This window comes from Pinus tabuliformis, chromosome 6 (genome assembly GCF_031772625.1).
Source record: "Pinus tabuliformis cultivar Carrire ecotype Pingquan chromosome 6, CPIR1, whole genome shotgun sequence".
NCBI classification, from domain to species: domain Eukaryota; kingdom Viridiplantae; phylum Streptophyta; class Pinopsida; order Pinales; family Pinaceae; genus Pinus; species Pinus tabuliformis.
In genome coordinates this window covers 1,602,209,726-1,602,270,673 of record NC_142292.1, presented here as the reverse complement: position 1 = coordinate 1,602,270,673, position 60,948 = coordinate 1,602,209,726, and the positions used below count along the sequence as shown (strand labels likewise).

General features: G+C 33.6%; 1 pseudogene; it reads right to left on the bottom strand.

The window, feature by feature from the left end:
- Positions 1 to 767: 767 nt before the first annotated feature.
- On the bottom strand, positions 768 to 18,080 carry LOC149264988 (alpha carbonic anhydrase 7-like; annotated as a pseudogene).
- Between the last annotated feature and the right edge of the window lie 42,868 nt (positions 18,081 to 60,948).

Here is a 60,948-nt window from a genome sequence, read left to right as displayed (position 1 = left end):
AAATATTGATTTCTTAAGAAATAGTTTATTTTATTTTATAAGGAATAGTTTATAAATGATAATGAATATTTTTTAAAAGAAAGTTGGGAATTTTTATTTATATATAAATATCTATTTTTAATATGTTTTGGATTTATTTAAAAATGAGCTGTTTGTATTAATTTTGTATCAAATCTATTTGTGCTCGTCCCAAGTAAGGTAATCACGAGGTCAATTTTAATATTTCATTTAATTAATTATTCATATATCTTTTTTATATTTCTACTCATTAAATGTTTGTTCACAATGACATAAAATTATTTTTCCAGTTTTTAGAGATTACAATATTCTATATTATAATTAATGTTTCAAGAACATGATTGTGGAACCCAAATTACAACTTCTTCAATTTGATAATCTTTACAAAATAAATAAGTTGCAAAGACAAACTTATAATAAACAAAATTTAAATCATATAACAAAATTTGTTTGCTCAATAATTATAATCAAAATACAACTTTTTCAATTTAACAATCTTATCAATCTCTCTTTACACTTTACACCTTACACTTTCTAAAACAATTTCTAATATATTATATATATACACCAAACTAAAAAACAGATCACTCCTAAAAACATAATAAATAACATATCACTCCTTATCCCAAAACAAAGCTTCATGGACTTTATTTTTATTTATTAAAGATTAATCAAATTATCCAAATCAAAGCTTCATTGATTTTACTAAAGGTTAATCAAGTTGTATATGAGGATAGCACGGGATATTATTATGGTGTATGCCCACGGTTGTACAATCCAATAACTCGCCCATTTTCCTTTTGTAATGGCCTTGCATTTTTTTCAAATCCCTGCAATAAGCAAACATTATGTGATTAATAAAAGTAATTTGATAGCACAATGATATTTCAAATTTTGGTTTATAATATTATAATATTGAGAATTAAATATGAAGAATTAAGTATTTTTATTTTATTTAAATTAATGGTATATTAAATATGGATAAGAAAAGATAAAGAAAATCAAAATTAATAATTAAGTATTTTTATTTTATTTAAATTAATAGTATATTAAATATGGATAAAAAAAATAAAGGAAAAAAGATTAAAACAATTACAAGTAAAAGTTATTTTATACTAAATAAATCTTTTCATATTTATATTATTATTTTAATATTATAAATTTTAAAAGAGTGTGATTAAGATAGAGATTTTAAAATAATATGATTAAGATAGAGATTTTAAAAGAATGTGATTAAGATAGAAATTTTATATGATTTTTTTATTTAATAAAACGATATTGGCACAACCATATAAATTAAATCTTCACTAAATGTTTATAAACATTAAAACACTTATCTCACTAGCCTATATCCATCTAACTCTGGATCTACCAAGCCTAGAGAGGGATCAATGTGAAAAGATATTTGATCTCTCTAAAATAAGTTTGCACATTGATCCCTCTCAAGCTTGGTAGACCCCAAGTTAAAAATGGATCTACCCTGAATACCATTGGAAAAACCATGGGTTGTCAAAATGTATAGCCAAGAAACCACAAATGGTAAATAGACTACTTTAGTGTAGAAATATGATGTAGATTTGCAACTGCTTATGAAAATTATGTACACTCAACTAGTTTACCACTGCTTGTTAACTCGCTTGGAAACTCCATACCTCATGGAACACATGTACACTCAACTAGTTTACCACTGCTTGTTAACTCCCTTGGAAATTCCACCACAACTGGGCAACTGGTATTCTTTGCATGCATGAGTTAATTATTTGATCAGTTAACTAGATGAGTTAGGCTCATATCCCACTACTTAACTGACCACCCACTTATTCTATTAACAATTAGAACTAGTTTAATTGACCATAACTCAATTTAAATGAATTAGATTGCTACAATTGAAATTAAGTCAAATTAACTCAACGTAGGCTCTTAAAATTTAGGAATCACTACACACAACTGAACTTCATGCCCTTAACTAGAATTAACTAAGTTAACTGAGTGGAATTTCTTGTTGTATTTTTTTCAACATTTACCTCTATTTTATTTTAATTATTAATTCTGTTTTTTTTTCTTTTATATATGTTCTTATATAAGAAAACCATGGGCAAAACCATGGGTTGTCAAAAGCTAGAACCAAGAAACCACAATGATAAATGGACTGTTTTATCTTTATTTTATTTTAATTATTAAATTCATTTTATTTTTATTATTTTTAACCATTTTGTTTTTTTATTTTATTTTATTTTTTGATATGTAATTTGATCAAGTCAAAATGTTTATATGATAAGACAAAACAAGATAGAACATTACAACATCTCCGCCATACTAGGCTTCAAAATGCCTCCAATAATACATTTCACATTATCACCATCATAGATCCGTTTTAAATATGGATCTAAGATCCATTTTCTTCAAGTGCAATTTTTTTTAATGAGATGTCATTTTCTTCACGTGCAATTTTTTTTTAATGAGATGTCATTATTTAAATGTTTTTTCTGTTTTTTTGTTTTTTTGGCGCAAAATTTCAACTTTGAGGGACTCACAAAGTTACACATCAAATTGGGTTGTAGAACTAGCATAGATTGATCTTAAATATGTATCTAACATGAGCCAAGAGGGATCCAATTTCTTCACATGCAATTTTTTTATGAGACATTATTTAAATGTTTTATATAGTTATTTAAATTTTATTTATTTATTTTTATTTTTTAAAATTTGTATTTTGGTAGACAGAAGCAAAATTTCAACTTTGATACATAAAAATTAACTAAAATATAACTTTATTTAAAAATTAAATAAATTATAACTTTATTTTAAATTATTGTTATTATGAAGAGTAGAAAGGTCATTACTACTTATGAGATAAATATCAACTTTAATTTGTAACTATTATAAAAATATTTTAAAATATTAGGTAAAAATGTTAATTCTCTATTATCCACTTAATAATAATTATTAATAATTAAATTTTAATTTTAAAAATCTTATTAAAAACTCATTTATGAAGTAGTTAAAACAAAATATTTTATAATTTATAACAATTTATTTTTTATTTTTTTAATTTTTTAAAATATATTTGATTTGATTTTATATTAAAGTAAGTTATTAAAAATAGTATTGAATTTCTTTTGTGTATGCAATTTCAATTAAAAATAATTTAAAAGTACGGTTAAATCCTATAGAGATTTTTAAAAACTCCAGTTTAAGTTGTTTAATCTGTAGATTTTGAGTGTCCTATAATTTTTCAGAGTACCGGATCTATTTATATATTCAAAAATGCATTTTTAAATTAAAAAAAATAAAAATAAAAATAAAAAATCATTTTTTTAAATTATTTTACCAGCCTATTTCATCTTTAAATTAAACTACTTAAATATTATAAAAAATCTAACTTTAATAATATTAATATTTAAATCATAATCTCACTGGATTATCATAAACTTCACAGTTTCTCATGAAATTTTTATCATTAAATGTTGACTGGCTAAAGAATAACAGTACTCACATCATTAGCAGCATTTATGAGGGCCCTGACTTGCTCCCTTGAAACAGTTCTCACCTGCAACAACCACCAATTTATCCCAATTCACTATATCTTCGCCTCAAACCTTACACTTAGGATCGCATGTGTTTCAGGCTGAAAATATACCTTTTTGACAATCGTCCAGATGACTCCTCCTGTGCAGGGAGGAGTGGTGAGAGAACCGATATATCTATAATATTTCCTGCTACCAAATTTTATGTGCATCGGATCTACAATGCCCAAAGCTTCTTTTTCTTATGCTGGTTTCATACCAGCAATGGCAACTATTTCGTCTGTTAACTGCACATGAGTACTACCTCCACAGACAGAATGTCAAAGCTGAATCGTACTTTATGTGATGGGCCAGATTTATTAAACATAAACATAATTTTCCTAAAATCTAAATCTTTATTATAATTTTTTTAGTCGTACTCTTTACTTTATGTTCATAAATGAAAAATGCTACTCTATCTTTATCATATTTTTAAATGATAAATTTAAAATATAAACTATTTTCAACCACTAAATCCATCCACATATTGATGTTGTTCACACATTTATTTATTATAATTATAAAACTACCATATAGATTAAATGACATCTTGTGTAATTCGAGCAATCCACTCTATTAGGGCTTTGGTCAATCTGTCAGTCAACCCACCAGGTTCTCGAAGATTCAGAGAGGAAGGGTCATTGGTGCCTAATCATTTCCTCACAAGGTTGTTAAAGGACACTAGGGGACCATTTGTCAATCATTCTCACCTGGACTGAAATGTGGGAAGTAATAACAAAGAACCAGGAAATAGTAATAGTAAACTATGTAACAATTCAACTAATTATACTAATCATATATATAATTTATATATTATTAGTTGAGAATATCAATTACAAAACCAAAAAAACTAAAAAAAAATTATGTAAACCTACTCAATACCTCTCCACGAAACGTATAAAATTCCAATAACCGCTGTTTTGTTGTTACTGGACTTCTGCACCATATGTATCTCTAATGGGTATCTGCATTGCAATTGGAACCCAGTTCAGAGCATTGGGTATCAGTTGGAAGGCAGTGTTACCGTCTGCCATTAATAGCGTGCTCAGATGGAGAATGCCAGTGGCATTGAAAGAAAGTAAAGTTGCTCCTATTCACGCGTATAGTCCCCGCACCGTTTGGCCAGCTCACCTGCAAAAATAATGGAAGTTTGGATTTATGTCGGCTCTCTAAAGTGCCGTGGATGTGGTCCAATCTTGCCGTGCATGTGGTTTAAACATCTTGAGTAATGTATTAAATTTATATACTTAAATATTTATTTTAAAGTTTTACAGAAAAAAAGTCGAATACAGCAAGTAGATGAAGAAGCAATCTGTTTTATAAATTAACTTTAGTTTCGTGGATATTAAAATAATTTTTTTTTTTTTTTCTATTTTAGTAAACTATAATTACTGAGTTTGTTCGAATTGAGATAAACAGTACGGAACTATAGTTACTGAGTTTGTTCGAATTGAGATAAACAGTACGGAAATTCGTCAATTCGGTTCCATTGTTTAACAATTCACCAAAATTTAATCCAATCGTAAGGTTAACAATTCACCAAAATTTAATCCAATCGTAGGGTTAATGTAGTTGGTTAATTCTGTGGCGCATGATGCTTCCGAACATATACGGGTTAATTTATTAAATTATATTGACTGAAAATTTATGGAATATATCCAATATAATTATTCATTAACTATTATAAAAAGCAAGAAATAGATAGAAGCTGGATAGGATATGTAAAGAAAGAAAAAAAATTACATGAAATAATGAAAAAAATGAAGATACAGAAATAGATATGAAGCAAGAAAGAAAATGGAAAGTGGTTTATTCTTTAATTGTTTTAAGATAATAGTAAAGAAAGAAAAAAAAAAGTTAAAAAGATAAAACATAAAAAGTAGAATGAATTAGAAAAAAATGAGAAAATGATATAAAGAAATGTGTGAAGTGGCAATTTTAAAAGTGAAATTTAGAAAAAGTATGTTTTTCAATTTTTTTTAGTTTCAAATTAAAGAAAAATATGACAAAAGTTTGAAAGAAATATTTTGTGAATTATAAAATTTTAAAATAATTTTATTAATAAGATACCTAGTGGTTTCCCATTTCTTTCAATTGCTAATAAGATGCATTTCCTGAATATTCCAAGCAAATAAAAAAAAAAACTTCCTAGAGACGTTGATAGACATTGCATATATAGTTGCGTTGTAATCTGCCAAGATGAAAATGAAATCAGTTGGTGTTTAAAAAGAGTAAAAGACAAAATTGGCCTCAAAAAGTAAATAGTGAGGAGAAACTTGATATATGAAAATTGTCTGTCAATTTTTCAATTGTTGCCTGCTATAGGATCCTAAATATCACAGTAGAAGAAGTGTCAATGTGCATTAGTACAAGAAAGAGCTGTGTAGTGTCAAGTGCAATCAGTTTTGCAATAGTTTACATGTGATACAAGTGTCAATGCAATGTGACTTTTTATTTATGGAAAGATTACAGATAAACTAGTTTTTAATATAGATTTTATAAATTTGCATCTATAAGTTTTTTTAGTTTCAAATTAAAGAAAAATATGACATCAAAGTTTGAAAAGAAATAAGTTTTGGAGAAAAGGATGAATTATAAAATTTTAAAATAATTTTATTAATAAGATACCTATTATCAATTTAATTTTTTTTTTATTTTTTTTTTCATTGGAACTTTTATAGTAAATTCCCATCCCAATTCTAATTCAAAGTCTCGTGATCTAATCTTAAGTTATGCATTGCCTGAAAACTATTCCAAGCACAATTTGTTCAGTTGAAAAAAAAAAACTTCCTATATACTATGGCCCAGACGAAAACTTATTTATTTACAATTACCATGAGATAGGGGCATGGATTGATCAGGGTTGCATTGGCAGCGTGATAGTTGCGTTGTAATCTGCCAAGATGAGAAAAGATGTTAACATTTTGGCTCGCCAAATCAATGGGAGATTGGTGTTTACCATCAACGCAGGGTTCCCAGTCTTTCTGGAGACCTCCCCAGTGTTTAGACCCTCTTGGATCATTTTTGTAGTCAAACTACTTGGCCTCAGACTCTGTAAAACAAACAATGCAATATTGATAGTAGCAGTACCTCCAAGTGGAGGAGAAACTTGATACCTATGAATATCAAGCTGGGAAGTGTCCAAAAAAGTAGCAACACAGAGATCAATTAGATCAGTTCCAAATTGTTGCAGCAGGACTATCACCTTTGCTATAGGATCCTACAATATCACAGTAGCAAGATTCAGTGTCAACAAAGCTAGTTGCAATTAGTACATGTGAGATGACGCAGAGCTAGTTACAATGACATAGTGTCAACAAGATGCAATTAGGTGACTGTTGCAAAACTAGTTGCAACGAATACATGTGATACAGTTGCAGTGACACGGGCAGTGTGAATTTCCCAATTATAATATGTAAGTGCAATTCCAACCCGAATATTCCTAGCATAGAGCTACATAGTCTAGTTTCCAGTGTAGGAGGATAGTGCGACTTTCCAAGGGGGAATAGATATTTCCCACATGGATATCGAGACTTAGAGGGAGTCTAGCTTCAGAGGGAGAAACCCTATGGAAGTTAATGCTTCAGGGTCTAAGGAGATCAGACTCATTATTATAGTAGTTGTAGTAGTAGTGCATAGATAGCAGTAGAGCAGTAGCAACAAAAATATGAGCATATCAAAGTTAAACAATAACATGATGGGCAATATTCTCTTCACAGTGATTTCTAGTGATAGGGAGATTGGTCAGCTTGGAGAATGTTAGTTAGACATCAACAACGTAGGACCATTCAGGTGCAAAAGACTACAATTGCATTAGGGGAATTTTGAGGTCTAAAATGGGCCTCCTAAGGAAATTATAAAATAATAGTAGAAATAATAAAATAAGATTAGATTACATCATCAAATTTCAGAGGAGAAAAAAAACTATTTTTTCAACTCGTATTTTCAACTTATCTCCCTAGGGGTTTACTCAAATTTCGAGCAACAACACTCGTTGGATATAAAATTTGATTCTTCATCCAAATATTACCCATATTGCATACTTTCGATGGACCCTACTACATGAAAAATGAGAAATACATGAAAATTGTGATTGCAATAACGTTTTTTCATGTATTTCTCATTTTTCGTGTAGCAAGGTCTATCGAAAGTATGATACATGGGTACTCCTTGGATGAGGAACTAAATTTTTCATCCAATGAGTACTCCCACTCAAAATTTGAGTAAAACCTTAGGGAGATAAGTTGAAAATACGAGTTGAAAAGTAGTTTTATTATTTTATTATTTTTTAATCTTTTTACTTTTTTACTCAAAAAATAATGAATCATCCCCCATGGTTGACATTGTCATCTTGAATCCTATGGGTTCTTATAAGGTTTATTTTGGTTGAAATTTTTCTTAGGAGGCCCATTTTAGACCTCAAAATTCCCCTAATGATGTGGAGAGAGAACACCCTTATCGCTAAGAAGGAGTGTTAGTTTTTGTAGCTTTAGATAAGTGTTGTAGTATCGATTTTGTTTAAGAGATTAAGGAACGCGATATATCCAAAACCTGGAGAAGGTTTCAAGGGATGAGCTTGTGAAACACCTTAATTAGATTAATTAATCAATAATTAAAAAATGCCTAAGTTTAAGTTAGAAAAATTGATTAATTAATCGGAATTAATTAAGGATGATTGAAAAGGCTCTAGAGACTCACATGGATTGAGTCTAAGATGATCTTAGTTGTTGATGAGTTTATAATCATGGTCGTTGAATCTCCTTATAACAACAAGTCGATGGGATTGAGATAGATACAATGGTGAGACATAAGTGAGGGAGCTATTTTCCAAGAAGTTTGAATTTTCAAGTACACAGTATTTAGAGAGGGAAGAATTCGAGCCCATGGAGGAGCATTAGTGATTGAGGGAGAAACAATAGAGAAATCTAGAAGATTTTCCAAAGTCTCTCTAGTCTCAATTTGGCAGGAGAGAGAAGGTCGAATATTTCTGAAAAAACATTTAAAAATGCCTAATTTTAACTTCGAAAAATTGATTAATTAATGGGAATTAATTAAGGATGATCGAGAAGGCTTTAGAGACTCACATGGATCGAGTCTAAGATTATCTTCGTTATTGATCATGATTTAATCATGGTCGTTGAAGCTCCTTATATGAGCAAGTCAAGTCGATGGGATCGAGATAGATACAATGGTGATACATAAGTGAGGGAGTTATTCTCCAAGGACTGAGAATTTCCCATTACACAGTATTCTGCGAGGGAAGAATTCGAGCCAGTGGAGGAGCATTGGTGATTGAGGGAGAAATAATAGAGAGATCTAGAATATTTTCCAGTGTCTCTCCACTGTTAGTTTAGCAGGAGAGAGGAGGTCGAATATTTATGGAGGAATTCACGATTACCAGAATTTACAGTGGATTTGCAAATTCTCCAAATTATTTTTCCAGTATATTTTTCAGAGGATTTCCATTTGGGAATCCAGATGATTGTACTTCAATTTTTATTTCTACATAATAAAATAAACTCTCATTTTCTACACTAATTTTCCCTTTGGTTTTTCTAGGGACATTAGTCCAAAATAACTGTGTTAATTGTGTGCTTGAATTTCTCAGTTTCATTTTAATTTTTCCGCAACATATTTATTTTTCGTGAAGAACCATAATGATATTCCTTTGATATTAATTATAAAATTAATAAACTGGTAATCAATTAGGAGAATAAGTTCCAATAACCGCAGTTCAAGGATTTTTCATAGTTCGCAAAAAAACATGTCATTCTATTTGTAGGTCATAGTCTAAATTGGCATCATTTTTGTCTAAAAAATAATGAAAATTTCAAACAATTTTGATAAAAGATGGCGAAAATTTTTGGAAGTCCAAGTTATAGCTATCAAGATTCAAGTTTTTGGCTGAATTTTTGATGGTGTTGAATCCATTTCCACTATAAAAAACATGATTCAAGTACTCCTATTGTCAGATTTTTTAAAATCAGACGATTTTTGGCCGTCCAAATTGAAGCTCGGTAGATAACACCTCTGCTTATTGGCTGCTACCAACAAATAGAAATCGTTGAATGGCATTGTGGATGAGAAAGAAGAGGGTGGTCTCAACGAGTGAGTAGGTAAGAAAATAGACAAAAAAATTGAGCTCGAGGAATGTGGCAGACAGAGAGGTTTACTCACTTTGAATTGGTGCATTTATTTATTAATTGTGTGTTGTTTATTTCCTTCTTTTAGTTAAAGGTGGGAATATATTTTTATGTATATATAGAATGATGTGGGAAGAGATTTTTATTTATATAAATGATGGTTAATTTCTGTGTAATTTTAATGTTGAACAATGGGAATTAAAAATAAGTAAGATTGTTAAATGTACATTATGGTTTAATTTAGAAACCCCCTTCCATACCCAAAATATACAAATCTATCAATATAAAAAAAATTATGGAAATCAAATTAACCAACATAGGTGCATCTTAACCTAGGATCTATCAAGCACCGAGTGGGATCAAATCCCTTGAGGTGCAAACCTCTTTTTTGAGTGAAAAACTTGAGGAATGGTTTGCACCTTGAGATATTTGATCCCTCTTGACACTTGATAGATCTGGGGCTAAGTTTGATATATGTTGGTTTTTATATACACGCATACCATATCTAGGCTAGATCCATCTCTCCCTTTCTCACCTCTCTCGTTCTCTCTCTCTTCCCTCCTACTCTACTCTCTCCTCATCTCTCTCAAGTCCTCTCTATCCCTTTTTCTCCCACCTCCCTCTATCTCTCCCCTCTCTCTCTCTCTCTCTCTTTACCTTCCACTTATGTCACTATATCCCTCCCTCTCCTTCTCTTTTTCCCCCTCTTTCCCATCCATCTCTATGTCTACCTCTCTCTCTTCCCTTTATCTCACCCCCTCTCTGTCCTCTCCTCTCTATCTTCCTTCCTCTCCTCTCCCCCTCTCTCTCCATCTCTCCCTTGTCACTCCCTCTCTCTCCCCCCCTTCTCCTTTTTCTCTCTTTCTCTTTCTCTTCCTCTCTCTCTCTCTCTCTCTCTCTCTCATATAATGAATAATTTTCACTCTATGTAATCAATGTTATATGCAATGTCTAAAATATTTTACATTTTAATTTTTTATTGTGAAATGAGTTATGATTTTTCAAGATGTGGTATTGGTAAGACATGGTATTGTAACAAAACCTATTTACAAGTTAATAATATCCACGGTAAAGTTGGGGTGGATATACATGGCTAAGAAACTTGTTATATTGTAAGTTTATTGTAAGCATTAAGTTTTTATGTGCTTATTAATTATATTTAAATATGGTTATGGAATAATTATTAGTCCTTGCCAAGATCGATTTGCCTGTTGATCACTATTAGTTTAGCATTGACCAATGCAAACTATAGTTTTTAACTTTGAAAAATAAATATTAATTTTTTAATATTTTTAAAATAATTAATTTTCAAACATTTGATTGGACCATAACTATCTTATTGCAATCTTTGCACAATATAATGCCATGTGGATAACTTTCTTACATATTTTATGCCATAATTTATGGATATCATTGCAATATTCATGCATGATTTTTAAATATTTGTGTAGTGGTTTCTTATTTTTAAGCTTTGCAAGAAAACCATCCAAAAATAAAAAAAATAACTTGAAAATAACTTATATACTCAATTAAATAACATATCTACCATTAATTACTTCACACTGTAATTTAAGCAAGTCTTTGCATAAAAAATTGGATAGGAATAAGATGCTCCCACCATTATTTATGTTTTCTTAACCACTTGCGTAGGATTAAAATGGTAAATATCTAGACTTACTATAGGATTAAAACAAGACTATAAGATTTGTCGATCAACCATTATTAATTTAGCATTGATCAATATAACTTATACTATTTATGCAATTTTCCTAGAGCATAATTTTTAACTTGAATTGGGAAGACTAAACTTCTATATAACAAATTGGAATTTTTTATTTTTATTACTTATTATTATTATTATTATTAATTGAGCCAAGATTTATATGTTTACACTAAAACATCTCCACCATACTCAACACTATATTAGTTTTAATCTTTGATTGTTTTTTAATTGAGCTGACATATAAATGTTAAATGCTAAACATTTACCCCTACATCTCTACCCTTGGACTGTGTCTTGAGGTAATTAACTTTGATTTTTTTGAAATTTATTTTAATTTTAATAACTAAGACAAAAATTGTATATATATATATATATATATATACAATTTTTGTCTTAATTATTAAAATTAAAATAAATTTCAAAAAATCAAAGTTAATTTATTATATATATATATATATATAATATATATATATATATATATATATATATATATCCCTTAAAAGTAATAATATTTACTTCTAAAATGGAAAATCAAGAATTAGTTAGAAAAGTAACTATAATTTACTTGAACCGGTTATGAGTTAGGGAATTAGTTCCAAAACGAATTGTAAAATAATTCGTGCAACTAAAAGACAGGTGAAAGAAGGTATTCCGAGGTGGAAGAATGGTTCCAAACATTACAAGATGCAACTTGGTTGTTTAGGGGTTTACACTCTACTACAACCAAGTCCGTATTCCTTAGGGGCAGTTACCAAGGAACAACGAGGTAATGCAAACTCAGTGACGCGGTTATGATCAGAATCAGAGAGGTCAAGATTTTATTCAATGTTCGTATTGTGTTGGACATGGGGGATAATAGAAAATATCTCCTCAGAGATGGCGGGAGCATACTGGTTGGATGCCATTCGAAGGAAAACTCCATGCGATGCAACCATGTACATTGGCCATGGATGTCAAGCAAACAGAGCAAATGATTAGATGGGTTATGGCCCTTGCATCCATGGCTAGTTTTTCAATCTTGCTTAATAGCTTGCCCTCAAGAACCTTCATGCCTTCTAGGGGACTAAGAAAAGGAGAACTGCTCTCCCCCTTCCTCTTTGTGCTAATGATGGAAGGGCTAGGCAGAGCGATAAAAATGGCAAGTGCTGAGGGAAGAATCTAGGGTTTGAAACTCACCATAGATGGCACTGCTTCAACTCACCAAAAATTTGTGGATGACACTATGCTGCAGGGCATTCCCACAGTCAAGGAAGCCAAAGCTTTTAAACAAATCTTGAATGACTTTGCTATGGCCGCTGGTACAGAGGTAAGCCTTGACAAATCAAAAGTTTTTTTTTTTTAACTTTGACATTGCTATTCAGAGAAACCTTACCAGAATTATAGGGTTCCAAAGGGATCAATTACCCTCTAAGTACCTTGGAATGCCCCTTACAGACAAACCTCTAAGCAGGGGAGTGTGGGAGCTGGTCATTAACAAACTTCAGGATAAGGTTAGGAAATGGACATGTAGATCTTTGAATTTAGCAAGGCGCCTTGTGCTCACAAAAGTTGTCATGTAGGCCATACCCATTTTCATGATTTCAGCTCTTCCTATTCCTAAAAGAGTTTTGCAACAGATCAGGAACATTCAAAGAGATTTTCTTTGGGGCAAAGGGGAAGAGAAAAAGAAATGGGCTTTGGTAGCTTGGGATAAGCTCAACAAACCTAAGGTCCATGGAGGTTTGGGGCTTCATGACCCCGAAACCCTCAGCAGAGTTCTGGGTGCAAAGCTTTGGTGGAGGTGGCTTAAGGAATCGGCAACCCCATGGGCCAAGTTTTGGAAACAGAAATATGCAAATAATTGGCAGGAGAGGGATCATATTCGAATGTCTGGGCTTATAAAGGGATCCCACATTTGGAATCTTGCTTGGGAAAATAGAGGCATTGTCTAGCAGCACAGCTTCTGGGAGATCCAAGCTCAGAACCTGGCAAGATTCTGGGAGGAAAACTGGCAGCAAGAACCAAACCTGTTTAGGGAAGAACTAACCGATCTCAAGAATGACACTGACAATGAAGGTTTATGCATGGTAAGTGACTTCTGGGATCAGGTAAGGAACGATTGCAAATGGATAATATGGAAGGATCTAAGCTATAGGGAAGAGAGCCCTTTGAAAGCTCAGGCAAACTCTCTTGCTATGGACTTGGAACAAAGGATGATTTTGGTATCATCCTCGTTTGACCAATTAAGATGGGGAAGAAACGCAGAAGGTAACTTTAACCTCAAAGAAGCCAAACAAATAGCCCTAGGGTTTGATTATCAAAACCATGATAAGGTATGGAAGGACCTTTGGTAGCACCCACATTGGATGAAAATAAAGTTGTTTATGTGGTTGGTTCAACAAAAGAAAATTCTAACTTGGGAAAATATTCTGAAGAAAGGTTTTGTTGGCCCATCCAAATGCTATCTATGTGGTACACAAGAGGAGATGATGGAACACTTACTCAACCTCTGCCCATTCACCTCCACCTTGTGGGATTGGGTGGCCTCAGTCTTCAGGCAAACTGACAGGGATGGCCTCAGTATTACCAACACTTTGAAGAATTGGAGAAAAGACTTCTCAGGCAATGAGATCATCAACAAAGCTTGGACTCTGGTTCTAGGCTTCTTAATCTGGGACATCTGGAAAGAACACAATGGTAGGATTTTCAAGAGCAAAACTGGCTCAACCTAGAACACTATTGCACAGATATTAAGACAACTCAAAGACACTGTTGGTGCCATGTTAGGGAGACCTCCTGAGAACCCGACTCTGCCCTAGGACGCTCATATACTACTGCAGTTGGGTCTCCATTCGCTAGTTCCCCAGAGCATACACAAGGATGTGAGCCAGATAAACATTGGTAAAGACTTTTGGCAACCTCCTCCTCATGGTTTCTTGAAAATTAACATAGATGGAGCCTCTAAAGGTAACCCAGGGATGGTTGGTTTTGGCAGGGTCATCAGAGATGAGCAGGGGTGCATAAAGGACATCTTTCATAGTCATTTGGGGACTGCCACAAATAACATGGCGGAGCTCATGGCCTTAGAGAAGTGCCTGGAAATACTAATCGAGTCAAATTCTCATAATGCCATCATTGAAGCAAACTCAGAATTGGTTATTAATGCGGCCAAGAAGATCTGTAATGGAAAAGCACTGGAAAAGTCTCAAAACATTGTCGGCTTTTGCAGGTCTTTCAGCGCATTCATTCCCACCTACAAACCCTGAGAATGACCAGCTTTGTTCATGTGCGAAGAAAATTCAATATGCTAGCTGATCGTCTGACGAATGAAGGAGTGTCTTGCAAGGAAAGTTACAACTTGTATGCTTGGGATTCGACACCCTTAGGGAAATTGCGTGAGGATTGTCAAAGACAGGTGGCCAAAGACATGGAAAACTTCCAAATTATTAGTACTAAACAAGAAGGAAGACTAGTGGAAGCAGGAGAAAGTGGAAGCGGGAGAGGCACTTGGTAAACAGCAGGCTTCTTAGAAGGTTGCCGGCTACAGATCTTGACAGCCTTCATCATCGAATGGCCATCGGGTGGAAAAGTAATCGAAGGTTAAGTACTCAAGCAGACCCGAAGTTTTTTAGATTAGCGGTTTATAATCTTCATCGGGTTCGAAAAGAGAGTAAAGACCGTGCAGGTTTTCGTTTCGATATCTCGGAGGACCGTCAGATCAACAGGGGCTTAATCATGTGGTTTTCGGGTTCTGAAAGTGATCGGACCTTAAGTTTCAAACGGGTCCCGAACATTTATAAACCAATGGCTCACAATCCTTATCGGGTCTATGAACCCGATAAAAGGGGCGCATGTTACCGAGACAATAGTGTTCGTGACCGTCGGATCTCACAAGATCTAGATCGAAAGGACATCGAGTTTCAACATAGTAGGAGGCTAGGTCCAAAAACGGACCCGAAGTTCTACACTTTGACTGTTTATTTACCCTGTCAGATCCATAAAGCTGGTAAAGACTGAGCTCTCCTTTGCAGCAAATTCTGTAGTAACTGTCGGATCACTGGGGTCTCATCCAATGGCCATCAGGTTGGATCATGGATGGTGACTTAAATTGTAAGCCTCAGGTTGAGAGTTTCGGGTTTATTTCGAGTTGTGTAGTTGGTTACTCTTCATAGGATTATCCTTTGATGGTCCTTACATTTGTAAAGCCATATAACATATGTAATCTTTTTTGCGTTTAATAGAAAGATCCACTCTTATTTGACCGAAAAAAATAAATTTAAATCTATTATCTTAATAAATTACAATTAACGAATCAAATTTACAAAAATATTCTACTAATTTTTATTACTTCCAACCAAAACTCTAATTTCTTAAATCCATCTAACTATAAAAATTACAAAATAACTTTTACCAAATAACTTTTGTACCTTTACCGATTAAAAATAATATCAACATATTTTTACATAATATAATTTATCTTCCCATTTTTGTTACACACACCATATTTTTTCTATTCATTTATATCTGATTTCTCATATTTCGTGCATAACATTCACCTATCATATTTTCTCTATTTCTTTATATATGTTTTTTTTGGGTGTATGATATGAGTTCGCTTTTTGTTTGTTGTGTTTGTGATTCTATGGTTGAAAGATATTTACTACGTTGAGCAATTAGGTTTACGCTCAGATAATGGGGTCCATGTGAGGTTAAAACTACATATTACATCAATTTTCTTATGCACATGAGAGAACTACAATGGAAAAGTGAGAAAAGTGAGAATATGACATTTTCCTATTGCTAGGGTTGACATTGAAGCTTTTAGTGAATGATGGATACCTGTTATTAAGTCTTAATTGTTTGCATATATCGATTTATACCTGTGGGATGGTTGGACAATGATGTTTAGATATATCGATAAATATGGTGGTTGCACAATGATGTTTAGATATATCGAGAAATATGATTGGGAGTAGTTGCACAATAATGTTTAGAATTAATTGTAAATAGGTATTTAGTATATGATATATGAATGATATTTATTTGTTTAATTATGGATATTATATATTATAATTATATATATATATATATATATATATTTTTTTGATAAAGTGTTTTTTTGAAATAGAGCTTCGAAAATTTTAATTTAACTATTGATAATTATAAGGTGGATGATAGAGATTTAGTTTTCATGAAATATTTTAAAATATTTGTATGAGTATCTACAAATCAATGATTAAGATTTATTTTCAAAGTTGTTATATGCTTTTTACTATTTTAACTAAATTGATTAATTAAAACTTGTCAAATGAATAAGTGTGAGTTATGATTTTTTGGGCATGCCGTATTGATAAACCATGGATTGGCCCATGGTATTATAACAAAGTCTATTTCTAGATTAAAAATCTCCATAGTAAAGTGGGGATAAATTTAAGAATCTTGTTTCATGTTTTTTGAAATGTATATTTTAATTATTTTTACAATAACTAAAATTCAAAATAAAGTTATTATTTTTTAAATTTGAGCAAATTGAGATGTATCATGAAGTAAACATTTCCATGCTTATTATGAAGTACTCCTTATCCACTTTTATTAGTCATTTAATTTATATGGGTGCACTAGTTTAGTATTTATGGACATTTTAATTATAATCAAGTTGGGAAATTGCTAAAATATTTGTTTTTATTAGTCATTTAATTTATATGGGTGCACTAGTTTAGTGTTTATGGCCTTTTCAATTATAATAAAGTTGGGAAATTGCTAAAATAAAAGATAACTCAATAAAATTTGGAGTGAATAAAAATATTTTATTGTTGAATTAGGTGATTAAATAAATTACTAATTAATTTTCAAACACAATTTTACTAATAAAATAATCAATTACAATCAATGAAAAAAAATAATAAAATAAATTTAATAATATTAAATTGAAGGATTAATTTAAATAATTAAAAATAAAGAAAAAATAATATTTCAAGCCCATGGGGATAGTGCAATTGGTGTTTGCCATGATATTAAGTATTATGTAAACAATGAGATTCAAGGTTCAAATCTTGTGAGTCAAGTTAAAAATTAAAGTTCAAACTTGATTTAGTTTTTATTTTTCTGGACCTTCTACCATTCCCCTGAGTTGGGTGAGTTGGGGGAATTTAGTTTTTATTTTTCTGGACCTTCTACCATTCCCCTGAGTTGGGTGAGTTGGGGGAGTTGAGGTCTGATGAAACTATGCCAATTGAGTTGGGGGAGTTGAGGTCTGTTGAAACTATGCCAATTTACTTCTTCCTGATCTGCTCCTCCGCAACCTGCATTTTTGTCAGAGTAGAGCGGTGACATGGGCCCTTAGCTGAAAAATGATCATGCAACAACCTAGGTAGGCTTGACCACCACAATTCCCCCCACCCCGATTTTGCTATATTGTTGCGACCTAAACAAAATTTGAAGCCCTGGGATGATCAAAGATCCAACAACCTAGGTAGGCTTGACCACCACAATTCCCCCACCCCGATTTTGCTATATTGTTGCGACCTAAACAAAATTTGAAGCCCTGGGATGATCAAAGATCCTTAATATCGAAATCGATTCGAGATCAAATGATAATCCGACCTGCACTGTTCTAGGGCCATCCCAGGCCAACGTAAAAATACCTTTCATCTTTGGTCTTCTTTTCTGTCCTTGTCGCCTTACCATGAGAGTGCGTAGAAGGCACAGAGGGTGTATTTCGCTATAGGAGAGCGACCACCGAAGAGCTCCCAAGGAGACCACGATCTGTCACCTAACCTTTGCATAAATGATTTTATTTTAATTTATTTATTTCAAATTCATTCAATTTGGGTACGCTTTTAGACCTAAAATAAAACCTTTTCCTAGGACCAGTCCATTGCATCTTAGACCAGGAAATATCAATTTCATATTACAGCAATTTCAGTTAACCCCGGTTTGGACCTTCAAACAACAAGGAAACGCTTTCATTAGATTGCTGATTACTTGCTTTGTAATCACTGAAAGGAGGAAGCGGCAACATAAGATTACCTGTACAGATTTCAACCGGTTGATCACCGGGATTACTGGTGTATATTTCGACTGGATGATTACCTTCTGTTACTGGAAGTTTGGGAAGATGATCAGCTAAAGGAAAATTGCAGCAATAGGTAGAATTCAAGAGCGCTGAAGATAGAGCGGGGAAGGTGGTCAGTGGTACATTAATTTCTGCTCGCTGCGCCCTCGGCTTGAAAAGCAAAGGCCTCCTCTCAGATTCTTCAGATGTACTGCTAGCAGGGGGCGTGGGCATTCCTGTGAACTTGTGAACTCTTTCACGGAAACTGTATGGGTCTGTGACCACAACTGTGGCCTTTGGACTCCTCTTACCGTCTTTGCGTGTTTTAAGCTTTACTATTTTTATCTTTAAAATAAAGTTATATTATTTTCATCTTTTAAATAATAATAATGGGTAAGATTTGGTAAATATTCAGAGTTTTGTAATGGAGAAGGCATATTTTTATTACAAACATAACAGTTTTTTAATGGGTAAGATTTGGTAAATATTCAGAGTTTTGTAATGGAGAAGGCATATTTTTATTACAAACATAACAGTTTTTCCTGTGATAAACAAAATATCTAATACGGTCTACTTTAATTGTGACTCTAAAATTGATTAAGTATCATACAAAGTGCATATTTAGATTATTTAGTATACAAAGTGCATATTTAGATTATTTAGTATTGTGATGTGTATCTAATTTTTATTTTTTTATATTAAAAATAATAATAATAATATTTTTTCCTCTTATTTAAATTTAAATTTTTATTTTTTTATTATGGTTACTTGGTAACTGGTTATAGTATTTTGGGCAAGGCTCAAAATAAATATTAGAAATATTTTTATTATGGTAATTTGGTAATTTGTTATAGTAATTTGGGTGAGGCCCAAGATTAAATACTAGAAATATGACTTAGCAAAAGTCAAGACTCCATTAAGGTGGAGGGCCTACTCCTTGAATCTTATCACAAAGGGTTTAACCACTTAACTAATGATTCACTCATAAATAACTCATGCATGTAAGATCTGAGAGTTACCCAGTTGAGATTTGAGTTCATGGACAATGTACTATCAATTGTTGAGATTTGAGTTCAGCTACAATGTACTATCAATTGTATAATCATATGAACTGTACATGTTGTGCATGTCGTCACAGAAAGGTCTATGACACAATTCCTTTGGGGCTAATTCCTAAGGAAACAATGCCAGGAAATAGGGAGGCCTGGGCTTGTCTAGGAAACTATGAGACATAAAGATAAGGGACTTACGCAAGCCATAAATTGATTAAGTATTGGCATGGGTTTGTCTAGGAAACTGTGAGACATAAAGATAGTGTAGAGATTGCTCGGTTTGAGCGAAGCACTGTAATTTTCTCATATTTTCTTACTAATGCAATATACAGATAATAGTTTAGCCTTTCCCCAAAAAATCATTATGTAATGTGTTGATTGAATTATTTCTCTTGTATGCTTCTTGATAGTGCAGAGATTGCTCGACAAAATTGGTTAAGTATTGGCCTGGGCTTGTCTAGGAAACTGTGAGACAGATAGAGATAGTGCAGAGATTGCTCGGCAAAATTGGTTAAGTATTGGCCTGGGTTTGTCTAAAAAACTGTGAGCCAAATAGAGAGAGTGCAGAGATTGCTCAGGCTTGAGCAAAGCATTGTAATCTCTCATATTTTCTTACTAATGCAATATACCAATTGTAGTTCTGACTTTTCCAAAAAAATCATTATGTATTATGTTGTTTGAATTCTTTATCTTGTATGCTTCGTAATTTCACGATCGTTTAATTATTTTTACTGATAAATAAAATAAATACAAATCTATTATCTTAATAAATTAAAATTAACCATTTAAATTTACAAAAAAAATTCTAATAAAAATTAGCTAATTTTTATTACTTCCCACCAAAAATCTAATTTCTTAAATTTATCCCACTATGAAAATTACATAATCTTCAATATTTTTGTACCTTTACCGATTAAAAATAATATCAAAATGTTTTTACGTAATATAATTTATCTTCCCATTTTTGTTCCACACCATATTTTCCCTCTTCATTTATATCGGTTTTCTCATATTTCGTGCATAACATTCACCTATCATAGGTGGTGTTTTGGGTGTATGATATGAGTTCGCTTTTTGTTTGTTGTGTTTGTGATTCTATGGTTGAAAGATATTTACTACGTTGAGCAATTAGGTTTATGCTCAGATAACAGGGTTCATGAGGGGTTAAAGCTACATATTAAATCAAAATATTTTTTTTTAATGCATGTAAGAGAATTTCAATGGAAAATTGAGAATATGACATTTTCCTAGTGCTAAGGTTGACGTTGAAGCTTTTAGTGAATGATGGATACCTGTTATTAAGTTTTAATTGTTTGAATATAATTTATTTGTCATTTAATAACCTTGAGGTGGGGTGGTTGCACAATGATGTTCAGATATATCGATAAATAGAGTAGTTGCATAATAATGTTTAGAATTAATTGTAAATAGGTATTTAGTATATATGAATTTATAATTATTTATTTAATTTTTTGGTTATGGAAACTAAATATTATAATTAATATATATATATATATATATATTGGAATAGAGTTTTCAAAATTTTAATTTAATTATTAATAATTATAAAGTGGATGATAGAGATTTAGCTTTCATGAAGTATTTTAAAATATTTCTATTAGTATCCATAAATCAATGATTTAGATTTATTTCCAAAATAGTTATATGTCTTTTTACTATTTTAACTAAAATTAATTAATTAAAAAACATCATATGAACAAGTGTGAGTTATGATTTTTTGGGCATGTGGTATTGATAAACCATTGTATTGGCACATGCTATTATAACAAAGCCTATTTATAGACTAAGAATCTCCATAGTAAAGTAGGGATAAATTTAAGAATCTTGTTTCATGTTTTTTGAAATGTATATTTTAATTATTTTTACAATAACTAAAATTCAAATTAAAGTTATAATTTTTTAAATTTGAGCAAATTGAGATGTATCATGAAGTAAACATTTCCATGCTTATTATGAAGTACTCCTTATTGGCTTTTATTAGCCATTTAATTTATATGGGTACACTAGTTTAGTATATATGGTTCTTTTAATTATAATCAAGTTGGGAAATTGCTAAAATATTGGCTTTTATTAGAAATTTAATTTATATTGGTGCACTAGTTTAGTGTTTATGGTCTTTTTAATTATAATCAAGTTGGGAAAATACAAAAATATACGATAACTCAGTGAAATTTGGAGGAAATAAAAATATTTTATAGTTAAATTAGACGACTAAATAAACTACTAATTAATTTCAAACACAATTTTACTAATAAAATAATGAATTACAATCAATTAAAAAATTAATAAAATAAATTTAATAATATTAAATTGAAGGATTAATTAAAATAATTAAAAATAAACAAAAACTAAAAATAACATTTCAAGCCCATGGGGCTAGTGCAATTGGTGATTGTCATGATATGAAGTATTATGTAAACAATGAGATTCAAGGTTCAAATCTTGTGAGTCAAGTTAAAAATTAAAGTTCAAACTTGATTTAGCTTTTCTTTTTCTGGACCTTCTACCATTCCCCGGAGTTGGGGTTTGTTGAAGCTATTACTTTTTGATGTCTTTGGTGAGTTGGGGTTTGTTGAAGCTATTAATTTCTGATGTCTTTGGTGGGATTGAAACTATTACTTCCTAATGTCTTTGGTGGGATTTCTTTGTCTGAGTCTGAGTGGTGCTTGTATCTTTTTTGATTCAGTGCCCTTCTGCATATGGGTTGCATTTCCATTTTGAACCAATGCATCTCCTTTTGTTTGGTTTATAGGGCTCTCTGTAGTTCTTCTTCTTCCTCTTCTGAGAGATAAGGATGAGAAGGCTGCCATCCTTTTGTTTTTCAGGCCCACCCCTTTTTCTTTTTTGACATTTTTTTTTGCCTACAGGCATGTGTTCTGATGTTGTCATGTTTGGTAACATATACAACATCTAAATTTCGTATTTTCGTAATCGAACAATTTGGGTCTACTGAACTTTTTGTGCTTTAGCTAAATGTGATCCAGTATACCTTTCTCCATTCTTTCATGGTCCATCTTTTTTAATGTTCCCAGGTTGTCACTGATTTCCTCTAGAAGCTTGTGGTACCAGAAAGGAAGGGGGTGGAGGGTGGGTTTGGTAGTCTCGCCCATACTAGCAATGTTGAGATTACCATTATTGTGGCAACAAATACTGGTAACCTCAAGGTGATGAAGAGCCCAACTCTTCCCTAAAACCATGACCCATCATTTAATACTTTCTCCAGATCTTCCTAAATATCTTATTGAAAAATCAAAAAACCCTTGGAGCATAAATAAATATCACAATTTGTGGTCCAAGTTGACAAGATTCAATGATGTAAAGCATCAATTCTAGGACAAAAACCGTTGAACCTGCAGACCGCAGCCCTAGATTGGAGGAAAAAAAGGTGGGTTACCTTTGATAGATTTACATCCATGGTTGCCACTTATTCCATTTGTTCTACAATGTAAGGTCTTGGTTTGTATTGAGGCAGATCCACTAGTTTGAAACCTTTCCCTTACACTACATCATTGTAGGAGACAAATCTACCCAAGTTTCTAGTTTCGTGGGCACCTCCATGCAGCCTCAGATTCAAGATTATGGTAGAGCTTCTAGAGATGCGATAATCCTTCATCTGAGAATAATCATGAAGCATCTTTTCTTCAGAAAAAAAAAAAAAAAAAGACCATGTATTTGCAGGAATACCCAACCTCTTCTCTATACGCACCTTTAGATTTCCCACTGAGTCTGAATCCATGATCCAGAAAAAATAAACTTCCCTTGTAATTCTTGATGAAGATCTGTAAGTCTTCCTATTCCAACTCTTCCTTTCTTCCCTCCTACGTAGACCGGCTAGAGCCACACACAACTATGGGTACTTGCTCCTTCACAATGTGCATTTTTGTCAAAGTAGAGCGGTGACATGGGCCCTTAGAAGAAGAATAATCAGGCAACAACCCAGGTAGGCTTGACCACCATGACCTCCCCGATTTTGCTATGTTGTTGCCGCCTAAACAAAGATTGTAGCCCTCGGATGATCGTAGATCCTTAATATCGAAATCGATTCGAGACCAAACGATAATCCAACCTACAGTGTTCTAGGGCCATCCCTTGCCCAGCGTAAGAATACCTTCTTGCGTTTCGGCTGAGAAGAAGCGAGATAACCCAAGTGATCATCTTTGATCTTCTTCTCTGTCCCTGTCGCCATGCCATCAGAGTGTGCAAAAGGCGTAGAAGGTGTATTTCGCTACATGAGAGCGGCCACTAGAAAGCTCCCAAGGAGACCAAATCTGTCACTTAACTTTGCATGAAATTTTTTAATTTAATTTAATTTAATTTATTTATTTCAATTTTTATTTGAGAAAATATAATTTTATTTATTAATTATATTTGATTTTTTTTAATTGAACAATAATTTAAGTTGTTTACTATGGGTTTTTCCAGTCAAATTTTTCTAAAAAACGGTAGGAATTTATTGAAATCATAAGTTTGATGAGTAATCGAAGTGCCTTCGGGGTCTTAGAGGGTGCTGAATCCATATATACAGTCAAAAACTAGTTTAAATAACACAAATCAAGATTTCATCTCAAATTTTTCCACCACGACACCAAAAAATCCAAAAATTCACACTAAAAACAACTCCAATTTAAATAAATAAATATTAAGTAATTATAAAATAGAATAAATATAAACCGATAAAATTAAGATATAAAAATATTAAAAGAACGCATGTGGGGAAAGTTCAAATTTGCCTTTCAATTGCAACTTCAATTTTAATTTTTGTCCCCTTGATTTATGCATGGAGTTTGATAGGAGCACCCAAAATGCAACATAAATTAATCCACTCATTAAAATTTTCAGAGGAATTTGGGTTCCTAATCGATTTAAATTGTTCTAAGAAATTCAACAATCTCCCTCGCATCCTGTCCAGCCCTCTTACACAGCCATGATTCGCACAAAGTTACACCACCATTCAAACTTAGATTTCCGCTTCCGGTTTATCTTAAACCTTGTACCTGTTAGGCGACAGTTAAACAATAACGAATACCGTAGCGATATATTAAAGAGACAAAAACTCATAAAACAAGAAACTTAACTTTCACATTAATTTTGAAGGGCTTTATTAAAGAATTTCAAACAAATAAATTATTTTAATCATATTAATAAATGTGATTCTTGGAAGTATTTATTGAAGTGGAAGAATTTGCTAAACAGTAAAAAAAAATTGAAAATCAAAATAAATTTTTTTTTTTTAAGAAATCTTGCAATAATAGTGTTTGAATCATGTTTTTTTGGTGGAAATGGTTTCAGCCCTATCAAAAACTTTTGGGGCACCCAAAACCTTGAAATTTGACCACTATTACCTATAACCTGGACTTACGAAACTTTCTGCCAGATTTTATCAAAATCTCGCCAGAATTTCCATAATTTTCAGGGCAAAAAATCAGTCTAGTTATTTGATAAGTTGTATAATTTTATTAAGTAGATATGAAAAAGAAATATTTATTTTTATGAAAGAAAGAAAGAAATTATTTACCTTCCACAACGCTAAAGATAACTTATGGGACACGTTCTTTGTTGTTTCTTCATCTGGTTGATGTTCCTAGTGAAGCCTCACAATAAACTCCCAGCTTCTGGACAAACCTGTAGCTAAATAGATTATCTTTCTCTGTTATCTTTGAAGACTTCGCATTTTGTTATCTTTGAAGATTTCACATTTTATTTGTTATTAGATAATTTGTATAATAATTTTCTAATTATATTAAATAATTGTATAAAATTAATAAATTTAGAGATACAAATTAGTTAATATTAGAAACCTGATATCTTTATATTCATTCATATAAAAAAGAGACCAAAACAATATACTAATCAGGAATATAATAACATATTTCATTTATGACCATAAAATAGGGATGGAAAGAAAAAATAATCCACGAAAATTCATTCAATTTGAGTACGCTTTTAGGCCTAACATAAATCCTTTTCCTAGGAACAGTCCATTGCATCTTAGACCAGGAAATATCAATTTCATATTACAGCAATTTCAGTTAGCCCCAGTTCTTCCCAGAGCTCTTCAAACTGCAAGGAAACGCTTTCACCAGATTGCTGATTACTTGCTTTGTAATCACTGAAAGTAGGAAGCGGCAACATAGGATTACTTGTACAGATTTCAACCGTCTGATCACCGGGATTACTGGTGTATATTTCAACTGGATGATCACCTTCTGTTACTGGAAGTTTGGGAAGATGATCAGCTAAAGGAAAATTGCAGCAATAGGTAGAATTCATGAGCGCCGAAGATAGAGCAGGGAAGGTGGTCAGTGGTACATTAATTTCTGCCCGCTGTGCTCTCGATTTGAAGAGCAAAGGCCTCCTCTCAGATTCTTCAGATGTACTGCTAGCAGGGGGCGTGGGCATTCCTGTGAACTTGTGAACTTTTTCATGGAAGTTGTATGGGTCTGTGACCACAACTGTGGCCTTTGGACTCCTCTTACAGTCTTTGCGCCGTTTCTTCTTGATTCCCAGAGTGGCCGGACTCGCCATCGAATCTCTGGGCTGTTTCTTCTCGGTGAGCTTAAGCCGATCGTAGATTTTTGGAATATTTGGGAATCCGACGGACATAGGTGTGGTCAAAAAATTAACTGCGCCCATGTCCACTGGATTCATGCATATTCCGGCAATTTGCCCTCGACTTAAGCATGGCCGTTTCTTCTTTATTCCAAAATTATGATCGCTAATACTGCCATTATCATTTCTGTCAGAGGATGAATCTGCTCCTGCTGCGAGAGCCCCATTTGTGACACCCGTAGGTTGCATTCTGAAAAGCTGGTAGGCACGAGTTCGATTCTCGTAATGGTTGATCTACTACAGCAACACGTCCCAGTTACCCAAAGACTGCACATAAACTCATAAACTGATGTGTTGTGCTGTGCTGTGGCTACCTACTCATGTATTTATACAAAATTTGGGAGAGTCGTGTTTAAAAGTCAGTCTGACTGATTAGGGAAATGAATGGACCAGAATGCTGGGGAGCGAGTGGAGCGTGCTTTTGACTGTCACGCAAATTGCGTAGGAACGTGATGGACCAGAATGCTGGGGAGCGCCTTATCTACATGCGGCATAAATGCGAGTAGAACGTGATTTTGACTGTCACGCAAATTGCGTAGGAACGTTATCCAGTATGTTTGAACGTTATTCTGTATGTTTGTAAATAAGCTGGGGAAATTTATTATAGTTCAGTAGTCAAATTAGCAGTGAGGATAGTCATTTTTGATTGTTAGATTATTCATTACTGTTATTTAAGGAAAATCACGTTAAATTACTTGGATTACTCATCACCTTTATTTAAAGAAAAGGAAAATCACGTCAAGTTACCTGAGATAACCCGCTGATAGTCCTTAAAAGACAGTTTTCCACTCCTACCGATATTATGCGTGTTTTAAGCTTTACTATTTTTATCTTTAAAATAAAGTTATACTATTTTCATCTTTTAAATAATAATAATGGGTAAGATTTAGTAAATATTCAGAGTCTTGTAATGGAGAAGGCATATTTTTATTACAAACATAACAATTTTTTTTGTGATTTAAACAAAATATCTAATACTGTCTAGTTTAATTGTGACTTTAAAATTGATTTAGTATCATACAAATTCCATATTTAGATTATTTAGTATTGTGATGTGTATTATATTGTAATTTTTATTTTTTGTATTAAAAATAATAATAATAATAGGTAAGATTTTTCCTTTTTATTTAAATTTTTATTTTTATTTTTTATTATGGTGACTTTGTCACTGGTTATAGTATTTTGGGTGAAGCCCAAAATAAGTATTGGAAATATTTTTATCATGGTGATTTGGTAATTTGTCGTCAGAGAAAGGTCTCTTCACCCAAAATAAGTATTGGAAATATTTTTATCATGGTAATTTGGTAATTTGTCGTCAGAGAAAGGTCTCTCATGGATTACACAATTTCTTTAAGGAATTTCCCTAATTAATAGGGGGCTAATTCCCAAGGAAACAATGCAATGAAATAGGGACTTAGGCAAGCCAGAAATTGGTTAAGTTTTGGCCAGGGCTTGTCTAGGAAATTGTGAGACAAATAGAGGTAGTGCAGAGATTGCTCGGGCTTAAGCAAAGCAATGTAATCTTCTCATGTTTTCTTACTAATGCAATATACAGATAGTAGTTGCGGCTTTCCCCAAAAAATCATTATGTAATATGTTGATTGAATTCTTTCTCTTGTATGCTTAGTGATAGTGCAGAGATTACTCGAGAAATTGGTGAAGTATTGGCTTGGGCTTGTCTAGGAAATTGAGACAGATAGAGATAGTGTAGAGATTGTTCAAGCTTGAGCAAAGCATTGTAATCTTCTCTTATTTTCTTACTAATGCAATATACAAATAGTAGTTGTGGCTTTCCTGAAAAAATCATTATGTAATGTGTTGATTAAATTTTCTCTTGTATACTTCGTAATTTCAAAACTTTTTAGTTATTTCCGCTAATAAATAAAATAGATACAAATCTATTATCTTAATAAATTACAATTAACAATTTAAATTTACAAAAAATTTCTAGTAAAAATTAAGTAATTTTTTATTACTTCCAAATCTATCCCACTAAAAAATTACATAATCTTGTACCTTTACCGATTAAAAATAATATCAACATATTTTTACATAATATAGTTTATCTTCCAATTTTTGTTACACCATATTTTTTCTAATTCATTTATTTCTGATTTCTCATATTTCGTGGATACATTCACCTATCATATATATGTTTTTTTTGCTGTATGATGTGAGTTCGCTTTTTGTTGGTTGTGTTTGTGATTCTATGGTTGAAAGATATTTATAACGTTGAGCAATTAGGTTTACGCTGAGATAATGGGGTTCATGAGAGGTTAAAGCTACATATTAAATCAATTTTTTTTATGCATATAAGAGAATTTCAATGGAAAATTGAGAATATGACATTTTTCTTATTGCTAAGGTTAACGTTGAAGTTTTTAGTGAATGATGGATACCTGTTATTAAGTCTTAATTGTTTGAATATAATTTATTTGTCATTTAATAACTTTGAGGTGGGGTGGTGGGGTAGTTGCACAATGATGTTTAGATATATCGATAAATATGATTCGGAGTAGTTGCACACTAATGTTTAGAATTAATTGTAAATAGGTATTTAGTATGTGATATATGAATAATAATTATTTCTAGTGGTTATGGATATTAAATATTATAATCAAAAATTTATATATGTATATGATATTTTTATTATTTTGACAGAGTATTTATTTTGGAATAGAGCTTTCAAAATTTTAATTTAATTATTAATAATTATAAGGTGGATGATAGGGATTTAGCTTCCATGAAATATTTTAAAATATTTGAATTTGTATTGGTATTCACAAATCAATGATTTAGATTTATTTCCAAAATAGTTATATGCCTTTTTACTATTTTAACTAAATTGATTAATTAAAAAATGTCATATGAACAAGTGTGAGTTATGATTTTTTGGGCATGTGGTATTGATATACCATGGTATTAACCCATGCTATTATAATAAAGCCTATTTATAGATTAAGAATCTCCATGATAAAGTGAGGATAAATTTAAGAATCTTGTTTCATGTTTTTTGAAATGTATATATATTTAACTTATATTTTAATTATTTTTACAATAAATAAAATTCAAAATAAAGTTATAATTTTTTAAATTCGAGCAAATTGAGATGTAGGATGAAGTAAGCATTTCCATGCTTATTATGAAGTACTCCTTATTCGTTTTTATTAGCCATTTAATTTATATGGGTGCACTAGCTTAGTATTTATGGTCTTTTTAATTATAATCAAGTTGGGAAATTGCTAAAATATCCGCTTTTATTAGAAATTTAATTTATATTGGTGCACTAGTTTAGTGTTTATGGTCTTTTTAATTATAATCAAGTTGGGAAAATGCTAAAATATATGATAACTCGGTAAAATTTGGAGTAAATAAAAATATTTTATAGTTGGTGCTTGTATCTCTTCTTTTTCTGTTGTTCTGGGGCTTGTATCTTTTCTGATTCAGTGTCCTTCTGTATATGGGTTGCATTTCCATTTTGAACCAATGCATCTCCTTTTGCTTGGTTTATAGGGCTCTCTGTAGTTCTTCTTCTTCCTCTTCTGAGAGATAAGGATGAGAAGGTTGCCATCCTTTTGTTTTTCCGACCCACCCCTTTTTCTTTTTCGACATTTTTATTGCCTACAGGGATGTGTTCTAATGTTGTCCTGTTTGGTAACATATACAACATCTAAATTTCGTATTTTCGTAATCGAACAATTGGGTCCACTGAACTTTTTGTGTTTTAGCTAAATGTGATCCGGTATACCTTTACTAAGGTCTATTTCTTCACACTATGGCAAACGTGAATAGACCTTTCTCCATTCTTTCGTGGTCCATATTTTTTAATGTTCCCAGGTTATTCCTGATTTCCTCTAGAACCTTGTGGTACTAGAAAGGAAGGGGGGTGGGGGAGACGGGTTTGGTAGTCTCACCCATACTAGCAAAGTTGAGATCACCATTGTTGTGGCAACAAAAACTGGGAACCTCAGGGTGATGAAGAGCCCAACTCTTCCCTAAAACCATGACCCATCATTTAATACTTTCTTCAAATCTTCCTCAGTATCTTATTGAAAAATAAAAAAAAAACCCTGGAGCATAAATAAATATCACAATTTGTGGTCCAGGTTGACAAGACTCAATGAATTAAAACATCAGTTCTAGGACAAAAACCATTGAACCTGCAGATCACAGTCCTAGATTGGAGAAAAGAAAAAAGGTGGGTTACCTTTGACAGATATACATCCATGGTTGCCACTTATTCCATTTGTTCTACAATGTAAGGTCTTGGTTTGTATTGAGGCATATCCACTAGTTTGGAACCTTTCCCTTGCACTACATCATTGTAGGAGACAAATCCACCCAAGTTTCTGGATTCGTGGGCACCTCCATGCAGCCTCAGATTCAAGTTTATGGTAGAGCTTCTAAAGATGTGATAATCCCTCATCTGAGAATAATCATGAAGCATCTTTTCTTCACAAAAAAAGACCATGTATTTGCAGGAATATCCAACCTCTTCTCTATACAAGACTTTAGATTTCCCACTGAGTTTGAATCCATGATCGAGAAAAAATAGACTTCACTTGTAATTCTTGATGAAGATTTGTAAGTCTGTCTATTCCAACTCTTCCTTTCTTTCCTCCTACATAGACCGGCTAGAGCCACACACGACTATGGGTACCTGCTCCTTTGCAACCTACATTTTTGTCAGAGTAGAGCGGTGACATGGGCCCTTAGCAGAAGAATAATCAGGCAACAACCCAGGTAGGCTTGACCACTGCGACCTCCCCTATTTTGCTATGTTGTTGCCACCTAAACAAAGATTGAAGCCCTCGGATGATCGTAGATCCTTAATAACAAAATCAATTCAAGACCAAATGGTAATCCAACCTGCAATGTTCTAGGGCCATCCCTTGCCCAGCATAAGAATACCTTCTCGCGTTTCGGCTGAGAAGAAGCGAGATAACCGAATTGATCATCTTTGACCTTCTTCTTTGTCCCTGTCGCCTTGCCATCAGAGTGCGCAGAAGGTGCATTTCGCTACAGGAGAGCGGCCACTAGAAAGCTCCCAAGGAGACCACGATCTATCACTTAACTGTGCATGAAATTTTTTAATTTATTTATTTCAAATAAAAATTATTTTATTTGAGAAAATATAATTTTATTTATTAATTATAGGTGATTTTTTTTTAATTGAACAATAATTTAAATGGAGTTGTTTACGGTGGGTTTTTCCTATCAAATTTCTCTAAAAAACGGCAGGAATTTATTGAAATCATAAGTTTGATGGGTAATTTTGTGCAATCGAAGTGCCCTAGAGGTTTTCCAGGGTGTTGAATCCATATATATAGTCAAAAAACTAGTTTAAATAACACAAATCAAGATTTCACCTTAAATTTTTCCACCGCAACACCAGAAAGTCCAAAAAATCACACTAAAAACAACTCCAATTTAAATGAATAAATATTAAATAATTATAAAATAAAATAAATATAAACCAATAAAATTAAGATATAAAAATATTAAAAGAACGCATGTGGGGAGGTTCAAATTTGCCTTTCAATTCCAACTTGAATTTTAATTTTTGTCCCCTTGATTCAAGGGAGTTTGATAGGAGCACCCAAACTGCAACATAAGTTAATCCACTCATTAAAATTTTCAAAGGAATTTGGGTTCCTAATCGATTTAAATTGTTCTAAGAAATTCAACAATCTCCCTCACATCCTTGTCCAGCCCTCTTACACAGCCATGATTCGCACAAAGTTACACCACCATTAAAACTTAGATTTTCGCTTCCAGTTTATCTTAAACCTGATTGAACTGGGAAGACTCACAGAAGTGAGCTTGATCATTGCATTAACAAACATAGAAATTTATACATGAGATAGTCGTAGATTCTAAAGTAATCTATCATTATTTTCAACATTATTTTCAACTACTCTTGCAAAATGACTCTTGTCGACTTCGCCGCTCGTTGCCAGCTAGCCGTCATGGCAACAGGGGTTGGGCGACGTGATTATTCTAACAAACCTCCCCTTAATCACGACGACCTAAATTTTAAAATGCCTGTTGGTCTCAGTCTCAGCTAGGCCTTACAATAGTGCATAAAAAAAAAAAACTTGATAAGGGGGCTTTCATTTTTGCTATTGATTTCACACAGCACAACTCTCTTCAGTGGACATGGTGTTGCAGACATTCCGATCTACCAACACTCCATTGGATATTCTCTGTTATCTACACTGCACAGGCGTCATGGTCTTCATCAGCGGACACTTAGTTGTAGACATTCTCATCTGCCAACACTCCACTGGATCTACGCCACACAGGCGTCACGGTCTTCATCAGTGGACACTTGGTTGCAGACACTCTTATCTTCCAACACTCCACTCGATCTTCGCCACACAGGCATCACAGTCGACACAACCTTCTTCAGCGGACACTCGGTTGCAGACATTCTTATCTACCAACACTCCACTGGATCTAGTCACGGTCGATACAACCTTCATCAATGAACACTAGGTTGCAGACATTCTTATCTGCCAACACTCCACTGGATCTAGTCACGGTCGACACAACCTTCTTCAGCGAACACTTGGTTGTTGACATTCTTATCTGCCAACACTCCACTAGATCTAGTCACGGTCGAGACAACCTTCTTCAGTGGACACTAGGTTGCAGACATTCTTATCTGCCAACACTCCACTGGATACTCTCTATGCCACATAGGCATCATGAGCAGCACAACCCTCTTCAGCGGACACTCCACTGGAAACAACGCTCTCCAACAGCGGACACTCCACTTGCTCTTCACCACTATCGAGCCCTTCTCTGGCTCTTCACACCACAGAGCCCACAACTCTGCACACCATTGAGCTTAAACGCTCTTAGGCTCACCCATATGCCTTCTACTGGACGACACCGGACCTCACACAACTCCACAGACTCAGTGAGTCTCAGCACACAAGGTGGCCTTTTAATAATGCTCTTCTTAACCGCGCTCTGTCCCATGGTCTACACTCGCTGCTTCTCCAGACAACCTTTTAACAAAGCTCTTCTTAACCGCGCTTTGTCCCATGGTCTACGCTCGCTGCTTCTCCAGACAGCTCCTCTATGCCTCTTCCTAGGCTATCATTGTCTAATAATTCCACACTACACAACCTACAATGCCCTTTTCGGCCTTCAATCTTCTTGAAACTCGGCCTGCCCAACACTCCTTAGCTCCACATGCTCTTTCCTTCACACACTCCTTAGCTCCACATGCTCTTTCCTTCACACACTCTGTTGGCACTTGTATCACGCTGCGATATACCTCGGGCTGTGATCTTCCTTTATACTATACACAGAGAGATGACAACCATGACTGGATCTCATAGGTTGACAACTCTTACGCTACCATGATCTCACATTTACATGTTGCATATACCTGTCTGCAACAAAATCACACATGTATTACTGCCTTGGATCTTTTCCTTATATGCTGACAATATTCCCAACAACGATCAAACACAGATGTTCTTGATCTTCTTACTGCAGGCTCCTGGTCGAACAAGTAGTATATAGGGCGACACAGTAGTGTGCTCTCTCCTCCACAAGTTCAATGCACAACAATCTTCAATCTTCTAACTTGGCATCCTCCTCCAAATGGCGACGGTCTTCAATTTCGGTACTCCTTTGCAGGCAGAACCCGTCGACTTCGACCATAGATTGAATGGGAAACATAATTTCTGCCACTGGTTCTTCTTGTAGGTGTTTTAGTTGTTGTCCTACTGCTTTCACTGTTTCCCAATACGATGTCTCGTCCGTCCGGATAATCATGTTCGGTGCTGCGCCTCTCGGGAAGGAGCTCGAAGATGCCCTCAGAGAGCGTTTGCCCAAGGCCATTTTCTTGCAGGGCTAGGGCATGACAGAAGTAGGCCCGGTGCTGGCAATGAACCTAACCTTCGCAAAGAATCCTTACTCTTAGGGTGCCTCTGTTGCTCTAACACTATATCCTCGCTCAAGCAATCCCCCAGCAGCTCCCCCAACAGCTCCTGTGACTCATATTGTTCCTCAATGGAGCTAAGGATTCACAGGCGTTTCTTGTGGTAAGGGAGTCTACTCTTCGCCAAAAGCCATTGCAGGATCCTGAATCAACCGGCGAGCTAAATTTCCAAAACTCTTGTGCTCTACACTGTCTATGCCACCGCGGCGGACCCTAAGAAGGACTCCCTGGGCACCATTGCATCCACCACCATCGAATTAATCGCGAGTGCCAACATCCTGGGCGTCAGCCCCTTCTTTGGTGGCTCCATCAACCTTCAAACATCAACTCTCATCCAAAGTACATCCATCCTATCATTTTAACTTTTCAGCAAAGCTCCACATTGGTCCAACATATGCTTTGTCTTCATAGGATTACCAGTATCTCGCACAGTTCCTTTGACTCTGGCCGGGCTCGGCATTTGTTGCTTCAGGCCTTCCTCTACGCGGACTTCTCCAGCAGATAACGAAACATTGCCAAAGAAGGGATCGATTCATGTCACTTAGCAGTAACTCACCGAACCTTCACAATCGGATTTCTCTCCACAGCTGAAACTCTCCATAGCAAATCCGTCTCATGCGCTTTTCTCCAGTGCTAGTGCTCTTAATCTACTCCGACGCCTCCACCATCAGCTTCTCTACTCACACCCCAGGCACGTCAGCTTAGCCTACTACGACAATTTCTTTTCCTTTGCCACAACTATGGCTTCAAACAAAACTCCAAAATAATTCGCTCCTTATCGTTGCTCCGAGTTGGTTAGATTACGATGAGCAACTATCAATCTCTCTAAACGTTCAATTCTGAAGATTGACAGCCAATTTCCATAGTAGATTGACCTTCCACGCTCACCGCACGTAGTTGCTTGACCCACAGCTTTTCTCAAGCTTTGGTCAACACCAAGCAACAACAGTCGGATCTCATAGTGATCATGTTCACTCCAGCTCCCTTCAAATGACTAGTCCACTAGTGGAGATCAAAAAAACAACGCCACAATTATCTAATAGCGTCAATAGGGAATTTGACGCCCTCGACTTTCTCTCAGCACAACACATTCTTGACTGGATCTTCAGATCAATTAACCCACTTTGCAGCAGCATAAATTTGATTGGCGACTCGGCTCCAGCGCTTAACACACACACCAAAGATCCACAGGCAATGACAGTCATTCATATCTCATTGTAGCTCAATATTTGCACAGATCTCATGGTAGCTCAATCCCTGCATAGCAGGCAGGCTCTCTCTTCACACCACCGCTCACGGAGCTTACTCGAACATGGCTCTGATAACAGTTGATAGTTCAAAGAAGCAGAGCTGAATTAAAACTTTTATGGCAACAGACAAACATCACAGACAATGGAGCAACATCAGAAGTAAATTAACAGCAGAAGAGAAAACAAAGATTCATACAGATAGGAACCCTGCTGATATGCTCGCTAAGATTCTACCAAGAAATAAACATGAGTTATGTAGAGGTATGATAGGACTTGGTGTGACTTGATTTATGACTCTTATTTGGCTTCAAGTGGGAGAATGTTAAGTGTGAAGCCAAATCGACTTGAACTGTGCGAATGACGGCACCGATTCCCCGACAATCTGTTGTCCTAGCCGTCACTGCCACACCATCATTATCTTCTAGATCATCATCTGAATCACATGCAGGATTCTAGATCCTCCTTCAACCTCTATATATTTGTAATTTCTCTGGCCAGGGAAGGCAAGTCAAATCCCACGCCTCTCTGTGTGTAATATGAAGTTTTGTTTTCTCTTCTGCTGTCAATTTACTTCTATTGTTGCTCCATTGTCTGTGATGTTTGTCTGCTGCCATAAAAGTTTTAATTCAGCTGTGCTTCTCTGAACTAACAAAACCTTGTACCTGTTAGTCGACAGTTAAACAAGAACGAATACAACAACGATATATTAAAGAGCAAAAAACTCATAAAACAAAAAACTTTCACATTAATTTAGAATGGTTTTATTAAAGAATTTCAAACCAATAAATTAGTTTAATTATATTAACAAATGTGATTGATATATATTTGAAAGTATTTATTAAAGTGGAAGAATTCGCTGAACAGTCAAAAGAATCGAAATCAAGGTAAAACAAATTTAAGAAATCTTGCAATAATAGGGTTTGAATCATGTTTTTTTTGGTGGAAGTGGTTTCAGCACCATCAAAAACTTGTGGGGGCATCCAAAACCTTGAAATCTGACCAATGCTACATGTAACCTGGACTTACAAAACTTTCTACCAGATTTGATCAAAATCTCGCCAGAATTTCCATAATTTTCAGGGCAAAAAACCAGTCTAATTATTTGATAATTTGTATAATTTTATTAAGTAGATATGAAAAAGAAATATTTATTTTTATGAAAGAAAGAAAGAAAGAATATTAGTTTACAGTTGACGAGGCTAAAGATAATTTATGGGACACGGTCTTTGTTGTTTCTTCATCTGTTTGATGTATTCAGCCTTTTTTCTCGCGAAACCTTACAATAAACTCCCAGTTTCTGGACAAACCCCTAGCTAAATAGATTATCTTTCTCTGTTATCTTTGTTGTTTCTTCATCTGGTTAGCCTTTTTTCTCGTGAAGCCTTACAATAAACTCCCAGTTTCTGGACAAACCCCTAGCTAAATAGATTATCTTTCTTTGTTATAGATTATCTTTCTTTGTTATCTTTGAAGACTTCCCATTTTATTGTCTTTGAAGACTCGGCATTCTATTTATTATTAGATAATTTGTATAATAATTTCTTAATTATATTAAATAAATGTATAAAATTAATAAATTTAGGGAGAAAAAATAATTAATATTGGAAACCCGGTATCTTTATATTCATTTATATTCATCTCTTTATATTCATGTATACAAAAGAGACAAAAACAATATACTAACCTATACTAACCTGAAAAGGAATATAATAACGTATTTCATTTATGACTATAAAATAGGGATGGAAAGAAAAAATAATCCACAAAAATTCATTCAATTTGGGTACGATTTTAGGCCTAAAATAAAACCTTTTCCTATGACCAGTCCATCGCATCTTAGACCAGGAAATATCAATTACATATTACAGCAATTTCAGTTAGCCCCAGTTCTTCCCAAAGCTCTTCAAACAGCAAGGAAACGCTTTCACCAGATTGCTGATTACTTGCTTTGTAATCACTGAAAGCAGGAAGCGACAACATAGGATTACTTGTACAGATTTCAACTATCTGATCACCGGGATTACTGGTGTATATTTCAACTGGATGATCACCTTCTGTTACTGGAAGTTTGGGAAGATGATCAGCTAAAGGAAAATTGTAGCAATAGGTAGAATTCATGAGCGCTGAAGATAGAGCAGGGAAGGTGGTCAATGGTACATTAATTTCTGCTCGCTGTGCTCTCAGCTTGAAGAGCAAAGGCCTGCCCTCAGATTCTGTAGATGTACTGCTAGCAGGGGGCATGGGCATTCCTGTGAACTTGTGAACTTTTTCATGGAAATTGTATGGGTCTGTGACCACAACTGTGGCCTTTGGACTCCTCTTACAGTCTTTGCGTCGTTTCTTCTTTATTCCAAGAGTGGCCGAACTCGCAATCGAATCTCTGGGCCATTTCTTCTTTATTCCAAAATTATGATTGCTAATACTGCCATTATCAATTATGTCAGAGGATGAATCTGCCCCTGCTGTGAGAGCCGCAGTTGTGGCACCCGTTGCATTCTGAAAAGCTGATAGGCACGAGTTCGATTCTCTTAATGGTTGGTATACTACAGCAACACATCCCAGTTATCCAAAGACTGCACATAAAGTCATAAACTGATGTGCTGTGCTGTGGCTACTCATGTATTTATAGAAAATTTGGGGAGTCATGCTCAAAAGTCAGCCTGACTAGTTAGGGAGATGAATGGACCAGAATGCGGGGCAGCGTCTTATTCGAAGGTGGCCATAAATGCGGGTACAACGTGCTTTTGACTGTCACGCAAATTGCGTATGAACGTAATCCGGTTTTTGACTGTCACGCAAATTGCTTATGAACGTTATCTAGCTCTGCAGTGTCACATTCTGTAGGTTTTTATTACAAGGGGAAAACCTATTATAGTTAAGTTAAATCAGCGTTGAGGACAATTTTTTCTGATTATATAGCTATTTCTGACTGTTATTTGTGAATGCTGGATTACTTATCACTTTTATTGAAGGAAAATAGTCATTTTTGACTGTTATCTGTGAATGTTGGATTTCTCATCACACTTATTCAAGGAAAACTACATCACATCACCTGAAACTGTTATCCGTGAATGCTGCTGATGTTATCCCTAAATGTTGGATTACTCATCATTCAAAGAAAACTATGTCATGTCACCTGGAATAACTTACCTGGCACTGTTATCCGCGAATTTCCGATGTTATCCTTAAATGTTGGATTACTCATCATTCAAGGAAAACCACGCTGATGCTCCGTAAAAGATAGTTTTTCACTCCTACCAGTGTTCTGCATGTTTTAAACTTTACTATTTTTATCTTTAAAATAAAGTTTTACTATTTTCATATTTAAAATAATAATAATGGATAAGATTTAGTAAATATTCAGAGTTTGGAATGGGGAAGACATGTTTTTATTGCAAACATAACAATATTTCCTGTGATGTAAACAAAATATTTACTACTTTCTAGTTTAATTGTGACTTTAAAATTGATTTAAGTATCATACAAATTGCATATTTGGATTCCATTAAGGTGGGGGAGCCTACTCCTTTAACCTTATCACAATGGGTCAAAGATGTAACATCTGCCAACCATTGGGTCGTCCCATGAGGAAAGGTCTAAGATTTATTAATAGTTTTAATCATCAAATTGAAAGGGTAGAGAATGTACATCTTCATAACCTTATCACAATGGGTCAAAGATGTAACATCCCATTGTGCCCACCATTGGGTCTCCCATGAGGAAACCTCTAAGATTTATTAATAGCTCACATCATCAAATTGAAAGGGTAGAGAATGTACATCTCCATGAACATTTTTATAGATATGATTTGAAAATATATGAAAATACAAATATACTCAGAAATAATAAGATAGAAATAGATAGAAATGTTTCTTTATTGATCAAACCCTTAAGGTAGGGCCACACCATACATTCACTCCTTAAGGAAGGAGAACACTCCACAAGCCATATGCTTGTTCATACAATATTCCTTGACCTCTCTCAACAGGGAGTCGCTTCTATATAGATCTCATACATACAATACCATGGGTCATTACCATCTATCTAATACTATGGGCTTATTACATTATTGCTAACTACTTGTGGTCCCTTACATGATGCGGGTTAACCACTTTATTTATTACTATGACCCATCCCATTATTATATTATTCACTTGGGCACCTCCCTCTGTACCCAATACTATCCCGCCTAGATATACTACATTCCACCCCCCTTAAACATGTTTCATCCCTGAAACATAAGAAGAACACAAATAATAAGATCTACTCAAAAGAGCAGTCCACTGGTACCATGCACGTGCATCTAGCCATCCAAGAGAAAGGCGAACCCTCGATCTAGCTGCTGCCTCGCTCACTTGAGATGGAAGTTGATCCTGGTGGCTATTCTGTGTTGATGTGTAATAGGTGGATCATCGCCCCTCTTTAACTGTCATGCGGGGATTGTTGTCCTTGTGGCTAATTTGTTGCCATCATGTTGGTTGTTTTCTTGAGGGGTGATGTGAGTGGTGATATGCTGAAGTTGTAACCAATGGTGTATCTTTCTTTAATTCACCACCTAATGGAGCCTGATTGGTATGTTGTGGCATATGTTGTTGTTGCTTATATTCCAATATTACTTCAACCACGGATCCCTCATATGATATATTTGTACCTGTAACATTTTTTGCTTCAGCCTCCTTGGATTCTACCTGTTTTTCTCGTATCTGGTTTGATGTTTGTGTTTGGTTGTTGACCATCAAGAGCTCATCATCTGATGTGTCAGTCCTGGAACATCTTCTGCTTCAGACTCCGTGGACTCTACCTATTTATTGATGAAAATATCATGTAATGTAATTTTCTTCTTTTTATACCAGAGCTTCGGGAATTTTTTCTGCACATTAATATTGATAGTACCCACGGATTCCATCCAAGGGTATCCCAAAATGACATCCACATTAGCCATATCTGAAGCATAAAAATCAGAATGCAATACATACTTGTCCATAGAAATCTTCAAATCTTTATAAACTTTCACCTCCTCATTATTAACCTGTGTGCTCAATTTGTTTTGTTGGAACTCGCAATTTTTTTGCCAAATTGACATTTATAAGATTTTACTTGCAACCAAGATTTATAGACACAATGATTTTTTCCTTCTGAATATATCCATGAACCTGCAATAGTCAGATACCAGTAGAAAATAACCCCACATGTTTCTCATTATCTTGTTTTCTAGCATGAGACCATTTGTCCACAAGGAGTTTTTCCATTTCTTCATTTGAAAATTCGAACTTCTGGGTGCCAAGTGAGCACCACCATATGACAACCTCTTCTTTTACATTATACCATAGGAAACTTTTCCAAGATTTCTGATGGTTTTTCTTAAGATTTTTTATGAATTCTTCAATAGTAGGACCATTATCTTTCCCTGTAAAAAATTGCTTGCTAGAAGCCATGAAGAGGGTTTTGAAAAAAATCACTTGCTTGGTGAAAATTTAAAGTGGTCACAATTTAGTCAATATTGATTAGAATCCCTATTATGACCTTTTTTCGGAAATGGAACAACCATTCTGCATCTTTCCATGTGATAGAAATCCTGATCCAAGCATTGAAATTTCAAATTTGCGCGGCAACTATCCTGCCGTCACAAAATTTCTGAAAAAAGAGTTGATTTTAAATCAACGATATTTCCCTCATCCGGACTCCGATTTGACTGATTTTTTTTTTTGAAATTGGATTTTTTTGGCAAAGAACCCAGATCTACAATTATATTTTGCAAATGGTGACCCAGAATGTACAGAGCTAATTTGCAAACTTGCCGCCCCAAAAATATCTACAACATAGCTGATTTTTAAATCAATGATATCTCCTTCATCCAGACTCCGATTCGACCGATTTTTTTTTTCAAATTGGGTATTTTTTTTTTTTTTTTTTCGCAAAAAACCATATATGCAATCAAATTCTGCAGATTTTGCACTAGAACGTACAAATCTGATCTGCAAACTCTCCGCCCCAAAAAGTTCTTGCAAAAAAAAAAAAAATCTCTGTTTTGCCCAAGAAAGTGCTTTGATACAAATTGTTATAGGTCCGATCTAAAAATATATGAAAATAAAAATATACTCATAAATAATAAGCCCTGAATATAGAAATGCTTCTTTATTGATCAAACCCTTAAGGTAGGGCAACACCATACATTCACTCTTTAAAGAAGGAGAACACTCCACAAGCCATATGCATGTTCATACAATATTCGTTGTCCTCTCTCAATGGGGAGTCCCTAGCCTCTATATAGGCCTCATACATACAATACCATGGGTCATTACCATGGTTCCCTCAATACCATCTATCTAATACCATGGACTTATTACATTATTGCTAACTACTTGTGGTCCCTTACATGAAGCGGGTTAACCACTTTATTTATTACTATGGTCTATCCCATTATTACATTATTCTCTTGGGTACCTCCCTCTGTACCCCATACTATCCCCCTAGGTATACTACAAACATTAATAGTGAAATTGTTGTGTGGAGGTGGGTCCCTTATCCATCAAACAAAGGAATCTTATAAACCATTTTGATGTGATTGTGACCTTAAAATTGAATTATTATTATTATTATTATTTAAAACAAAAAGCTTATAATACAAACATTTTAATGAATTATATTAGTTATGATGTTAACATAAATATTTATTTGATTATAGATACTAGCCTAAATATATTTTAACTCCATATCTAACAAGCATTCAAAGGAATTAAATCTGTTGAGGTGCAAACATCTTTTTAAGTGCAAGTTTGCACCTCGAGAGATTTGATCCCTCTAGGCACTTGAGAGATCTGGAGTTAAGATGGAATTCGGCTAGTATTGATAATCTCAACTCCAAATATATCAACACCAAGAGAGAATAAATCTCTTGATTTTCAAGCCTCATTTTAAGTGTAAAATTCAAGGTAAGGTTTACACCTTGAAAGGTTTGATCTCTCTCAACACTTGATAAATCTGAAGTTAAGATGAATATGGGATGATGTCAGTGGTGCATGGACACATTAAATTTGTAAAACATATAATCGATCTAATCATTTTAAATATGTTAAATATGTCTAAAATTAACATGATGAGTTCCTTCTCCTCTACATTTCATTCACATTGAACTTGTATTTGTATTATATACCTGAATTTTAGCATATGAATCCTCATACATAACACATTTGAACTTGAATTAATCAATAAATCCTATCATAAAATTTTAGAGATGCAATATTCATATCAAATAGACTTTTTGTAACATAATATTATGTTATAACTTAATATAATATAAAATTATGACTTTTTGTTATGTTTTAATTTTTTTGTTGAGTTGACTTTCAATTGTTTACACTCATTTATAACTACTATAAGTTTTAGCTATAAACTCTCCATAATACAAGTGCCCCAGTAGTTCTTCAGAGTGCTACATTGATATATGCAGTCAAAAACTCATTTTAAACAACAAAAAATAAGATTTAGCCAAAACAAAAAAATTGTCAGATTATCGCCAAAAACTCCAAAACCTAGCATGCTTAGAAATTATACCTTTTCCTTATAACGGATTGTAAAGCACCTCATCACGTAATAAAATATTAGATAATTTTTTTTAATGATGTTTTTTTTGTAAGCAAACAAAATTTCCGTTAGATTTTCACAAAGTTACATATAATATATGCATGGAGTATCATATGCTGACAAAGTTTGAGCAAAGAGGTATCAAGGCACAAAACCCATCTTAACTGAGAACTACTGAGGAGATACCATCTTCCCTTGAAAGGGAAACCAAGCAATCCTCTAGATAAGTCTACAAGTAGCATCTAGTTTCAAAATACATTGGCAAACACTGGCATGACAAAGATAACAAAAGATCATAAGAAAGTCGTAGACAAAGCAAAAATTGGAAGATCTTTTCCTTGAACCTATTAACGGGGCTAATTATTCCTGATGATGAATTGGAAGGGGTCCTCTTGTACTTTTGGGATCCAGGGAGGACACTCCCACTCAATGAACACTCCATATTGGTTGGTAGTGGCATGTTGTTGTAGGGACATGTTGGTGGTGGTCATTTGATGTGTGGAGGCTCTAGTTTGAGAAGCTTTGTTTGCTTCTATTTTTGGTAGCCATTTGTTTGATGTCCAGCTTGGTAGAGATATGGTTACTCTCCCTTGGGTCTTGTAACTTCTAGTCCTTGGAGTTCTAAGGCCGAGGAATCACAAGGCTAAGAGGAGTGGCTTCCTAAGTTATAGAATCTGGATTGTCCGAAGGAGTTGGCGAGTTAGGAAGGGCTGGTGGTGGTAGAGGAAATTAAATTCCCAGAGCTCCTGATACAACACTCAAAGCAGGGCAGGTCTATATAAGATGAAAATTCATATGAACAATTTTCCTATTTTCTAGTTGTAGGACCTCTTCTTGGTCCCTCAATTGGTGGCCCAATAGGTTCTTGAAAACCCATTGTCTATTACTTATGTTCTTGAGCTCTTGAGCTTCCATGGTGGCCACTAAGAGCTTGATGTGTTGAGTCATGTCTTCATCAAATTGATCCATCTTTGAGCCATGCCAAGTTGAAGGTGGTGAAACACGTCCTCATCCATGCCTGTCATGCTTAGCTCACCCTTTCTCACGTACCATGATTTCTTGGGAGGAGATATCACTGAGTGTTTCACTTGTCATTGATGCCTTCGTTGTCCAATAGGTGCCACAAAGACCAGATTCCAATTCCTACAAATGAGATTGTGGTAGTTGAGCAAGATGGTCGAGACAATATTGGAGCACGAGCAATGGAGAATAATTGTTGAGTAGTGAAGTGGCAGAGCAAGATCACAGTTGCCTGTGATAGAGGAAAATAGGCTGTGTTGAAGCCCGTTGTCAATGTCGACTAGAATTGCAGAGATCTGTAAGAGAAACCAACAAAGACGACTGAGGTGAGTGTTATGAGTGGGAGAATGATTGATCCCCTACATCTTAACTACCAAATGCATGGCCCAATCTGGATGCAATTTCTTGAGCACTATCCATTCACACTTGTGGTTGGCTTATTGATTGAAACCTGCATGAAGATCCGACTCCATTCACCACCCAACTTGAACATTAAATGAGGTAAGTTATATTTTCGTTAGGGACAGTTATGGGCACACTGCGTGAGGGACCACCTAGATTCAGGGATATTTTTATAATGTATTAAAATTTGATTTTTATATTATTTTATTGTGAAGAAAACAGAAATTGTATTGCAATGTTTGGTAGAAAAATGTAAAAAAATAGAAATACCAAATATAAAAAGTAATAAAATTTAAAATAGAAAAATAATTGAGCGACAATAATAGAGTTGGAAATAAGAAAAAACATATGGAAAAATAAAAGAAAAATTTTGAAAAAATATGACAATAAAACTTCCAATTAAAGAATTCATAGTAAAATAGATAAATAAATAATAAGTAAATAAAATTTTTAATTAATTTAAATAAAACTTTGGAGTGATGTGCAAAATATTGTTATATTTATTTTCTATGGCATGTGTCCAATAGTAATTTATACATGTTTCCTAAAAATAAAGTAGAATAACCACTTAATAATTACATGTAAGTTGGAAATAAGAAAAATCAAAACCAATATATATATATATATATATATATATATATATATATATAAAATAGAAAAATAAAGAAAAAAACATCATTTATAATAAAATAATAAAATAATATATCAAATAAATAAATATTTATGTAAACAAGGAGCCACTGTTGTGGCGCTAGTCCCTGCCGGTTAACAAAATAGTTTGGTGTGTTATTATTATGAGATTTAATTTGCGTTATCATGAGAGCTTGAATGAACTTTTTGACTTTATGCGAAGAGTGAAATGTAATGAACTTTGGCTTTGTTAAGTAAGAATTGTCAGAAATGTCATTGAATTGATAAATGCTTGTTACAATTTTATTATATGTCAAATTTTTTGTTTGATATTACAAATCTATCCATCTATTTAAAATAATAATTTAATTTGTATGTTAATACATTAACATTTATATTTAAAATACTAACTTGTTTTATTATTTTCAATTATAAAGTAATTTTTAAAAGACATTGGTCCTATATTTTCTTATTATGATTAAAATTAATTTTCAAAAGACACTTGCCATATATCTTGTTATAATGTTGAGTTTGTATTTCTTAAAATAAGATTAGTTTTAGATATAATTTTCCAATGTCTCATGATTTAAAAAATGCTTAGATTAATAATTAAAATATAATAAAATTAAATAATAATAAAATTTTTATAACCATGATTTTAAAATATAATAAAATTAAAATATAATAAAATAATAGGAAGGTGTTAAAGCAAGTTATGTATTTTAATAACCATGGTGCAGAAAAGATAGAATTTTCTTATTTTTTTACATTTGAATATTATGGAAATATTGATAAAATGATAATGACCAAATAAACATTATTATGAATATAAATTTGTTAATTAAATTCGTGGTGGAGAGTGTTGAATATTTACATAGATTATTCTCGAAGGTCAAAGAAGGACTTAAGCATTTAAAAATTATAGTTATGGAGTCTTGAAGCCATGATTGAAAGATTACATATCTAGTAACATATTTGGACATAAATGATATGATTCAGGTTAATCTCAATGATTGAGGAATTATTCCATGGTCAAAAGAACAAAAGATTTATTTATTTAAAAATATTGTTTATCATAACTTTAGTGTGAACTTTAAATTTGTCCAATTACCAATTAGCAAAGAAAAGGACGTAATTTGTTGCAGTTAATTAATAATTTGTTGTGATGCAAAAGGACATGACTTTTGGCCTTTTTTATAGTTTTGTGTTAGTAAATATAGGATCTAAGTACAATAATAAAATAATTTTGATAAGTTTATTTTATAAATTAAAAATTAAAATAAACAAATTAAAATTGAACAAACATTTAAACTTTATGAGTTGAAATGCATCTAATTTGTAATTAGTAATTTGTTGCATTTAATTAATAATTTGTTGTGATGCAAAAGGACATGACTTTTGGCCTTTTTTATAGTTTTGGGTTAGTAAATATAGCATCTAAGTACAATAATAAAATAATTTTGATAAGTTTATTTTATAAATTAAAAATTAAAATAAACAAATTAAAATTAAAAAAACATTTAAACTTTACGACTTGAAATGCATCTAATTTGTAATTAGTAATTTGTTGCATTTAATTAATGATTTGTTGTGATGCAAAAGGACATGACTTTTGGCCTCTTTTATAGTTTTGGGTTAGTAAATATAGCATCTAAGTACAATAATAAAATAATTTTGATAAGTTTATTTTATAAATTAAAAATTAAAATAAGCAAATTAAAATTAAAAAAACATTTAAACTTTACGAGTTGAAATGTAAATTGATGTAATTTGTAATTAGTAATTTGTTGCATTTAATTAATGATTTGTTGTGATGCAAAAGGACATGACTTTTGGCATCTTTTATAGTTTTGGGTTGGTAAATATAGCATCTAAGTACAATAATAAAATAATTTTGATAAGTTTATTTTATAAAATAAAAATTAAAATAAACAAATTAAAATTAAAAAAACATTTAAAGTTTACGAGTTGAAATGTAAATTGATCATGATCTCCAAGAAAAAAACCATTATCTTTTGGTGTTCTATACTCTTGCTTTCTGCAATATCATAGTAATCGAATTAAAATATATAATTTAAAATTTAAAATGATAAGCTAATACATTGTGTAATGATATATTGAATATATATAAAAAGATATATTTTTTACATAGAGAACATTGGTTTTGGAGCGTAAGCAGTGGCAGTAGAATCCAAATTCAAAATATAATGTAATTCATGTTTATCAAAATACATTTATGTCAAGTCAAAGAAATGGCACTCAAATTTTGTGCTGTAACATTTTGTCATTCTGTCAGTACAATGTCATTTTGTCAGCAATGACAATACTTCATTCCAAGTCTCCATGTTTCAAAAGTTTCAGTTGAAGGGGATCCCATGGAATTTGCAGAAATTTATGCTTCTTTATACGAGCTTAGCTGCTGAATTTTAACAACAACATTTTGAGACTTTCCTAGAATGGCTGCGACTGTGCGTTCAGATATTACAACTTGAACTGTAGTTTTTGCGATAAGCTGACGAGCTGTTGTGACACTGCCAAAGGTGATATACAATGCCAGGGAAATTAGTACAGAAATGGAGATCAGCAAAACCCCCCATGATAGCAGCAATTGACAAAGTTTTGCAAATCTTGTGTACCTTCCAAATCTGGCAGAACTCCCTTGACGAAGAATTGGCTCCTCAAACTCAGAGAAATTGCCAATACTGTTTATATCGCGATTTGACTGAATTTTGAAACAAAGCATATAGTTAGTACTACAGGGGTTTTATTCTAAGAAATCAAAATGAAAAAGTAGTAACAGAGGAACAGTAGAGGAATTGTTGGCAAATGTTGGAAAATGTTGGAGAGAAATCAAGAACTGCATAGAAAATGGATGCACTTGAAATAAATAAAAATGTTTAAACAAAGCTGACCTTTGATGACCATGGGGCTGGTGAAGACTGCATAGTCGGGTAGCTTGATGATGAATGGGATTGATCAATAAAGGATCTTCATAGCAAGGTATCAACAATTGAGCTTCAATCACTAGCCATTTAACAGATTGTTATAAGCAAGTGATTATAAGCTAAGTCGAACCAAAGTTTTGGGGTGGAAAGGTTTTGGGGTCTTATTGCGGGTTTCGCATTGCTTTGCAATGTTGACGAGATCTCTTTTGATTTGCAAAAAAAAATTATTAGGAAGTGAGTATTGTATATACCTGAATCAACTGATCAGATTCGAAAGCAGACCGAGGAAGGTCTTCTCTTTGTAATATTGTAATATTGGCAGCTGTTGTGTGGCTGATATCAGAAGTCAGTGCAGCAGCCCTGCCAATTAGACAACAGAATTTCAAAATAAGATCAAGCTGCTGAAAGGTAGTTTATCATATGCAATTCTATTACTGGTTACAAAACTGTACCTGCGGTCAATCTTCAGAGTCATGCTAACTAGCTGAACATGACAATGCAGAAGGAGACATCAAAATTGTGAGGTTACAAAGCCATAATACTTGTATTGCAGTAAGAGCATAATATGAAGAAACATATTCATATTACTTTTGCATTTGTTGTAGACGTGAAGGCCAGCATGTTCCTGCATTTTGTAATTTGCATAACAAACAGTTAGTTAGAATAAAAGTATAACATTGTAAATTGAAGAGAGGACATATTTGAGACAAAACATCTTAAGGAGTTATGTGAACTAAAGCTTCTTGTGCAATCCTTATATCATGTACAATGTGTCAAAAGCTTGTTTAACATTAAAAACAGTATTTGATTGACTAAAGCTGTATAAGAGTAAAACAGATCTGTAACATGACTTGTTGCAGTTTTCCAATCTTGACGAGATCTCTTTTAATTTGCAAAAACAATTTATTAGAAACTGAGTATTGTTAAAAACAGTATTTGATTGACTAAAGCTGTATAAGAGTAAAACAGATCTGTAACATGACTTGTTGCAGTTTTCCAATCTTGACGAGATCTATTTTAATTTGCAAAAACAATTTATTAGAAACTGAGTATTGTATATACCTGAACCAATTGATCAGTTTCGAAAGCAGACCGAGAAAGGTCTTCTCCTGGTAATATTGTAATATTGGCAGCTGTTGTGTGCATGATTTCAGAAGTCACTGCAGCAGCGCTGCTAATTAGATAACAAAATTTCAAAATAAGATCAAGCTGTTCAAAGGTACTTTATCACATGCAATCCTATTACTGGTTGCAGATCTGTATGTGTCATCAAACTTCAGATTCACGCTAACTAGGTAATGCTTTTTAACGAGATCTAATACGAACATTGGCTCAAAATATTCCAGAGTGCTGAGGACGGCATGTACTGTGGTGGTCTTATTGGCGGAAAACTGTCCCTCCTCGAAATGCTGGAAAGTTACTCGGCTTGGGTTTTACCCTGTTTGCGCCCTTTGGGTTATTATTGTTACTTGGTTGTTTAGCTCTGCAGTCTCTGCGATTTTTCCTTTGTATTTGTTGTATTGTCTGCGGTGAAAACATAATGCGGTTAACTGTATAGCAAACGTTTGGTTGCGGTTCTGTTGTTGCTGGGTTAACTGTATAGAAAACGTTTGGTTGTGGTTATGTTGTTCCAGGTTCGGCTTGTATGCCTCGACTGTCTGGTGTTGCTTTGTTAAGTTCGGCTACTGTATTGTTTAGATGTTTGTTCCTCTGTCGATTGGCGTTTTCCAGTGGCGTTGATGTTTGTCACAGTATTGTCTGTTCATTTCCCTCAAGAGTCCATGGTTATTTGAGCATTATAAGTTAATGGCATTCTGGTTAAATATTGTGGGTTTCTCTTACCTGCATGGGTTTTATGGAAATTTCCGTAAATGTCGGTTTCGAGCACCATGTCATTGCCATTGTCTTAGTATAGAACAAATGGGCAAAATGGTGCAAGAAAATGCAAACAACCAAGTAGAAATTGTAGGCACGGGTTTCAGAAAAACCTTTAAGTCCCCTTGCCGAAGAACTCCAAAGGTAGTTTCTTGATAGGACCCTAAATGCGGAAGACAAGGTCTGCTTAATGAATTTGGTGGAAAAGACAAAAAAAACTTGCTGGTGTGGAAAGAAATACCAACCAATAGTTAGGGAATGTTGAAAGAGAGATCGATCAGGCGATCTGTAATAGACAAGGCAGCTTCCACGAGTGGGGATATGGAACTGCTTCATTAGGATGTGCCAAGGACAGCATAGAGGAAAGGGTTGTGTAGTGCCCGTTTTTATAGCATAGGACTTGGATATCCTGGTGAGAAAGTATGCATTCCAATAGATTTCCATGCGTCCCAGTTGAGAATTTATGTTGTTTAGGCCAAAAATACAAATAAGACTGGAACTGATATCTAATGGTTGAGTAATGCAAACATTGCACGTTCACCTGAAATAGAGAGCAGTGCCCGTTTTTATTGCATAGGACTTGGATATCCTGGTGAGAAAGTATGCATTCCAATAGATTTCCATGCGTCCCAATTGAGAATTTATGTTGTTTAGGCCAAAAATACAAATAAGACTGGAACTGATATCTAATGGTTGAGTAATGCAAACATTGCACGTTCACCTGAAATAGAGAGCTACGTACTATGAATCTTAGTAGTTTTATGTATAATGTTATCTACAAATTTCTAGTGGGAGACAGCGACAACTGCAGAGCCAAACACTGACCTTCGGGTTAAATCTATCTCCCTAATTCATTGATTTTTTTTATAAAAAGAAGAATATTATTCAGCATTGCTGTGAAAATTTATATTATTCATTACTTGTGTGTGAAAGATAAAAATAATTGATCCAAAGAACAATACATGCTCTGGAGCATGTTTACTAACTCGATGCATTTTCCCTTCATTGTCAATATAAGTGAGAGCTGTCCTCTTGTCAGTTGGATTGAAAGGAAGAAAATGGAGGTCTGGAATGGTTGCGTGTGTCTTTTAGATGCATGGATGTTAAAAGGCACAACAAAAGTTACAAATCAGTAAAATAAGCATAGCCCTGCTTATTGACTAAAATTTAATATGATGACATAAAAAAAATACTTGCCTCCTTAGGATCTGTAAGCATCCCAACAATTGCTGCATCAATGGCATCTTGATTCTCTGTTCTGGATGCTCTTGCAACCAGCAAGACAACAACGTCCTTGTCATATCCTTTTGTGAAAACCTATTCATGAGAACAATTAGTAATTGATAGTTGTTGGAAGGAAGCTAACAGTACTGGATCATTGAATATTACCACGAACCCTAACTAGGCAATTTGGTACAACTGCAGTATCGGCAAAAATTATGTATTTATGAAATAAGAGAAAGGACAAAAAGAAGAATCAGAAGTCCAGAATAAATACCAACCTTTTGGAAGTGGGCAACTTGGTTTGTACTGTTGACAATATGTGCTGGTTTACCAAAAAAGGTATGGATCCCAGTAGCAATGACGACATGTTCAAGTTCACGCTGTTTGTAAGCAGAGCCACAATAAATCCTTCATCAACTTGCGGAAGCATCAACAGATATAAATAAAGACACGAAAAATGCAAGAAAATAGTAAGAAAGCAGATAATACGCTGATGACTTACAACATTCTTCTGCAAATTATTATTGTTCGAAGATGGTATTAAATAAAGACAAGAAAATAGGAAGAAAGCAGATATCAGATGTCGAGAAATCTGTCCCATTGTTGTTGGTTACATGGAGAGTACACGACACAGGAACTAGGCATAATCCTCTGCTCCTAGCATCATATTTCGCCTGATCTCCTCGCCTGTCCTGAACAAATTATAACATCCTTTAAGTAAAGTAAATGGAAAATTTCATGGAGAAAATGACTCTAAGATTCTGTTCTTCAGACTCCTTTTTAAAATGATTGCAACAGAAGATTGTAAGTCCCCTTCAAATTTTGTTACAGAAGAGCCAAAAACACTACAACGATTACAGACACTACTTAACAGGGGATGCATACTGAAATAAAATTCAACCTCTCGTGTGTGTTATTTTTCATTATATCGAGAGGTTCATTTTCTCAAAATTTGCAGAGAGCATTTCATTGTTGATTAGCGGAATTTATTAAACATGAAAAACGTTGTAACCTCAGTAAGAAAAAGATTTGAATTACCTTCTGGCTTGAGGGAGGGAATGCCTTTGAGATAAGGTGAGCTGAATACCTGCAAAACACCGCAGAGGTTCAAAAGGATTATAGCAAAGCTTTGTAAATTTTATCGTTACAGAAGAAGAAACCCTAAATCATCAAATCTCTAAAGAAATGTAATCAGAAATAAGAAGTAAAGAAAAGGATTGGATTAAGACCTGATCAATCTTTAAAGAATCTGCTTCAAGAAAACGTGCATCCACACGAACAATATCTCTAAGTTTGATGCTGATTATGTCACCAAGAACAAGCATTGCTGCATGTTCTTCATTCCATTGTCCATCTCTGAGAACTTGTTACGTTCAAAGTCTTAAGTCACTGACCAAAGAATTTAAAACTGCAGCAGCCATGATCTTAAGAGGATTCTGAACATCCAATTCCATGCCTCCGCTCAAAAACCAGGATAGAAAACTGAAAAATATTGGGGCTGCCACTGATACAAAAGATAGTGAACAGACCTTGCTCTTTGGAGCGAGCCAAGTCATCAGTGTTGCAGCAACATTGCCAGCATTGTTTTCCTCTATGAAACTTATGTTTAGATGAGAGTTTTATTGCTTGTACAGGTAAGAGAAACATAGGTAAAATAAAACAAAACTTTGGAGCCCAGAAGTTTCATTTGACTTAGTTTATAATGCTATTATAATGAAAAATCATGTCGGTCAACCAACGGCCAGCAATTGATCAATTGCATATAGTCCCAGGGAAGGACTAATAATACCAAATGCATTATGCCATAATTCCATTTTCAAACAACATATATTCATTTTAAAGTCCATATAGTTTGGTGCTATTTATAAAGTCTAGCTTCAAGCATGTTGCAGAATGCATTCGAAGAGACATGTATAAGGACTTTCTAGCCTTGTTTCCTGAGTCGTTACCTACAGTATGCAAGAAACAAAAACTAACATAGCATTCAACTATAACATAGCAAGGAACATAAATGACTAGCTGATTCAATATACAGTTTGTCATTTAACTTGAGTAGATAATAAGTGCCAAATACAAAATTATTGCTGATATGATGTTGCATCTTGCTGTATTCAATGATATAAAGCATGATGCAGAATGCATTCCATTCGGCATAGAGAACAGAAACAGAAACAATACAAATACAGATGCATAAAGACTTTCTAGCCTTTTTTGATCAACCGATGCGTTACATATTCTTTGTAAATGAGTCAAAATTGCAAGTCAAATACTTGTATTATACTAACAGCATAATATGAAGAAACATATTCATATTACTTTTGCATTTGTTGTGGATGTGAAGGCTGCCATGTTCCTACATTTTGTAATCTGTATAACAAATGGTTAGTTAGAACAAAATGATAACATTGTAAATTGAAGAGAGGACATATTTGAGAGAAAACATGTTAAGGCATATGTTCATGTACCTTCCATTTGTTAGTTGACATGTAATAGCTCACTATCTTCATTGAGTGTGAACTTGCTCTGAATTTTTAAGTCACGTAAGATGTAAACAGTGGTAGCTTTCTGTTGCAAATATGTTTCATATGACATTGATTTTAAATCAGGAAGCAAGTCATGTAATAACGGCTCCCTGATAATGCACTGGACAAAGTTATTTGTAATGGATTCTATTACAGCATTTATACAATGCTTGTAGAGGAAAGGGCAATTATCATTGCATTGTGAACAGAAAATTGTTGCATTGGCTATTGCTATGGATGAATTCACTGGGGAGTTGCAAATTGCACAAACAGGTTCGAAAGGAGTTGAATATGGATTTGTTGCGATCAGAGTACCTTCGACCTATTTATAAAACATTCAAGTGTTAATTTACATTATTACATAGCAAATGCAAAGGCAGCAAAAACATTATTATTGCTATACTTACAACATAGGTAGATGTAGTTAGTTTTCTGAGATTGTTGAGTGCATCTGTGTTAAGTTCAGTCATGAACGTTGACTTCGATGCTCTGAATATTGTTTCTGTTGTGTTTACCTTTTTTGTTAAATTTTTGAAAAGGATTATCAGGAACTGTCCTTTTTGCAATTGTTTTTCCATTGAAAGGAAAAATTGTTCATATGTGTCAAAGAGTTGCAACTGCAAAACAGAAATTGTTATGTATTGAAAAATACAAAAAGTAATATGCAAATACATTGTTCATATGCATTGAAAAATTGCAATTGCACTAGACAAATTACAAAAACTATAGACAAATTACAACAACTATGTATTGAAGTGATGCATGTTATCTACTGAAAATTAGGAATAAGTAACATCTGAATACATACAATTGCATTGTTGTTTTCAGAATCTCCATCTTTGATATGAAGTATGTAATGCAATCCAACTCGTTTGGCAAGTGTAACGGCGGCAGCGATTGTGCTAATTGCGTACAGTTCTTTTTTGTTTGCAAATTGCCTAATGGTTGTATTGGGAATGAAGCAATATTCTTTGCAAACTTCAGGTACAGTTTCTATGATACTTGATTCATTAAGCAATATTATTTTGTCACAGTCACCGCGATCATATATAGTTTTAGGCAATATTCTGAAATTTGTAATTGAGATGCTGTTGCCTTGCAAAATTTTGTGTTCATGTCGCTCCACCAAATGTGCAGGTACACTCAACGTTATAGTCATCATTCCTTGAGCATCTGTCAAATCAGCTCGCAATACTTGACGTGATTTGTTTGCTTTATCAAGGAATGCAGTATAGACAACCATTATGTCTCCAACAAATAGCTGCCCAATTTTACGACTATTCAGATCTTCAATTGATACTTTAATTGGCAGTATCTGTTTTTGCCTATTAAAATTGCTTAGTTAGAAATTGCTATAAACATTTGTAGAATAGTATGTTTCTCCTAGAGACTGAATAAGTAGAAATAGATTAGAGTTTTGTGTTTCATATGCATACCTTTTTGATGTATCATTTTGTACATTTGTTGAATGAAGTTTGGCTGCAATTGTTTCAGTTGGACTAACACAGGCAAACGCATGGTTCAATATGATGTGGATATTATCACGTGTATTTTGTGATAAGCAATCAATAAAGAAATTGTGATATGTATCCTGTACATGTCTTCTTGCTGCATTGTTTGAGGGGACTTACTACTAGTGCTTTCTTCACTCGTCCAAGATTTTATAATTTATATACATTTAAATATAGATATGTAAAAAGAGAAGATATATATAGTAAAGATTGATCTGTTATATATACATTTAAATATAGATACGTAAAAATAGAAGATATATATAGTAAACATTAATATTTTAAATAGAAAATTGCATATTTGTATAGTTGCCATACATACCTTTTCAAAGCAGGTGGTTGCTTTGCCTTTTCTAATTGAGTTATGTGCTTTATTTCTTCAATTGTTTGTTTTCCTTTTTCAGGATTTATGCTATGTTATAGAGTAGCAACATATATTTAGTTCAATTTGAAAGAGAGTATAGAAGTAAACAGTTAACAAGGAACATTAAAACCATAGAACGATACATATGTAAAGATAGAATGCATATATAGTAGACATTAATATTCTAAATACAAATTGGCATATTTGTATAGTTGTCATGGACATACCCTAGTGAACGTTATTATTCTAAATACAAATTAGCATATTTGTATACTTGTCATAGACATACCTTTACAAAACAAGTGGTTGGCTTGCCGTTTCTAATTGGCTTATGCATTCTATTTCTTCAATTGTTTCTTTTCGTCTTTGAAGATTTAGGCTATGTTATAGAATAGTAACATATATTTAGTGCAAATTAGTAGTAAAAAGTGAACAAGAACATTAAAACCATAGAACCATAGATATGTAAAAAATAAAAATAGAATGCATATATAGTAAACATTAATATTCTAAATACAAATTAGCATATTTCTGTAGTTCTCATAGACATACCTTTGCAAAACAAGTGGTTGGGTTGTGCTTTCTAATTGGCTTATGCATTCTATTTCTTCAATTGTTTCATTTCCTTTTTCAAGATTTATGCTATGTTATAGAATAGTAAGACATATTTAGTGCAAGTCAAAAGAACATATAAAAGTAAAACTTGAACAAGAACAGAAGATCCATAGGAAAGGAAAGGCAAAAAGAATATACTCTGTTTGTTTATGTTGCATGTTGTTGTTCTTTTTTCTTGGTCGTTCTGTTCAATTGAAAAGGGTTTTACTAGCAGAATCTGCATCCATAAATAGATGAGGTCATATCTGCAAATTTATGATAGGATACTTGTGTTGGTTAATTGACAAGGTTGTCTTTGGCATAACTTGCATTGATCGACACAGAACGGCATATATGTAAATGTACAATAGAATGCATAGTATGTAACAGAGGGACAGTAGAGCAATTCTTGGCAAATGTTGGAAAATGTCACAGGGAATAATTAATAATATTAATATTAATATTAATGTAAACACAGAATAAACAATGACGATTCCACATTTGAATTGCAATATAATTGAATGAGAGAAAAAATATAAATGAGCCAATACAACTTAAATATCTATATTTTTAAAACAATCACGGAGTAACTCTAGTATAAACCTAGAGTAACTGGACCATAAACGTAGACAATGCAAAAATTAAAAGCCTAACAAATTGACAAAAAGCAATGAATAGAAAAATTGACAAAAAGCAATTAGTAGAATAACGCCGTACCTGCAATGAAGCCAAGGGTTCAAATTCCTTCTCATGTAGACCATATTCATGCACAACACAACCTGTACGAGTACCATGAGAAAATGTGCAAATGACGAAATTGGTTATCATAGCTGAAGGACAAGAGATATTGTATCATGGTCAGACCAATATGTATCCAATACAAAAATTGTATATTTTATATTAGCTAGATTTGCCCAAACATGGTCAATCAATGATTTGTGCATGCTATTAGTTTTGTCAACTAGGAAATGCAGATTGTAGTTTTGCATGTAGGTTTCTAGCTGCTTTGTTTTTTGATTGCAATGTACCATATCAATATTGAAGTCCCCTAATATAACTATGATATTGTTCAGATCTGAGTGGTACAAAGCTTTTGCAATGACATTGAGGATATTGTTCAGGTTTGCACGTGGCGATGCATATATATTGAGTATTGCAATTTGTAATGTGTGAACTTTTATTTTTGCGAGCAATGCTTCTACAAAGCAGTCTTCAAAATGGGTATGTTCAAGGATAATGATATTTTTCTTTATGAATATCATTACTCCATGCTTAATGCAACTTGAGATGCAATCGAAATTTTTGAAGCATTCATTTTCCATACACAGCAACATATGTGTTTCTTGTAAGCACAAGATATCAGATTGCATTGTGTCATAGTCATTGCATATATCAGCAAGATGCGCATGAAGATTGCGAGTGTTCAATGAAAAAATAAAGATGGATCGCAATGATTGTATTGATGAAGAGTCGTATTCTAATTGCCATTTTGCAGTGGTTTCCAAACGTTGCATCTCACAATTTACTTTTTGCTTGACCTTGAAATTATTATGTTTAAGAGGATTAAGCAAATACAATGATTCTATGTTTTTGACACGTGATAGTGCTGTGTATACTAGGCCATGCACTTGTACTCCAGTAGGGTCGAATGCAACCCTATCCAAGGTTAAGCCTTGTGATCTATGTATTGTGCATGCACATGCAAGTTGAATTGGAAATTGTTTTCGTATTTTCAATGGCGTCATCTTTGATGTCATAGGCATTGCTTTTGATATTCGCAATATTGGTGTCCAATCATATGCTATCTCTGAAGTATACAAATGAGCTAGTTTTCTAGATTGTCGATGACCAATATTAGGGTCATGGAACTTAATCCATAGAACATCGACATTATCTATATGGGTATATGCTTTAACTATTCCATCTGCACCATTCACTAGCCCATCTGGTGCATCATAATTGCAAGCATACATTTCAACTAACATGTTCAACTTTATCAAAAGCTGCGGTGGCAAAACAACTGTATGTTCATGAGTTGGGAAATTGTCAATATTCTTCTCATTTTCGTCAATTGCATTAATTAAAATTTCTTTGCCAAGCATCAGCATCAACATTTTCTTGTTATGCATTGCAACATATTTGTTTTTTTAAATAAATAGGGAAATGTTGGATCATTTGGTACAGGGCGCATGCAACTTGTATTCATGTATGTTATATCGTCAGATGTTTGACAATTTGTTCGCATTCTATTTAACACTGATATGAATCTCTTATTTGTTTGTCGCATTGTCATATGCAATTGGAAGCACTTGACATTATCCTTCCAGAAATCATGTGTTATTGTTTGATTGTTGATTGTTGGTTGTTCAAAAATAAGAGAGTCTTGAATAGGTTGTGCTTGATAGAAATCACCACAAAGTATCATGTCAATGTTCCCAAAGTATTTCGTCTGGACATGTTTTATGTTTCTGAGTCTATTGTCAATAGAATATAAGAACCGACTTCCAATCATCGAGACCTCATCTATGAAAGCTACTTGCAATTCTTGATATAGCTTTGACAAGTTGTCCAATACTTCTTTGCTTAGTGAAAACAGTTGAGACTTGTTAAAAGGCATTAGCAATGCATAATGGATTGTTGTTCCACCTGCATTATATGCAGCTTTTCCTGTGTATGCTAATATTAGACCTTTTGGTTTCATAGGATCAGTTGTCTTTTGTGAATCATAAATTCGTATAAGCATTTGGAAAATCGCTTTTGCTGTGAGCGTTTTACCTACACCTGCTCCACCTGTAATAAAAAGGTAAATTGGTTCCTTCGGGTTTTTTTTTTTTTTTAATTGCAATGTCTTTTACAATTGCTTGTTGCTCTTTGTTCAAGATTCTTCTAAGTTTGTAATATTCATTGTTCTCCATTAAAAATGGATGGGCAGTAATTTGAAATCCAAGATTGATTTTTTTCTTCATTTCAGATTGTTTTGGAAATTGCAAGTCCGATTGCAAATCATATTCCTCATAATGGGAATTGTTCTCTTGGTTTTGCATATTCATTTGATTACTATTCAAAGAACTAATTTGCTCATTTGTTGCAGTTTCTAAATCACCCCATGTTGGATTGATGTTATATGTAAATTTGGCTTCATTGACTTGGATTGTTTTTTCATGTAATGTATATGCAGAGAGCCATGTAGGCAATTCTTGTTTCAATGTATCTTCACAATTTTCAAATGGCATATATAACAATAATTTCTCTCGACAAAAGTTTTCAATATCATTGTGTTTGTTATATTTGACAAATCGTATAACATTTGGTTTTTTCCTTTTAGATATGGGTCTGCCATCTTTCTTGTAATTTGATACAAATTCTGCAAGGCAGATTTTGCTAATGGAACTTGGTCGTCCAATGTAGTAGTCAACAATGGAATGGCACATAACATCTTCCGAATCATCAGGTTCTTGGCACATAACATCTTCCGAATCATCTTAAGCATAAATGTGTGTTCATCGACTGGAGACGTGTTTACAAATATACATTCCCTTGAACTAGAATTCAATGGCAATGAAAGTGCTATATGCACTGCTTGTTGAGCTGACATTTGCTGTAGATTGAGTAATGTATTTCCGAGTTTACGAATCATTTGCATAGCATCAATTTCATGTTTCTGATGCTCTTTGCGTATTCTTCTAAATGCATTTGTCATAGACTTGTCAATTTTGGTCATATATGAACTACAATATGACGCTGCAGCATATGCATTTAGCACAAACTGTGCATCTGTATTTGCATTCCATAAACTAGGCATAGCCTTTGCAAAACTGTTATTCCAAATGTGAGAAGGTTTTCGTCTTAGGAAAATTTTTGGTTGCTTTATTGTATGTTGTAATAGTTCTATGTACTCATTTTCTAGTAGCCCTATTTCTAGGAGGAAACTGTCATGTGTTATTGAATCATTGTAGTTTGTTTCCTCCAAGAATGCAAAGAACGATATTGATTTCTCTATGATTTTTTTATTTTCTGCATTGGTTGGTTCAATGATCATTGTTGATTTCATTGGTGGCATGGGGAAGTTGTATCTGCAATTTGAATTTTTTCGCTTCTTACAACTTCTTGTATGGTGATGTTTATGCAATTTAGCAACATCTAGCTCCAAATGATCTGTATTACAACTGATGTAATTGTCAAGAAACTTCTCAATTTCTGAATTGCTTTCTTTTCCATATATTGGAGCATTCTCTATCCATAACAGTCCATGTTCATGTTCAGTTCCTCTATTTTGGAATTCTGTTACGAAATAGTAATCAGATACTTTGCCAAAGAATGTAGTATCTTGACATATCAGTTGCTTTATAGCATTAATTCTATGTCTATAGTATTGGCTACATGTGACTGGATACTTTCTTATAAGGTAGTCAATGTCATCATCCTCTAATATGTCAATAGCATTTTTATTTGCTTTATTTCTAAACAATGTGACGAGTGTATCTACTAATGGTTTCCATCGATGTTCTGCACTTGTGAATGTCACAAAGAAAGTTGGAGGCCCTAGTTGTCGTATCACTGCAAATATGTTTTTCCTAATTTGTTCCAAATGGTCAGAAGATATGCGAATGTTTTTGAAATCTATGTATCCAATGTCAGACTTCAATAACTTTTCCAAATTTGCTCGATACTTGACATCTTTTGCCAATATTTTCCTGCCTTTTAGTTGTCCTTTTCTTATTCGGACCCATATGCAAGAAAGCACTTTATCAATTATTATTCGCATTGTCTTGAAAAACAAATTTGTTGTATGATATTGGAAGTCACCACTTGCTTGTAACAATTCCCATTGCACAATTTTTTGGTAACTAAACCTATTTGTGATGTCATGATCATGTGCATTGCCATAAAATAATGTTGGAA